Source organism: Pteropus medius, unplaced genomic scaffold, assembly GCF_902729225.1.
Source record: "Pteropus medius unplaced genomic scaffold, Ma_sr-lr_union100, whole genome shotgun sequence".
Classification (NCBI taxonomy): Eukaryota; Metazoa; Chordata; class Mammalia; order Chiroptera; family Pteropodidae; genus Pteropus; species Pteropus medius.
The window spans coordinates 8,736,356-8,808,444 of record NW_024354500.1 but is presented as its reverse complement, the minus strand read 5'-3'; the positions used below and the strand labels follow the sequence as shown (position 1 = coordinate 8,808,444).

Sequence of the window (72,089 nt, the reverse complement as noted above, 5' to 3'; positions counted from 1 at the left end):
CTGCAAAACCAACCACGCCCAACTTGCTCTAACAAATATGTCTGTAAGAGCTAATACCGACATCACAAAAAAATAAATAAACGACCTAACACCTCCTCTTTGAACCTCTTTGGCCCCTTTCTGCTTGTTCCTGTAATGTGCTATTGATTGACCATGGTTCAGCAGTCTGCTCTATATAGGAGGAGGATGACTACTTTGTCCATGTTGTGTTTTGGTTGACCACTTAGGAGATGTGGCTGAAAGTACATCAAATGGCTTTTAACACATAGGTTTTATCCTAGAATCTCCTTCAAGTTCATCAGTAATGAAGCAATTTCATATCTAGCCATAATAAATCTGAATCAAAGTAAAGCCAATGCTCCTTTTCTTCCAGTGAGCAGGGTATACAAGATGGATGGATGAAGAAGCTTTCATGGAGTGCCCCGATCAGAGGAGGGCTGAAAGCTCCATCCTTAGGCAGAGAACAATTCTATAAGTGCTTTCCCTGTGCTGCATGCCATTTACATTAGAATTTTGATTGCCAAGCATTTTAAGCTTTGTTGGTGAATTTCTAATCCTTTCTTTCAATGTTCTTGCTTCAGTTGATGTCTTATTCTACAATGATTACAAGTAAAGTTTGTTGTTGTCATTGCCTTGATTCATGATAAGGGGCTAATGGTTTTACCCACTGTCAGTGCAATAGTCAACATTGAAAAAAGGCTAAGAACATCTCAGTGTTAGTATTATTGTGAAAAAAGTTTTGATCTCACAAATTCCCTGAAAGAAGCTTATTGACTCTTGGGGATCCATGGCTGCACTTTGAGGTCTGCTAATCTAGGCCAATCCTAATTTGTAAAAATAGAAGGAAGGGGAAAGAATCTCATATGTAATAAGTACCTTATAAACATTATATTATAGACTGAATAGTGTCCCCGTAAATTCATATGTTGAATCCCAACCCCCAGAATGGAACTGTATTTAGAGATAAGGTCTTTAAAGTGGTGATTAAGTTAAAATGTAAGCCATTAGGGTGGGGCCATAATCTAATATATCTGATGTCCTTATAAGAATCCCTTTGTCTTAATTCATTTGAACTGGTATAACAGAATACCATATAAACAATAAAATTTATCTTTCACAGTTCTGGAAATTGGGAAGTCCAAGATCAAGGTATCTACAGATTCAGTGTCTGGTGAGAACTTACTTCCTGGTTTACAGATGGCCATCTTTTTGCTGTGTCCTCACGTGGTGGAAGGGACAAGGGAACTCTCTGGGGCCTCTTTTATAAGGTACCAATCCCTATTATGAGGCTCCATCTTCAGGACCTAATCATCTCCCAAAGGCCCTGCCTCCAAATATCATCACATTAGGGATTAGGTTTCAGCATATGAATTTGGGGGGAAACAAACATTCAGTCAGTGGCACCCATTCAACCACCTTGAGTTGAAAAGTGGAAAACATTACACTGAAAAGTGGATTCCACATTACAACACAGAAATATCTGCTATGATACTCTCAACTTGAATGACATTGTAGAATTTCAGCAACTTATCAAGTGGCTCTTGAAAACCTCGTTGGAGATTATCTTTACCATTTTGAGAAATTCTACAGTCAGAATTGGCTTCTATTTTGCACATGACTTCTGTGGCAAAAACTCTGTTATCTGAGGCACATTCTCTTCATCCTCTGAGGAAGATACAGCTCTTCAAGATTTTGGGTATGGAGTAAGAAAACATCTGGTGTTGAGCAATATCATTATATACTCCTGTACCTTTGATTTATAGCCTTGAGTGCACACAGAACATGTGTGAGCACACATGTGTGCATGCATGCCTTGTGTGGGTGAGTAGAGGAGTAGGGGTTGGCCCTTTGCAGAATTCAGTCCTGTGGTCTTTCCACACTGGCCTTTCCTATGTTCGCCTGACCTAGATGGCAGAAATACTCTGCATTCATGATGGCGTTGACCGCTGAGAATGCTACAGTGAGTTTCATTAACTATGCCTTTTTCTTGGACTGTTAAACGTGTCAAAGTTGGTGTAGTTAAGAGGCACTCACAGAAATATTTTTAAGGTCTCTGCATATGAGAGACTTCCATAGCATGTCATATATATTCCCAAGTTACAGTGTTGACAGATGGTGCTGCTCTGTAATACAAGCAGCAATGTCCTCACGAGACTATTGATTTTGTTTGTGAGATATAAATCCCTAAACAGTGACTGATGGGATGGTGAGAAATGCTTCTTTAATAATTCAATAATTTCATTACACGATCTGATCCTAAGTGAAACAAGAGTGGAGAGAGACCTGACTGGATTATATTTAAGTATCACATAAAAACAAGAACATGGTCTCCTTTGTTCATGTTTATCTACATTATTTGCTTTAAGATAAAGTGAAGTCTTTTAGCATATGAATTCCAAGAAATAGGGAAAATGACATCAGACTCTTCACTTTGTCTCAGAGCAGCCATTTTCAGCTCCATCTTCCCAAACGCAAGGCAATGGCTTGGTTCATTTGCTTGCTAGGTAGGCTTGAACATTGATTTATTTCACCTGCTGCTATTTAGCTTTCTTTTTTCTTAGCAGGCTATCATCTCAATAGAGAATGGACTGTTTGTAGGGTGTAGAAGCCAAGATAATTCCAGTATTAAACTTTATTACAGCTAAATGACATAAAGCCTCCTTAACCAAAGCCGCATTCTTCTGATGTACCAGAAGCAACAAACCACAAACACTTCAAGAAACAAATGCAACCTGAAACTAAATCATAAAAACTCCTAGAAATGCAACTAACATCAACCCAAGTACGTCTTCATGCATTTGTATATTTATTATCTAGCACGGTCTTATAGAATCAAATTGATTAATTTTGTCTTGATTTACTTCAGAAAAGATTTAAAACATTAGTCAATTCATATAATATGCTTGCTGTTACAAGAGTTATAAATCTCATGTTTTGTATACTTAATTTGTTACCTTAATTAGGATGCCTAGCTCTTCAAAGAGATGTAATATATCTTAAGTAATACAATTAAGAGTCATAAAGTAAACACATATCTAATTTATTCTTTTTGGCAAGTCTCAGAAAAAAACAATTTTGGTATGCTAATGGGTTCTAATGGGCAAATAGCTATTAATTAAATAAATAACCCATTAGGCTGAAAAGTGAAATGTCAATACAAGGACAGTCTATTAACATTGTTGAAGAATAGTAATTAATTTATAGTCTTTAGCAGTGGCACAGATATTTGTATTGCATTTTGTAGATATTCGTGTCAGCTATACCAAATTAATTAAATTAAACCAGCAACTATTTAATAAATCTCTAGCATTTGCTGTGCTAAAAATTTGAACTAAAACAAGAAAGAAGAGGACATGATCTAGAGTCTCAAAGAAAATATAATGTAGGTGGGAGAAGCATGACGTAAGTAAATTCAAAATATAATGATTGTACACATCGACATATTAGGAATATCTTAAGGCCTTATGTCATCAGTTATTTGCCATTTTTATCATAGTCCATAATGACTTTCTAACATTTGTTGAGGACTACTAAGTATGGAAAAAATAGTGCTGGCATAGAACCTGGGGATATCAAGAAAGTGTAAATCCTGGCCTCTGCCAATGATTTAATTTGGCAGATTGATTGCAAATAACATCTTTGCCAAAGCAGAAAGTTCCATGAATGGGAAAGGGAGAGAAAGTTGAGGGCTAGGATGTTCTGATGAGTTTTGTGGAGAACTTGAACTTGAGGTACAGGCAGAGCATTGGATAAACAAAGGAGATGATGGCTCAGGTGGGGACAAAGACTGGAACCAGCATCATCACGGGTTATTGAAGGTGAGGCTGGAGAACAGATTTATGTAATTGGGATCACACTGTATAGATTCTGAAGGTTGAGAATTTGGACTCGGCTATCCTGAGGAGAGTGAGAGGATTAGAGCGGCCTTAAGAAGATTGATCTGAGGAAAGAGTGCCACGTAGATCTGTAGTAGGGAGCAGAGGCTAGAGGAAGAGCCTAGAGGCTAGATGGGAGTAGAGACTGTCCAGGAGGCCCTTGTGAGGGGATACAATATAAACATACCTTCCCAAACCAGATCATAGACTTCGGAAGAGAAAGGACATTATCTTGCTTTTCATTTGTCTGTTTGTTTACTTTTCTGGTACATTCAGTCCATATGTATACTGCAAAGTAATAACTCCTTGTAGTGCCACTAACTTATGAGCTATCTAAAGACAGGTTGCTGAACTTAGCCTTCTGAAACAAGAGTGCCTCATGAATAAAGCAACTTAAAGAAACCTAAGGAGATTCCAGCAGAGGTCATCCTATAGTGAGGTGATAAATTTTGTGACTATCAGTGACTAGTTGCAAGCAATTATTATTAAATTACCTGGAGGTGAACAAAATTTGCAGTCTAAGCACACTGCAAATGCAAATTGCTAGCTTCCTGGAGAGTTGATCAAATAAAACTTAGGTTTTAATGAAACTGTGACCAAGTTAATTGAAAGTTACTGTATTATGTGATAATTATCAACCAGAATAGTATTTATTTTGCTGTAGCATCTTTATAGTTTTATAAAGATGCTCCTTTCTTCTTTTGAAAATGTAAAAGTTCTTTTAGTCTCTTAGTTTTAGTCATAAGCCAAAAAATTAAGTTAGCAGAATATATTAAACATTAATTAGAATGCAATCATGGAAACCTGATTTTCTTTTTCTCTAACTATATTTTAAGTTCTCAAGATAAATTTTACTGTGGAATATCTATTTTTTTCATGAGCTTTTTATAAAGTGTGGTAATAATAGAAACTAATAGTGCTAACAATAATAGTGATAGCTGTCACTTCTCTGTGGAGTCTCAGTATCCTTTTGTGCTGAGTGTTCACAACTGAGTCATAACTGTCTGTTAAAGGACGGTTGCTAGGTTTTATCTTGTTCAGCAAATAAAGAAGCCTTTTAATTCAATTGTTTTCTTGGCTGATTTGTCTCTCAGTGTGATTAATCAATGAGAACTAGGGACCCAATTCACATTTTCACTTAAGTTGATAGAAATGTTGAATGTGGTTGTGGTCTTTTAGAAGGGGAAAATATGGGGTCACTGACTTAAGGATCATTTCCTCTTGTTTTTGTTCCTTAACTTTATTTTACCCAGCAGGCTTTCTGGTAACTGATTCTCCTACTTATGGAAGCCTGCAGGGAGCAGGAAGGTAGGTAGCAATTTTTCTTCAGTAGACAGTTTCAATTAATTTTGTTATTTCTCATTAACAACTGATGTATATACAAAGGTGATCTAGGTGAAGGTAAATGATGAGCAGTTTGTTTCACTTCATATCTAATACCTTTTCAAAAGTACCTGTTAACAATATTTAATAGAATTTAACAGCAATCTAAAGCTGGAAGAAAATGTGGGGGCTATGCTGTTCACTGGCAAGTTCTTCTCTCCCCTCTAGTATTAGACACAGTGGTAGTGCTTCTCTTCTTCAAGGTGTCCAGGCAAAACAATCCTGCAACAACTAGGAAATCCATTTCAACATCAATATCCCTAATGACCAAGGAAGAAGTAATCTGGTTCATATATAATCTGGTTCCTCCTTCTCTGTGTTGAAAGCCCTTAATGACCCGGTGTCTTCCTTCAGCAGGGTTGAGGGTATTCTGTCACAATGCCATGATGGATTATAGGCTTGGTGACCTTCTCTGACTTTCTGCAAGGCAGAGATTGCAGAATGAAAGGGTGGAGAAGAGGCAGGGGAATACCCCTATTTGCCATGCCTGCCATTTCGGCAGCAGGAGGAAGGTTCATGAAGGAAAAGCTGAATGAGACTCTCCCCTCCTGCCTCCTTCCCGCTGTCCTCCCCACTCTGCACCAACCAGTGCTCATCCCTCCAGGAAAGCACAGCCAACACTGGAAACAGGAGTAGTGCTGGTAGCAGTGGACTCTATCCTACACTTTGAAAGCTTAACAGAAGGAGTAACTATTTAGGGAAAGAAAGAAAACCTTTCTCCTCTGAGCTCAGGAGTTGCCATTTTCAGGCCAGCTGCAGTTTAATAAAAGGGAAAAGTGACCTTATTCTTGTATATCTCCTACGGTAACTCCTCTGACACAGACATGATACAAATTAGACTACATTTAGGGTTAAATACTTGTAGGTATTTTTTCTCATTTTGTGTGAGTTTTCTCCCACAAAAGAGTTAAGGAAAATAAAGAGCTCACTACATTTACAGGGACTTAATAAGAGGCTATGACTACTGAATCAAGGGTTTTATCGAAACTGCTTAAGAAAAGAGAACCTCTCTTCACCATAAAGGAGCCACTCTACACTAAAACCCTTAGTTTGCCCAGCAGTAGTAACCTCAGAGTTATAGATGGGGGAGGGTTGTAAGTAATGCTCTGTGGCCAGAGCCCACTTTGGATTTACAACACATTTATTTGCAAGAAATGTCACCATCAAACCACGAAATGGCGTATTTTATTTTATTTTTTATTTTATTAAGTTTATTGGGGTAACATTCGTTAATACAATTATATAATTTTCAGATGTACATTATAATTTGATATCTCTTTATACTATTGTGTGATTACCACCTGAAGTTCAGTTTCCTTCATACCATATATTTGATCCCCTTTACCCACTTCACCCTCCCCCTAAACCCTTTGTTTAACTCCCTTTACCCCGTCTACCTCTCCCCTCCTCCTCCACTCCCTACCCTCCCTCTGGTAACCACTAGTCCATTGTCCAAGTCCATGAGTTTCTGTTTGTTTTTCTTGTTCATTTGTTGCTTTTAGATTTATATCCCACATACAAGTGATATCATGTGATTTTCAACTTTTTCTGTCTGGCTCATTTCACTTAGCATGATTATCTTGAGGTCCATTCATGTTGTTGCAAATGGCAGTATTTCATCTCTTCTTATGGCTGAGCAATATTCCATTGTATATATGCACCGCAACTTCTTTAGCCAATCATCTATTGTCAGACACTTCGGTTGCTTCCATGTCCTGGCCACCGTGAATAATGCTGCTATGAACATCAATGTGCAAATATCTTTTCGGATATGGATTTTCAAGTCTTTGGGGTTAATACCCAGAAGACGGATTTCCGGATTATATGATAGATCATTTCTTAGTGTTTTGAGGAACCTCCATACTGTTTTCCGTAGTGGCTGTACCAATTTGCAGTCCCACCAGCAGTGTATGAGGGTTCCTTTTTCTCCGCATCCTCTCTAATATTTGTTATTACTTGTCCTGTTGATTATAGCTATTCTAATAGGTGTGAGATGGTATCTCATTGTGGTTTTGATATGCATTTCCCTAATAGCTAGAGATGTTGAGCATCTTTTCATATATTTGTTACCCCTATGTATGTCCTCTAGGGAGAAGTGTCTGTTCAGGTCCTCTGCCCATTTTTTGACTAGATCGTTTGTTTTTGTTGTTGTTGTTATTGAGTTGTATGAGTTCTTTGTATTTTTGGATATTAGGCCCTTATCGGAGGTGTTGCTTGCAAATAAATTTTCCCATCTGGATGGTTGTCTCTTTACCTTGCTGACAGTTTCTTTTTGCTTTTACTTCTCTTGCCTTTGAGGTCAAATTCATAAAATGCTCTTTAAGTCCAAGGTCCTTGAGTTTAGTTCCTATGTTTTCTTCTATGCATTTTATTGTTCCAGGTCTTATATTCAGGTCCTTAATCCATTCTGAGTTAATTCTGCTGTGTGATGATAGACAACAGTCTAGTTTCATTCTTTTGCAGGTGGCCTTCCAATTTTCCCAGCACCATTTATCGAAGAGACTTTCCTTTCTCCACTACGAAATGGCATATTTTAAATAAAGTTTTTAAATTTCTATGTTTGTGCTATGTTTGTGAGGCACCCTAACTACAGTGTGTTGTGTGTCTTATCTTCCCAATCAGGTTAAAAGCTGGATCCTCAAAACCCCCAGCACCTGGCATAGTGTTTGGAAATGATGAGGCACTGATTAAACAATTGAGGAATGAATGAACAAAGAAATTGCCATCTTTCGAATAGGTTGATCCAGAAATATTAGTTCACCCTTCTTTATATGAGTTTTAGTCTAGTAGCTTATTGGAGGAAAAAATAAAGTATAGGTTTCACTCAAGACTATTTCTGATGAAGGCCATGGTAATTTATGGACTGAGAAAGACAAGGAGAAGGTGGGATAGGAAATGGGGGGAAACATCATGAACCTTTCTGAGGTGTAGGGGACTTTTGTACAGATTGGTTTCTGCTGGCACTTATTGAAATAGATTTTGGGTGGGTCACTGAATGAGGGTCTCAACGGAGCTCGTTTCATTGTTTAATGTGCAGGAGACTGAAGAAGAAATCAAACCAAGAGGAAAATGCAAATGAAAATCATGTTTCCTTGAACACATTCTATAGCTCTTCATTTCTCTGACTACCTTATATTTGCAGTTTTCTCTTTGGACCAATATGTCATTTATTTTCGTTCTACTAAGTCACACACCACTGGAGCACGATTGGTATTCTTACCAACTGAGAACCATCTGCTCTTTTCCAGACAACAGCAATTCTGTTCTCTCCTTCTCTACCTCCTGATTCTTTCAGTTTTCTCATATTTTCAGTTGTATGCATTCTTTTCTCTGTGAATAAGAGACAGTAAACGCCTGAAGAATTATCTCTTTGGATACATTGTTTTTTTTCCACAGGCATTGGAATTTTAAATTGTTTGTTCCCTTTCAGAGTTTTAATCTTCTATATGTAAAATAAAATGTTTATCTTTAACATTGTCTAAGGGAACTGTAGTCTTCGGGAAAGCTTCTCTATGGTCTTCAGATAAATCATGAGTCACTTTTTAACTGATGGCCATTTAATGTCATAGTATTTCCATTCTTTCTCAAAAAAAATCAGGTAAAAATGGTAAAACCAGAGAAAAACCAGAGAAAGTGACAGGTAATGATGAAGAAAACAAAGCGATTCTGATATAAACATTCTCTTCTCTGTCTGAGAGTGCCTGATGGCTCCTCAGCAATGTTCAAGGCATTTTTAGTTAGAACCCAGAGGAACAAACCCATTCCTGGCCTATTGGTGTTTACCTGGAGTTTGCAGCTTTGACAACTACATTCAAGTTTCATTTCTTTATTTGTCTGCCTGGTTTAGAGGAAATTGCCAGACTCAAAAGTAAGGGGGTGTGGGTTCAAATCCAACTCCATGGCAAGTTATAAATACCTCCCTGAACTTGAGTTTCCTCATCTGTAAGATGCAATTGACACCTACACTATGAAAGTGTTAGGAAGATTAACTGAGACAGCATATGGAAGACCTTAGAATCAGCTGCTGTTCAATAAATAGTGGTTGAATTTTAATCTGTAATTACTAAAGCAAAGTCCAGAAATGAGATCACAATCTGGATAATTCATCCTTGTATCAATTATTTGAACTCTGCACAAAGGGAAAAGCTCAGCGTTTCAATTGTGTGCATACTTATTCAATTCCGCTCTGCATCTTCTAAACATACTTAAACAGGCAATAATATTCTTTCTGTAGGTAATTACTTGCAGAAAAAGAGAGGATAAAATAATTGCCTTTTCCATTTTGTCCAAAGATTTTCTTTTAAATGATAGTATTAAAAGAGGTAGAATCTAATGTAACATGCCAGCTCCACATCAAAATAAACCTGCTTTTATTATCCCAAATTCTCTAGGTTTATTAGATGTTCTAAATATAATTAGTAGGATTTCCATCACCCCTTACCCTGTTGGTAGTGACCAAAGCATAAAACCATTATTAAAGTCATCTATTAATCAATTTGCTCTTCTACTTTCTGGTAATTGAGTTTTCCAGATGAAACAATATATCAACTTTAACCCTTTTCTATTCAATTAAAACTTTCCTCTGACTAGACAGGATCCTTTATGGCATTTTGTATTAAGACTGTTCATGCTTATACCGTTAATAATTAAAATAATTAAAAGTGTTTTGAATAGGCATCCTTTAGTTTCCAGAATCTTTAAGTCTTTATGCCCTAATAATTCTTGAGAGTCATCTAAGGCCTTATGTAATATTATAATTGAGCACTTTAATTTTGATGTATAGATTTGCTATTAATTTATTAATGACATAAAGGTGAATAATAAAAATATCCCTACCCTCTAACCTCCATCATCCATAATATATCACCAGTCTCCTGACCTTCAAACAAATTCCCTTTGGCCTAATATTACTTCATCAATTTTAGGTATCATGATCCATTGAAATTAAATACATTTTGTTGAAATCAATAAAATACCAAATAGTTGCTGTCAAATTATCTTTTAAAATGGCATTTTCATATAAAAAATTTAAGTGGGATATTTTATATTTCTATTTTTTCTCATGTTTATTATAAAATACCTCTTGAGGTCCAATATTGTATTGTTTTAGAGACTCAACAGGACAAAAAATATATTTAAATGAGGTAACCGAAAGAGTGTTAATAAATGAGCTACATAATATGGTGCAGGCAGGGTTGAGGGAAATAAAAAGGTGTGGCAATGCATTCCAGAGCTAGCCACAATTACCAATCTTAGGTATGAGTTAGCAAGGGGAGGAAGCCAGTATTGAAACCCGAAGAGAGTAACTAAGAGAAAAGACTGACTGACAAGATCTATGCCTTTGTGGAGGTCGTGGTCAGTCCAAGGTTACCTTGCAGAGAGGGAGCTGGAGGAGTAAATACCCTGAATCAAATGAGGACTCTCTCCCTGATTCATAGATGGTTGCTGCATCCTGATATGATGAAAGGGGCAATGGAGTTCTCTGGGGCCTCTTTTATAAGGACACTAATCCCATTCTCAAGGTCTCCACCCTCATGACCTAATTACTTTCCAAAGACCCTATTCCCAATACTATCACAATTTGTCCAGGCTTCAAAAAATGAATTTGGGGGGGTGGGGCGTGGGGAAGGAGTCACAAACACTTAGCCTATAGCACCAGGAATCTTGTGTCTATTGCCAGCACCTATAAAGCTATGGCAGGCTACCCTATCAGTTTTCAATAGGATAAAATCTTAGACTTTTCATAGTACTTGGCCTTTTTGGTGAGAGTATAAGATACTGACGAAGACACAGCTTTCTGGCAAAGAAAGGATAAGGACCTCATGGGCCAGGCTCAGGTATATGAAAGGACTCCATGATTTCATTTTGTTTATCATACAAATGCTTTTATTTTGAAATTGCCATCTAACGGCACTATTTTTTTCTAATTTATTGAGGTATAATTTGCATACATTAAATGATTTAAGTATATGTCTTAACAAGTTTTAGCAAATTTACACACAGGGGTAACTGTCACCACAATCAAGATACAGAACTTTCCCAAGATCTCCTAAAGTTCTTGTGGCCTCCTTTTCGGTCAATTTCCCCACCATCACCACTGGCCAGACAACCACTTACTGTTTTTTGTCACTATAAATTAGCTTTATCTGTTACAGAATTGGAGTCATCGTTATGCACTTTTAAGTGTTTGGCTTCTTTTGCTGAGTAAAATGTTTCTGAGATTCATCTGGGGTGTTGAGTGCAGTAGTTTGTCTTTTTTTCCTGAGTAGAATTCCATTGTACAGATATACCACAATTTGATTATTCATTCACCCGTTGATGGAAATTTGTATTGTTTTCAGATGTTTTGAGATTATGAATAAGACTACTAAGGAAGATCATGTCTTTTGTGAACATAAGTTTTCATTTCTTTGGGGTAAATACTTGGGAATGAAATTGCTGGGCTACATGTTAAATTCATTAAGAAACTGCCATTGTTCTCCAAAGTGGCTGGATTATTTTATATCCCTATCAGCAATGAAAATAGTTCCATGTTTCTAAATATTAGGTTTTGTCAGCTTTTTTTACTAAGCCATTCTAGTAGGTGTGCACAGGTATCTCATTGTGGTTTTAATTTACATTTTCTTGGTAAGGATGTTGAGCATCTTTTATGTATTTATCTGTATATCTTTTTCATGTGTCTGTTCAAATCTTTTGCCAATTTTATGTATTTATCTTTTATGTATTTATCTGTATATCTTTTTCATGTGTCTGTTCAAATCTTTTGCCAATTTTTAAATTAGATTGCTTGTCTTTTTATTATTGAGCTCTAAGAGTTCTTTAGGTAATCTCGATACAAATCCTTTGTCCAGTGTGTGTACGGTGAATATTTTCTCCCAGTCCAACAGCACTTTTTAAAACTGTTTTCATCTCAAAAGAGCTCACCTCTAATAAACTATGTTTTGTTTAGTTCAAAACTACTGCTGTTACTTCAAGGTTACGGGCATATTATCTTCAATAGCTTAAAAGAACAGAATGTTTTATGTACATTCATTTCTATTTAATACATTAGTGTTTACTAATGTTCATCCATCACAATACTCTAGCCAATTACATACTTGTGGCTCTGAATGTTTCTTAAATTTCCTGTATTTTCAGATCCTGGCTTAGGTGAAAAATATTCCAATCATCATAATTATCACCAAAAAAGTCATGTTAGCTGAGTGTGGCAAGGATGGTCATTGCCTACACAAACATCATTGTCCCTTCCTTTCTGATTTGATAAGAGGAGGCAATGTGCTTAGTTAAAATACATTTCCCAGCCTCCTTGAAGCTGTGTGTGGCCAGACTAATCCTGGAGAATAAGGTGTCACCTCTTTGTGGAAAATAAATGAAAAGAAAAAAAAATAATACTTTTTGTTTTGTAGTCAGTGTTTTAAGACAAATGCCAATGGTCATCTTATATTTATTTAAAGATTTATTAGATATTATTTTTCTTCCCCTTTTCCCTTTCTTTCCCCTCCTTTCCTTTCCCTTCCTACCTTTCCTCCTTTCCCTTTTCTCTCACCATCCATTTTTTCTCATCATTCTTCCCCCTTTCTCATGAATCAGAGCTTTCTATTTTATATATGTTTATAATTATAATAGAGAGACCAGATTTGGTCATTTGGTCATAAATGACTTGAAACTGGGTGGTGGGAGGATGATGCAGCAGGGTACAGTTTCATTTTGATGTAGGGTCTTAAACTTCTATTCTAGGCTATTTTATACATCTTCTCTGGCACTTAACTTTGTTTGCTTTTAATAATCTACTGTTCCATGGTTCTGACTTTCCACTGCCTCCTACACATCTGTTTGGATTGATATTCTGCTGTTCGTCATGCAAGCATGATTTCACTTTGAAAATGATTTTCTTTTGATGGATGCTCTGGTTGTTCAGGCAAGCGTGGTCTTGTGTTCTTAACATTCTCTGTTAGCTGGTCTCAGCACTCCAACAGTCATCCCTCAGGGTCTCAGGCATTCACTCATGCCAGCTCCGGACTTCTTTGTAATTAAATGCTATAACTGTTGTATTCCTTGGATTAATCTATATCAGGGCTTGGCAAACAACAGCTGGTGGGCCAAATCTGGTCTTGGCTTGTTTTTGTATGGCCTATGAGCTAAGACAGGTTTTTACATTTTTTAAGTTTTGTAAAAGCAAACAAAAAACAAAGAAGAATATGTGCTAGAGACTGTATGTAGCCCACAGATCCTAAAATATTTACCATTTGGCTCTTTCTTGAAAAAGTTTGCCTATGTCTGACTTATATTAATAAAATTAAGGTTTTATGTGACACCTACCCCATCATGCAAAATAATAAGCTGTATATCTTTTCAAGATTCTTTTTGGTATGGTTTGACTTTAAGTATAAGCTAGGGAGACTATTAAATAATAGTGTAGGGACTCCCAGGGAAGATATCAGGAGATAGGCAAGGATCTCCCAAGGCAGCTGAAACAGATTCAGTGAGAGATTGTTTATGACTGAGACATAACAGACAAACAATGGTTGCAAATATGAGCCCCAAATTGAAAATAACAAGGACCAGTGCTCCAGATCCTATGAAGACAAGGCTACTTCTCATTTGGCTTTCTCTGTAGCAAGCTGCATGGTGAGTAGCAGCATCAAGGATTTATTTATCTAATGATGGGCAATAATTTGTCCAAGAAAACTCAGGGAGGTTGGCTAGTATCAAATAATCCCTTCACTCATTCATATCATTCATTAGTCATACTACTCGTTATACAGCAGAAAGGAACAAGCCTCGGTTACTTGCCCTCTACATTATGACATTTGCAATCCGCTTGAACAGAATACTAGTTTTTATAATGAAAAAACTATGACCATATTGTCTCTCTAATCTGCCCCCAATTCAGCCTGTTTTCTCACTTTACTCACTTCACAAACTCCTTACCTTATGCCACATGCTCCCTCCTGTGCCTTTGCCCAGGTAGGTCTTCATCTGGAATATCCCTCTATTAATTCTGTCAATTGAAATTGTCCTTCAAGTTCTGACTCTCATCTCAAATATCACGTTCACTAGGAAACCTTCTCAAATCTCCTCAGTTGGACTTTCTTCCTCTGGGTCTTGGTGTCCCAGTAGACCTGGGCAAATTTTTATGCCCGTTTCTTGGCCTGGGGCTTCCCCACCATGCATAGCATAAATTCAAGTTGTAAATTCAAATTGCACATCCAAAAGTGTCATAGAACTCAAGTTTTTATTTTTGGTGACTCTTTTCCAACCCAAGGTCATAAAAACCCAAGGTACAGAAAAATCCCCGACTAGTCTGGACATCAACTGTCCTCAAAGCTTGTCCAGACTAGTTGGGGGTTTTTCTGTATCATTTTCCCCAGAGCAGGCAGTGAGCAGTGCTGCACAGCTCTGGTCTTCATGCCCATATCCAGTGACGCTCCCAGCCTCCCTGGGCCCAGGATGAACTTTCTGTCCTTGAGTTGGCAGTTCCTAGGGCTTCCATCCCACCTAATCCCTCTAGGCTACTGCTACATCACACTGCCATTGCACGCTGCTCTGGCTTTGGCTTCTTTGTGTCTGCTTCCTACATTTTTACCTTTCTTTTGTGCTGGGCTTGTATCACGGCGTTGTCCTATTTTATTCTGCATTTCCATGTTTTGCAAGCTCTGTGTAAGAATGATGATGCTGGGAGGGAGTCTGCTCACATCAGCTCATTCTGCCATGTTGCCTGATGGCCACAGAACCAAGTTCTCTTTAATTATGGAGGTTGTCACATTATTCATTCCATCTGAGTGAATGAGAAGGATCCTGAATATGCTTCTTATGTAATATCACTATTTCTCTAATATCTAGATATATAGAGGTCGCTCACAATATTGTTTCTGAACTTTTTCCATCTAAAGAAATATGTCTCGGTGAGGAAAGGTTAAGTGGCCAGAGATGACTTGGGGAAAAGAAGCAGGCCAAGGGAAATTACAAACTAATGAAGATACAGTAAATTTCCAATTACCTGGGTAGATGGCACTTTGCCACAATGTTGATAACCAAGAATTCAGTTAGTGGCACAGTCAACTTTATGCCAAATAATTTTTAAATTATAATTTAGCATTCTGAGCCCATATTTTGAGCACTTTTCATATAACTAAAGTGACTGTTATAACTAGTCAAACAAAGGATAATTTATATCGAAAACAGCTTGCATTTTAAAGGTCAAAACTTATTTTACAGGTCAATGGACTAAGTTTATGCAATTTCAATCAAGTCCACAATGGGGGAATAACATAGGACTGATGGTTAGAAGCCATATATAGCAGGGCATTATTTTATTTTTAAGTTTGGATCTACAGAAAATTAAGGGAATTTGATCAATTATTTGAATGCTTACTTTTAGTTATACATATATATATTATATATATATTTTAAAACTTGAAATAAAAAGTATTCTCTGAAGTATCCTCTGAAATCATTGCTCCCAGAGTAAATCCTAGAATTTATTCTTATAATATGCATGGCTGGGAAAATGCTGAATTAAATCTTTTTGACAGGCAGGTTGTATTTATTGCCAAATCTCCATGAGAACAGCTACTTCGTACTGCACTATGCCAGCAAGGACTATAAAAGTAGAGCAAAAACAGCAAAGAATGATAAAGGGATCCCATATTTTTCTCTGCTTCATGGAGTCATAGGGATTTATAGTTAGATGGGTACTCATAGATTGTGAAGTACAGTTTCATCTTTTTTATACATCTGAAACCTGGCTCAGGAAAGGTGAAATTACTAGTTCAGGGTCACATGGCTGGAAGCCAGGTTGCAGCTGGAACCCAGTCCTCTTCTTATCCAGCTCCTCAGAGTATATTCATTATTGGAATAATCTGAGGAGCTTTGTGTAATAGTACTTGAAGACAAGGGCTCATTTGGAATAAATGTCTACCTCTTGGAATAATAAGCACTGCCTGTGTATGTGTAGCTTTGTTACAGTAGGAAGAAGAGACATAACTGATATATTTTTTTCTTCTAGCTCTTTATTCTAAACCATCTGAATGTTCCTAAACATTCTGTAATATAAGGAATTGCAACTCATTTCTCATATTTTGTATGTGTGGTACATGTGTGGATAGGTTAGGAATTGTGATGGGAAGTTAAAGATGAATAGGACAGTGACAACAGAAAGATATTTAATTTTTTTAGGGAACTCGGAAATATAATACAGCAACAATCAGAGAGCATTTTAAGAGACAGCTAGGATCCTAGCCCCTTAGTACATTCGGCGGGCGCTTTTTTCCAGATTGGCAGATCCACAGCCTCTGAATTTGACATTACTGTTTTTGAGCACCTGGCATAGTCCTTTGCTTTTGAAGCAGTCACAGGACACTTGTTGTTTGACTAACTCTTCATATAACAGAACTAACCAGTCATGAGGAGTTTCTCAAATCTTTATTCCACAATTGAGCAAATAAACAAAAAGGGGTGTAGCTTTAGACTCACAAATTGCATAGAACAGCATATCTGAGATATTTTCTGCAGTTCTAATATTGATCTAGGAGTGTTTTAAAAACATTACTATGGCAACGATCCCTATTCAGTGGGGGAAAGCAATGCATTATCTATGCAAAAAAAAAAAAGTAAAAAAAGTATTTCTGATGTTGCTTTTTTACATTCTGCAGATGTGCCCTGACCTCTTGGCATTATTTTTGCTGAAGACAGTGTTTGGAAAATAAAATTTGTTGAGAGCTACTCACTGACTCTGGAAGATATTATCAGTTCAAGCACTATGTCATAGAAAACAGCAACTCACTGATTTTTTTTCCCACAAAATGAATAATTTCATCATTCTTGAAGTTGATCAAGTTATCATTTATCATGAAAAAAAGATAATATTTTAAGCCAGTAGCTAAAATTGCTGTATAGGATGCATTACAAAGATATATAGCTGTAGGTGTTCATGAATTTGTTCATGTGGTATTCGCTGAACAAATATTTATTGAGCACAGTCCATGAGAAAGAATACTGCTTGATGTCAATTCCATCAAGTTACAAATCTATTGATGCTTTTTGAACATTTACAACCAGATTTTGCTTTTATCATTGAACAAGTCAAACCTCTGCCAAAAATGATCTAACTCAAATTTCATTTCTTTTTCACAGATTTAGAAACAGTAACCTACTGTTTATTATCTTTGTTTCACAAATGAGAAAAATAAGGAAACTAGGCTATTTAGCATAAATTGCAATGCAAATTGGGCAATTTCCAAAATTTGCTTGATGTCGATAGCCAACCTGACAGAACATTTAAAATATATGTATATGCATGTATGCATATGTATGCACACATGTATATGTACACAAACATATATAAGTATATATAAGTACATGAGTTATCTGGATTCACTAGATAAGTAAATTATTCAAATGCTGTATGATTTGTTACTCAAGTATGGTCCTTAGACCACCAGCATAGGCATCATCCAGGAGTTTGGTTAGAAATGAAGACTCTCAGGCCCCGCTCTCAATCTACCAAATCAAAATCCTTGCCTTTTAAAAAAGATTACCAGGTGATTCATATGAAATTAAACGTTGAGAAGCATTGCTGTAACAGATTTTAGCCAGTAAAATGAATTGAGAGTTGAGAGTGAATCTAAGGAGAAAAATCTGTTTCAATTATCTATGTGATTTTTTTAAGTGATTATCTGGAGGAAGGATCAGGATGTTGAATTATCTAAATAATTACCTCAATTCTCAATTTTTTCTGCCTGTGTAGGTACTGTCATTATGACTGTTCAATGATAATCATTTAAGTCTCTTAAATCCCTAATGAATTGGGAAAGGCATAGCACTGCTCATCGTTTAAATTATTTATTGTACAATTATAGGAATTTATAAATTAGAAAGAAAATCCTAAATCTCACCATGTGACTTTATTTTCAATGCCTTGCCAGTATCTGTAAATTCACATATGATTTTTACATAGTTGCATTTGTACATTAATTCATTTATTTCAAGCTAAGGGGTGGGCATGGACAAACTTGTGGAGGTTAAATGGAAAGAATGTGATGTCTGAAGCTTTTGTATTCATTCTTTTTCATATAGTACTATGTTGAAATAATTGTAATCATGATTATTAATAACAACTCTAACTGTAATCAAACTTCTTAATGGCCACATCACATGCCATTGAGTTGATGAACAAAAATTGTTTAATCATTCTCCTATTATATGGATATTCAGTTTTCATGTTTTGCTGTTATAAATAATTTAGTAATAAACATCTTTGTATTATGATTTAATCCATTAAATTCACTTTCATAGCATAAATTATCAATAACGGAATTAATGGATTCAAGTGTATAATAGTATAGGGTTTTGAAAACCTATGGATAAGTTATTTTAGAAAAGGTCTAGAACAACTTATTTTGAAATCTGCATTGTTAGAGCATTCCAGTTTCACCACATCTTGCCAGCAATAGAAATAATTATTTCTAAATTTGCTAATTAATCAGCATACAGCTCATGATTTTTCACAATGAAAATAATTAAAACTATCATTAAAATTCACTTTTTCTCTCATTTTTCTTAGAGCAAAATTTCCCAACAAGTGTTCTGTGGCCTAAGCCATAAATGGGCTGCAGGTGTGTTGTAATATTGTGCCCTGTAATTTTCTGAGTAGGATTTGAGGTGGATGGTCACCCCCACTACTGACAGATTGAGAAAAGTTTGGGAAGTGCAGCCTTATGCTGTTTTCCTTACTTCAGCTCTTTCTCACTCTCTCTTTTTTTAATTAAAAAAATTAACATACTTTATTTTTGAGCAGTTTTAGATTTACAGAAAAACTGAGCAGAAAGTACAGAGGGTTCCCATATGGTATATGGGAACGTCTACCCTCCCCTCCTAACTCGCAACCCCCAGTTCCCCTATTATTGACATCCCGCATTAGTGTGGTACATTTGTTACAACTGATGAGCTAATATTGATACAGTATAAATTAAAGTCCATAGTTTACATTAGGGTTTACTTTGTGTTGTATATCCTGTGAGTTTTAACAAATAATGACATATATCCACCATTGCAGTAGAATATAGAATAGTTTCCCTGCCCTAAAAGTCACCTGTGCTCCACCTGTTCATCTCTTCCTGAACCTCTGGCACCATTCATCTTCTTGTTTCATAGTTGCGCCTTCTCCAGAATGTTCCACAGTTGGAACGATACAGTATATAGCCATTTCAGATCAGCTTTTTCACTTGGCCTTGTGCGTTTAAGTTTCCTTCATGTCTTTTCATGGCTTGGTAACACATTTCTTTTAATTACTAAATGATATTCTGTTATATGGATGTACCACAATTTGTAGCTTCCAAGTTTTAGCAATTATGAGTAAAGCTGCTGTAAACAGTGGTGTGCAGGATTTTGTGTAGACTTAGTAAATTCTTAGTAAATACCAAGGCACTCAACTGCTCTTTGGTTGGTGATATGCTAAGAGTACGTTTAGTTTTTTAAATACTGTAATGCCAAACTGTCTTCCAAAGTAGCTGTATCATGTTTCACAAGCAATGAGTGAGATTTCCTGTTGTTCCATATCTTTGCCAGCATCTGGTGTTTCAGTGTTTTGAATTTTAGGTGTATAGTAATATACCACTGTTTTAATTTGCAATTCCCTAATGACATATAATGAAAGCATCTTTTCATGTTTATTTGCCATCTGTATATTTTCTTTGGTGAGGTGTCTATTCAGATCTTTTGCCCATTTTTAAATCAAGTTGTTTTATTGTTGAATTTTAAGAGTTCTTTGTATATTTTGGATACCAGTCCTTTACCAGATATGTTTTGCAAACATTTTTTCCCAGCCCATGGCCTGTTTTTTCATTTTCTTAAAAGTATCTTTCACAGACCAGAAGTTTTTTAATTTTAATGAAGTCCAACTTAATTTTTTTTATATATAGATTAGGCTTTTGGTGTTGTATCTAAGAAATCATTGCCTATTCCAATGTCTCCTAGATTTTCTGTTATCTTCTAGTAGTTTTATAGTTTGCATTTTACATTTAAGTCTAAGGTCCACTTTGAATTAATTTTTTTTTTTTTTTACATGTGGATGACCAGTTGTTCTAGCAACATTTGTTGAAAAGGTTATGCTTTCTCCATTGCATTACCTTTGCTCCTCTATCAAAGACCCGTTGACTATATTTAATTGACTCCATTTCTGGGCTCTCTGCTGTTCCATTGAACTTTTTTTTTTTTTCCCAATATCACATTGTCTGGGTTATCGCAGCTTTATATTAAATCTTGAAATCAGGCCTGGTCAGTCCTCCAACTTTGTTCTTCTCTTTTAAAAACTGTAATTGGCTATTCTGGTTCTTTTACTTTTCCATATAAACTTTAGATATTGTTGATATCCGCAAACTGGGATTTTGATCGAAATTGTGTTAAATTTACAAATTAAGTTAGGACAAACTGACAGCTTGAAAATGTTGAGTCTTCCTATCCATGTACATGAAATATCTCTGCATATATTTAGACGTTCCTTGATTTCTTTCATCGGAATTTTGTAGTTTATCTCATATAAATTTGGTACATTTTTTGTTAGATTTATACTTAAGTATTTATTTTGGTGCTAATGTAATGATTTTTTAAAAATTTTAAATTCAAAGTTTTACTTGCTAGTATATAAACAATTGATTTTTGTATATTAACTTTGTATCCTGCTATAATATACCTTGCCATAACTGCTTATTAGTTCCAGGAGACTTTTGTATTTCTCATATAGCCAATCATGCCATCTACAAAGTTTTATTTTTTCTTTCCCAATCTATATACTTTTTATTTCCTTTTCTTGTCTTACTGCATTAGCTGTTGGATGAGAGTGGTAAGAACACACATCCTTGCCTTCTCCCTGATCTTAGGGAGAGAGTTTCTCTCCATTAAGTTTGATGTCAGCTGTAGAGTTTTCAGAGATGTTCTATATCTCTTCTATTCCTAGTTGGCTCCGAGTTTTTATCATGAATGGATGTTACACTCAGTCAAATATTTTTCTGCATCTATTGATATAATCATGTGATATTTCTTTTTTAACCTGTTGATATGATGGATTATATTGATTTTTGGATATTAAACTAGTCTTACATACCTGAAATAAGTTCCACCTGGTTATGGTGTATAATTCTTTTTATACATTGTTGGATTTGATTTACTAGTATTTCATTAAAAATTTCTGCATCTATGTTTGTGAGAGTTACTGATTTGTAGTTTTTCTTTTTTATAATGTATTTGTCTAGTTTTAATGTTAGAGTGATGCTGTTCTTATAGAATTAGGAAGTAGTCTCTCTGTTATTTTCTGGAAGAGGTTGTAGAAAACTGGTATAATTTCTTCCTTAAATGTTTGATATAATTCACCAGTGAACCCATCTGGTACTTTCTGTTTTGGCAGGTCATTAATTCTTAATTTAATTTCTTTAATAGATATAGGCTTGTTCAAGTAGTCTATTTCTCCTCGCGTAAGTTTTGGTAGATTGTGTCTTTCAAGGAATTGGTCCATTTCATCTAGATTGTCAAATGTGTGGGCGTAGAGTTCTTCATAATCTGTTATTATCCTTTTAATGTCCACAGGATCAGCAGTGATGGCCCTGCTTACCTTTCTTCCCAGCAGCTCAGTGAACATATGGAAACCAACCTTATGTAGGATGCCATTCCATCTCAGAGCATGCACATACACATACACACACACACAAACACTCACACACACACATTCACTAATACTGGGACAATTTAGACACATCAATTAACCTAACATACACATCTTTTGGGAGATATGGGAGGAAACTGGAGTACCCAGAGAAAACCCGCACAGTTAGGGAGAGAAGATGTAAATTCCAAATAGACAATAGCCCCAGCTGGGAATCAATTTTTTTCTTGTCAATGTTATAACAAAATGACATTGAATGAAATGACATTATTTGGGGACCTGCAATACTTATAACTGATTATCACACAGTACCTACATAACAGCTTATACAACTCAAATCTACTGGGGGAAAAGCTATCTCAAACTTGGGTAGGTTATATAATTTCTAGAGGTGATGTCTAATAATGATGTCTACTGGCCACTTCTCCCTTAATACTTGGCTCCTATAAGAAAACTATTCTACCCACTAGTCTGTTAATAATAAACATTCACAGAAGAGGCTTTATTCACTAAATCAAAAGCGGTATTTGAGATATAGAAAACAAGGACTCAGAGCAGCTATAAAACTTGGCTCTCAAGGGAAAGACCCAGAGCTTTGTCCATCAGACCTTATCACTGCACTGTAATGCAAAGTTGGACTAACTCCTTATTTGTAATATTCAATAGGAGCTTTATGAAGGTCTGCATTTCCTAGATTGCCATTCAGAGAATAGGAGCACAGGGAAGGAGTCCACTACAGCCAATACTATTAAAACTCATATTGAAACTTTGGTTTATGCCAAAGATGGAATAAGAGGGACCAGTTTTACCCTGCCATCTCTAGCAACACTCCCACTCCCACCCCTCCCCCATCAAAAAATTTTAAAAACTGGGAAAAAAAAATACATGAAACAGCAGTTTTCAAGACACTAGTCATCAAGCAATGAAGTATAGTCATCCCTGAATGATGAGAAACAAGTGAGGTGAGTGTAGTTGCCCCAATACACGGCTTTGCAAGAGTTTCCAGTCTGTGGCACAGGGGGTGTAAGTCAGTCAGAGCATGATGGACTCTCTGAGTTGAGGAAATGGAGTTGACATTACATAATGATAAGTGGGTCAGTCCACCAAGAAGACGTTGCAATTTTAAAAGCGTATGCACCAAATAGGAGTTGCAAAATTTGTGAAATAACAACTGATAATATTTAAAGGAGAAACATATGATCCAAAATTATAGTTGGAGTCTCGAACACCACTTTCTTAGCAATAGAACAACTAGACAGAAAAATCAGCAAGGATATGGAAGAACTCAACAACACCATCAACCAATAGGCTATGACTGAAATTTATAGAACATTCCGCTCAACAACAGCTAAATACAAATTCTTTCCAAGTGATTACAAAAATTGCAGAAATCCAAAGGTCAGGGCAAACTCTAAAATTCTGTTTTTTTGCATTAATCTCAGGCACATGTAGCTGAGTGGGGCTCTGCATCTATAACCTAAATAACATCAGGCAGGACACCATATTCGATCTTAGAAAATGTGGCTTAGACAGCCCTACACATAGAGGAATTTGAATACCATATGCCTTTTATCAAGACTTATTCACAATGTGACACTTATTCCTTTCACAAAATGCTGATCATGTTTCTCTAGAATATTATTTAATATTCATTGAATATTATTCAATGGCCTTTTCAACTCTTGTTACTAAAATAGAGAAAGAACATCTTTTGAGTATTACTCTTCCCTTAACACCTTGCAAATTCTTATTGCCTTAAGAAGGCATTTAGAAAGAAGGGCCTTTGAGGGCAGTTCCATTAAATGAGAAAATAAAGCAGTGAGAGGGACTGAGTCAAGAAGCCACTGAACATGTGATAGACTGAGAGGATATACTGTGACTATCTGAAACCACTATTCCTACATTCAAAAATCCAGTGGACTTCCTATAGTGTCTACCACAAAATCACTCTGGTGTGTAACAATACAGCTTTAAATGATGGACAGAGAATGAGGGCACCACAGGGATACAGCTACTCTGGAAAACAGTTTATGTTCCTACCAGCAACAGATGAGTGATCCACTTTCTCCGCATCCTCATCAACACTTGGTATTGTCATTTTTGAAACAATTTTTAACGATTTTAATAGGTATATATTCTAGATACTATAAAGAAACTTGAGATTTGGGGGGAAACTAGGAGAGTTTAGGCTTGTCACCTGGGAGTCTGTGCTCAAAATGCAGGGTGAGGGGTACATGTATTTTAAAGGAATTAGATGGACAAATCAGGAAAGCAGTTAGATTGGGTTTGCAAAGGGTATGGGTAGAACAGTACTGAAGTGAGAGTGTGGGGAGAAAACCAAGGGAAATTAGAGTACTTGTTCTTACCGTGGACTCAACTGTAAAAGAAGCACAATAGGGTAAGGGTGCCAAACAGGGTAAGGGTGCCAAACAAAAAGCGAAGAAGTTCTGCTCTTAGACATTTTCTCCAGGAAGAAAAAATTCTTTTCCCCTAAAGATGGTAAATAGGATAAAAGTGGTCTGAGGGTCTTCTCTCTGGGGGGTTAATTATGGGGAAATCTTTTTACCAATTCGAGTACATTAAAGCCAAAATTAATTTAGCTCCAAGATACCTATTTTCATAAATACTATTATAAATTGTTAATAACTTTGTAATGTTACAGCAATACTTAGATCATTATATTAACTGGATATACATATGTATTTTTTATATATGTCATTTCACTGGTAGTGGTTTCCATCTTCATGCATTTTTTTCTTTGTGTGTGTGTAGGCGGGGGGAGGGTGGAGGGTTATCTCAAATGTCCCCTGGACATTTCCACTTGACTTCTTTTGATACTTCCAACTTAACCTTAACCTTATGATCTCCAACTTTACTTGCCTCCAGGCATGCCAAGATAGCTCATGAAAGGTAAGCTCAGGGAAGGTAAAGGCAGAACAGGGTGAGATAGGTTTGGGTGAAGTGAGACAGAGAAGTCACTGAAGACTGGGTTCTAACCCTTGCTCCTTAGAAACTAGAGCTGAGGGTGAAGATGTTTACTGCCAGGCAGGGTGAAGGAAGCAGAGTGAACTGAGGTGAAGTCGGTAAGAGGAGCAAATCAGAGATTGAGGCTGGAATTCCTGATCCTTGGAATTCTCAGGTCAGAGTAGGGTCAACCTTTTTGGATGCTGTGTTCTGACCTTTTGACTAAATATTTACCTTTCACTTACGTGAGACTTCAACTCAAGATAGCGTAAGTTATTGAGGACAAATATACTTATTCTTAGAATTTATATGAGTAATACAATATTTTATAGGTGATTTGTACTGTTGCTATTAATATTATTTTAATATTCTTTATTTAAGATGTAATTTAACTCAAGGAGACATAAATGACCAAATAGCTCCAAAGGGAATTCAAATGGAAATTAAGGGTCTCAAAGAGGAACTGAAAGGAATAGATGTATCAGTCAACAATGTTGCCTGTGATACTGCTACAGATCTTTTTAAAGTTTGTGTTTGAAAGTATAATTCATGATTTATTTTTCAAGCATTTCAAAAAAGAAAAATTTTGACTCCTTCATTTGTCCAGAAAACAAAGGTCTTTGTATGTCTCAAGATCATCTCTAAATTTCCCATTTTAATTTCCCTCATAATCTTTTTTGGTAAGAGAATTGGTTCTTGGGTTAAATCAATGTGTAAATTAGTGGACCATCGTCAGAGTTACCTCAGAGTTCTATCCTTGGCTCATTGCCTTTTTAAACATTTTTGTTAGTGACCTGAGGGAGACATATTTTCCAAATCAAATTTGGGAGAAATGTCTAATATGTTAAGACAACAAAATCAAGGTTCAAAAGAATATCAAACAAGGTTTAAAAAGTAGGCCAAAAGCAAGAAGATAAAAATTAACAGGGACAAAGTTTAAGTCTGATATTTGGTTCCAAAAACATCAGCTCTCTTAATACAGAATGGAGGACTAACTTGACAATAGCTGCATCCTCCCCTTTCCCTTCCTGTCCAGGCTCCCTAGCAAGAGGCGCGCGCACACACACACAGAGCTAAGGCACTGCACAAAATCTTAAGGCATAAATACATGCTTTGAGCTGCATAAACAATAGTATTCAGATCAAAGAAAGCGAGCACCTATATCCTCTATAAATCAAGCCTCACTTGCAGAAATGGATCTAGTTTGGGGCACCATACTCAATAAGGCTGTGACGAATCCATCTTGACACGTATCGAATTGGGTATCCTGCACATGGAATTTGAAACCAAGTCACATGTAAAGGGAGTCACAGGATGAGGGAGTCCGATTCGGAGAGGAGTAAACTTAAGAAGGACAAACGTCTTTCGGAAGAAAGAAGGGTGGGCACGAATAGTCCTGGCGGTGTTTGGCCCGTAGCTCACCAACCGAGGAAACTCGAGCAGCGGGCGGCGCCACTAGCGCGCCCGGAAGCGCGCCCGGAACGCCGGAACGCCGGAACGCCGGAACGCCAGAACGCTGGAACGCAGGCGGCGCGGCCGAAGCGCCGTCGGAAGTGGTTCTCGAGTCGCGACGCGGGCGGTCCCGCGCGGGTTCCGCAGGCGCCGAGAGTCGAGGCGGCCCGCCGCGCCGGTGACGAGCTGTGACGCGTCAGTGGTTGCCGGGGTGCGGCACCGAGGTTCGGAGAACCGCGGCTCCTTTCTTCGACGCACCTCTCGGCGAGAGCAGGCGGCTGCGACTGCGCCTTGGGCGGCCGTCGGGGCCGAGAACCATGAGCCCAGGGGGCGCGGGCTGCTCCGCTGGGCTGTTGCTGACGGTCGGCTGGTTGCTCCTGGCAGGCCTGCAGTCCGCATGCGGGAAGAACGTCACCGCCATCCAGGATCCCAGCCTGGGCCACGCGGAAGAAGAGAGCGAGGCCGACAGTGAGAATGAAGCGAGAGCGAGAGCGTGGAGGCCGACGACGAAGGCCACGAGCTTGACAGCGAGATGCTGCCCCAGGCCTTGACTGAGGAGGATGGTGAGGTTGGGAGGCTCCTTGTTAGGGACGAAGGCGCCTTGTGAGGGTAAAGCCCAGCTCTTTGTTCCAGGACAATGAGAATGATCCCTGTTAGCATCTGTAGAGCTCTCTCTCAAACAGCCCCTAATTTATACATTATTTTCGCGCACTTAATGCCTTGAAGAAAGATGTGTCAATTTTTCAAGGCCCCAGCAAGCTAAACAAGCCCACTTATAACAAGTCCACTTATAGAAGTTGCTACGGAATTCCTGCAAAATGTTGCTCTGGTAAAGGAAAAAGATGCTTTAAAAAATTTTTTTTAAGTGATAGGAGTCAGAAAGTAGTCTTCCATAAAGGGGAATTGTTTTGACTCCCATTGCAATTACGTTTTTCCTTCCCACATGTAGAGGTTTTTTTGTTTTGTTTTGCTTTAAGTTCCAAGTTGCTTGAGGTCTTCATCCTTTCCACATTTGCACTTTGGGTTGAAACACAATGGCATTCAGAATTCCCCGCGCTGTGACACATTTAGATAAACCAATATGCTGACAAAACTGCCCAGAAGCCCTATGTCAGTTTCTTGAAGCCCCAACCTTGAGCACCTCTGCAGTGTGGTGGTATTTTAATTGTACGTTCAACTTCCAACCAGAAAGGAATGGTGGCCTTAGAAACACCTATCGAGGGATCCAACTAGTGGCTTTGTTAAATGATATGCTTTAACCAAGGGAAAATGAGGCTGTGCTTGGTACATAAATTTGCCTTACTCTGCTGGCTCATTAAGCAATAAAACTTGACAAGCTGTGGTACATGTTATATTGATTAGTAACTCACATGCTGGTAGGTAAAAGGTCAGTTGCAGTTTCGCAGCCATCCAAAGGGAAATGATTTCCTTCCCCCATAAATGACCTGGCTGAGATTCTTTTAATATCCTTGACAGTCTCATGTCTCCTACACATACAGAGTAGATGCTATATTTATCAGCCTTTCTTTTATTTCCTGATTACAGATAGTGACCCTCAGTGACAGAAAGAAATTGACTATTTGAAATTAATGGTGCAGTTGATTACAGAGAGTTTGGAGAGGTCCTTGACTTTGGAAATATGAGAAAGGATTGGAGAAGAAATAAAGTACAGTGTCCTAAATAAAGTACAGTGAGCTATTGCTTCAGTCGTTTTAAAAGTAATTGAATTAGCAATTTTAATATTAAACTGGTCAAGGGATAGTCCTAGCTATAAAATGCTAACTAGAGTTTAAGCTAAATGCAGACAATGGAATTATAATGCCCTAGATTCAAATTCAAATGTAGGAAAGTTATTCTCTTAGTTCTCTGTTTTCTTGTCTGTGAACTTCAGAGAGTCCCTGTACCTCCTGGAATTTTATATATATACAATTTCATGCATAGCTGCTTTTTATTGGGGAGAGCAAGAATCCAGAATTTAAACAATCTCAGATGTCTGTGATCTGAAAATTTCCAGAGCCATTATTAAAATTTGGCAAAGCCCCTCTTAACCTTCAGTGGACCAATATAAAAATAGTCATCACCATTTACTGTCTAATAGACTCTTTATTTCTTTACTTTTAAGAAAGTTTATAAATAATTTACAAAATAAGAATTAAGGGATAGTGAAAACAACTTATTTGAAATTTTAATAAGAATTTACACATGGAAAACCCCAAATTTGTATTCCATTTTTCCTGGTTTTTAAGCTATGTGGGCAAAGTACTTTTGAATTAACTAAAAGCTCATCAGTTATGCACAAATCTGTAATATATCCATCTTGTAAATACTGATTGCAGATTTCAAGTACATCTCTAGAAGATTCTAGTTATCATTACTCTTGTTCTTTTTGCAGTTGCACTGTCAAAACAATACTTTTGAAAACTATGAAGGCACATATTTTGTTTGAGGATACTGCCATTTTCTTCATAATTGCAAAAATGTTTTCATCGTAGATTCATAAACAATTAGAATTATTGGCTCACTGAATTTATTCATCTCTACATCTTCTATTTTCTTTCAGTATACATACCTGTCATCATGATTTGTCTGTTTATAAATCTTATTAAGTAAATATTGGTGTATAAACAGTTTTTAAAAGGAAAGAATACTATTCATATACTTTTAGCAAAACAGTATGGTCTGGCTTATTTTCAGAAAATAGTTCAGGATCACATCCTTCCTTGTGAAAAATTAACTAGATGAGGATACCATGTGTCCTTTTCATCCTCAGAAGTATGGTGTTCATGCATTGATTCTTGAATTAGAGAAAATTGGTTTAGGATATTCATGCAAGATATTATCGCTCACTCATTTTGCTTATGCAGTCAATTTCTTAATTATCATTAATATCTAGAGTGCTGCTATCTATATATTCATATTCTGATTCATCCAATAATTGTGAAATATTTTTCTCTGTTAATTTTCTTCTTGCCATTATAGACAAAAAAATTAAAATTCTGAAATCTCAACTATGTTCAGTGAAAGCTGAAAAGAGACTTGAGAAAGGTGCTTCTAGACTTCTTTTGTATCTTTCTGAAAGATGATGTGATACTTTGGACAAAGCAATAAGAAAACAAAGGATGAAGTAATAGCTCTGATTTATTTCACAATTATATCATCTTTCTAGGCAACTCCAACCATTCTTCCATTTTATTATTACAGTTTTTTTTAAAAAATGTAGTTGGGAATAATTGATAAGTAATACTAAAATCCATTATTATGGATGATGAAATAACAAAATGTTTCAAAATGTAGGAAAAATCACCAAGATATTGTTAAATATATACTCTTAAACCTTTTATACCCCTATGCCTTTTATACCTTTTATATACCGTATGCCTTTTATAAAGCTAAGATTTATAAATTTATTTTTATCCTATTTACTGTTAGATTTATAAAAAGGACCAACAATAGATCTACATAATAATTGTAAGACAGAATGAGTTTTATTCTATGAGTTTTATTCTATATGAATATAACTGTATTTTCTCTTTTTCTTTGGAAGACCTCTAAGAAAGAATAAAAATCATGAAATATCAACCTTACAAATCAACTTTCAAAAAAGAAACTAAAAAATTAAAATTGGCCTGTGATGGTATGTACCAACAGTTAAAATGTGCTGTCCAGAATTGAAGAGAACATTCCAGGATCTGGTCAGAAAAAAAAAAAAGCAGGATCATTATCTGCATCATTGTGGATGTCAAGCTTTTATCAGCACAGTCTAAGACTCAGTAGATTTTTAGGGAAGCCTCATCATACTCTTGACTCCTATCAAACTCACTATTGAACTCTCCACTCATTATTACCTGTTCTTCTATCAAATTAAGACAGTCTTTTAAGGTATTTGGGGGATAGCTGGATTTTTAGCTCTATGTACAGGACTTTATTTCTCTAAGGTTTCATTTTATTAAATTTGCCCATTATTCCACCCTGTTATTTTTAGATCCAGATATATCTTCCATTATATTTGCTATCCTTCCTAGTTTTGAAGAATCTCCACATTCAGTCAGTATGAAATCATAATTTTCCAAATCATTAATAAAATTGTCGAACAGGACAGAATCCTGTGTTACATCACTTCTACCACATTGACACTAACAAGTTAAATAGCGTCAGTGGATCTTACTGTTTAGCAAGTTAACACATAAAACTTTATTGACATTCAGACCATATGTTGTCTTTTCACTGACAGGTATATAATGGGAAATTTTGACATACTATTCTGAAGTGCAGATACATATAATTTCCCTGTGTCACCATTATAGGATCCCCGTCAAAAAAGTCATTGAATGACCTATGGGCATTCAATACTCAAAGACAAAAGGAACTTTGGAGACAATCTGATTAAATTTCTCTCTCTTTTTTTAAGTTAAGAGAACTTAAATAACTTTCCCAAAGTAGCATAGGTAGTGAATAGTAGAGCTGATTAAGTAATTTTTTTTTAACAGTTTTTGAAAAAGTTATATTTAAAAGTAGTCTGGTACTCATTGTCTTACCTTTGTTTTCTGTATTCAAAATTTGGCTTTTAATTTACATTTTATACTGTGCCAGCAGGAAGTATCCAAGCATTTCAAGCAAAAATGTCAATTCAGAATTGATCATCATGATGATAGTCGAAATAATTTAACAAAGTCAGTGTTGATTTACTTAACATATATTCATCTAGTGCTTACTATATACTCAAGGCACTGTATTTGATGCATATAAATATAGAAGTACTTATGATAATATTGTTTTACAATAATCAAAATAGGACAAAAACTTAGAGTCATATGAAATCAGTAAGTACAAAATGAGTGTGAATGAGGTTATATCTTAAGCATGTGTATAGTTCTAAAGTTACAGAATGCTTTCATATACTCTCTCTCATCCTCACAGTAATCAAATGAGATAGGTTCTCCTTTTCGAATTTTACAGAAAGGTTAATTAGGCCTGACAGAATTTAATTTACTCAGACTCAAAACAGCTAATTAGTGGTAGAAGCAGCAACTTGGACTCCAACTCTAGTGCACTTTCCCACGTAATACTGTTGCCTCAGAATACAATGCCTTTTAAAAATTCTCTTCCAACAGCTCAATACTTTTTTCTGTTGAGATTTTATTCCTAATCTGAGATATGAAGAATTGGTTATATATTACAGCTAGTGGAAATTACACAAATTTCAAAAAAACATTAGAAAGAGAGAAACACCTTATCATGTGATTTAAAACCAAATACTTGTATATTCCTAGATTTTTCTGCTGTTTTGAAATAAATCCTTAGAAATAATTTACTATCTTAACCTGAGAATGAATAGAACCGATCTATAACATGATTACTGTGTACTTGGTATAAAAACTTCTGTTTCGGATGGCAATAATAAGCCTTTTTTTTTTTTAAATAAGGAATAGAAACAATTGGGCCTTACAATTGGCTGGCTGTTTGGGGTTTTCCTCACCTTCTATAGAACTTTAACTCATTATGTATTAAACTAATGAGAAAATTATTTTTAAGTTATATACAAGGTTTAAATATAAACCTTCTTTGAAAGTTATTTCATAATTTATTACTTTAAGGTTTCGGCTTTTAATTTAAATAATAATAGAAGATGTACTGAGTAGTATCGCTTTTCTGATTTAATAAAACTTAAAATTTTTCTCCTTCCTGTATAACTACTTGTATCCTCCATACCCAAGTAAGAGTTTTATACTTAGAAAAGTTTTCATGTGATTAAATAATGTGTCTTTGCATTTTATGTTTAGTTTCAAATTCAACGATAGTCAAAGAAGTGGAATTTGGGATGTGCACTGTCACATGTGGTAAGTAGCATAGAGCGCATAAGTAATATTGTAATTTTGGGGGGCGGAAAGGTAAAAACAGTGTGGCAATTTTTATTTGTAATTTGTGTACTCTCATTCATCTCTTATTGATTTCTATTTCTAATGACTATAATTTACACACAAAATGGAAACTAATTGCTTTAAAAGTTTGGATATATCAGTTTATAACCTCTAAGTCTTATTTTAAGCTAGCTCCCTATATTTTTTGGCATAAACTGCCTTCACCAAAGGAAAACTTTATCTCACATATGTTCAGAAGATGAAAGAGTTTTCGATGCATCTCACAGATGTCTTTCCACATACTGTGTTGGCAAATCTATCAAGAAATTTGCTTATTTGTAATAGTCTATTCTAAATTCCATAATTATCCAATTTATATGTCATATCTTGGAGAAAAGAGGTATTAGCTTTGTGGGGAAGGCAATATTCAAGGACCGTGACTTATTTTGACCATTTCATGACTAGAAATTGGACATAGAATCTCAATCTCTTACATGGGGTTGGGATTAAGTCAACGTATGTGATAGACCAGTGTTTCTCAGACTCAACTGTTCACCCTAAGTGCCTGAAGGGTTTGTTAAAACACAGATGTCTAGGCCTACCCCAGAGTTTCTAATTCACTAAGCCTTCAGAGGGGCCTAAGAATTTATATTTCTAAACAAGTTCACAAATGAAGTTGATGCTCCTGGTTAGAAGACCATCTTTTGAAAACCACTTTGAGAACCAGTATAGACTAGCATGCTGAGAAAATAATAGATATTTCACAATGAAATTAAGTTTATTCTAAATAGACTTTGCCTTGGGAAAGAAGACAATAATGAGAGGGAAAGACCAAGACCAGAGGGTAAGAAGACAGGAAATTCATGCAGATCTAGATCAGAACAATTTCTTTTTTGTCAAAAATTATATCTGAATTGTTTTTATTTGAGATAGTGTTTGGTGTGTATGCATGTGTTTGTTAAAATCTACCTATCATATTTTAACCATTTTAAAATATACAATTCAGTGACATTAAGCACGTTCACATTAATTTACACCCATTACCACCATCTATCATCTCCAGAACTTTTTCATCATCCCCAGAACTTTTTCATCATCCCATACTGAAACCTCCACACTCATTAACACTAACTCCCCACTTCTCCCTCCCCCCAGCCCCTGGCAACCATTATTCTATTTTCTGTCTTTTGAGATAGTTTTAAACCTGTTTTTTACCTTAGCTTCTTAATGAGTGAAAGTCAGAGAATGAGAAGAATCCAGGTAATAAACCTATGATTATTTTTTGTAATTTATACCTTTCTTCTGCTATTTGAGAAATTTTTATGAGAATTATTTTTATGACAATTCTAGTAATTGATATTGTCTTAGTCTATTATTTAAAGATGTATTTCAGAAAATAGATGTTATATTTGTTCATTCAACAAATGATTTTCTGTTTTGAGATTTTTTTTTTTTTAATTATCTATTGTATGCCAGGTATTGTTATAGATGCTGGAAATACAGCAGTGAACAAAGCAGAGGAAAGTCTGCCTTTAAGCAATATATATTTTAGTTGGGTCAAAGAGATAAAAAATATGTAAAATATGTAACTGGTCAAATGGTGATAAGTTCTAAAGAGAAAAACAAACCAGAAAAGGGTATATTTCACATTTAAAAATTATTTTTTTATGTATTGAAAAATCTTTTCATTTATAACAGAATTATTTAGAGGAAAAAAAAATACTTTATTGAAAATTCTCAAATCCCAAAACAATATTTTAGCAGTCAAAAAGTTTTCTTTTTCTGGAATACACAGGCAGATTTTTAAGTGTTACTTGGACTTCCAGAAAGTCGCATACCTACACACACCATCACAATTAACTGTATTTGGCTAAATTAATAAATACATAAAATACCTGCTTGAAAAACATTGATGCATTTCAAAATAACACCATGCCTCTAGAGAAGTACCTTTCATAAATCCAAGTGGAGCCAAACTGTAGCCTTTTTTAGGCATCTCTTTTAATCAAAAGAGACCTTTCATCTTCCAACCTTCCATCTTGTCTCATATGGTATCTTCTCCCCTGCCACTCAAATTTTGGTTCAGAGATCAGCCATATCAGCATTGCTTGGGAGCTTGTCAGAGATGCAGAATCTCAGGACCTACTCCAGACCTACGGAATCAGAATTTTATGTTAGTAAGATCTCCAGGTGATTTGCATGCACTCTGAATTTTGAGAAGTGCTGTTGTAAGCCATCTCTAGATTTCAACTTGCCCTTGACAGTGAGTTTTATGATTAAGATCTTGTAAGAGTTGAAAAAAGGAATCTGGTAGACAAAGGAAATCAAGATAGACTGTTCCTTAGTCTGCAACTATACAGTCATCATAGCTTGTATCGACGTAAAAAAGGTCCAAACCTGTAGAGAATTTTTATGAGTTTATTTGAGCCCAACTGACGACAAGTGCTGGGAAGCAAAATCTCAGCAGATTGAGAAAATGTTCCAGAGAATGGCAGTTTTGCAGCTTATTTTATACATTAGAATAAAAGGAAGAGATGTAAGGAGGGTTACATGAAATCCATTGGTTGTAGATTAAGGGCGCGGGAGAAAGCAAAGAGTGGAGATCTCTGAGATTAATAAAAAGGCAAAATAGAGAAACACATCTTTTACATTGACGGGTACAGAATAGTTAATAACATTTACAGCACATAGAGATGGTACACAGGGAACAAGAGAACCATGAGGGGTTCTGTGGTCTCATGCTCTCCTGCTCATAGTTGTGACCTGAGAGATCTGAATAAGATTACTCTGACATTTGAAAGGTCTGTTATATTAGATACAGAAAGACAGTAGACACTCTCACTCAAGGTAAAGATTGACCTTTGTCAAGGAAACTACAGAACTAGGAGGTGACTACCCCCTGTGATCCACTTTTAGTAAGGAATTTTTATGTTCAGACCATCTTATGTGGTTACTTTTGGTCTCTGAGTTTGTAAGGCCTGCCATGCAAGCCTCCCCTGAGCTTATCAGCTTTAGTATGTGGCCCTTTTACCACAACCATTTATAACAGAACATGTTCAGCATGTTGCTGATGCAGCATTTTATCATCTCAGTTCTGGTGATGAAAGGCAAACTCGGGAGATTTGAGGCGAATTAGTAAAAGTGTGATTTATTGTTATAAAACTGTGTCAATTCTACCTTGAGATTTTGTTATCTCTAATGGAGGGTCCCATAAAGAGAGTATCTTGTTGGAAATGGAGATTTGATCGTTAATAGTTTACTTTGCTATATTTATTACCAATTTAAATATTAAAAAGCTTCATTTATGTTAAGATGTGATTTTGGAATATCCTACATAAGCTCCAAACCCCTCTTCCCTTCCTAAAAGTTCCATGATCAAATAAATTTGAGAGATCCTGTGTACTTCTATATTCCATTAAATCTAAGACTTTATTGGCTGTAAGAAGCACATTTTATGCACCTCCAAAATGGAAAAATGCTGCCAATTTTTGACATGCTGTCAATTCTAAGATGCATTCTGATTTCAAAGATGTTAAATGTAACAATTTTATACCTTAGGTCAATGAAAGCTTATACACTATAGCATGTTAATTTATTAGCATAGTAAAAGTCCCAAAAAAATTCTGTAGTAAAGAGGTTCCTTTAATTTTATTTACTGTATAATTTTCAAATGTATCTAATCATGGAATTCTTTTTCTTATGATAACAACCAGAGGAACTAGTGTTTCATGTAACTAGCTTTGGTAATGCCGTATTATAAAATAATTCAAAATGACAACATTCTAAATGTTATTACTCTGAATTTAGGAATTTAATTACCAAAATTAGGAGAAAAGTCTCAAAAAAAAAAAAAAGACCTAGATGGAAAAGAAAAGATTCTCTGCAATTAGTTTTTCTTAACATTTGCGGATTTCTTTTACCAAAGGTGTTGGTATTAGAGAAGTTATATTAACAAATGGATGCCCTGGAGGTGAATCTAAGTGTATTGTACGAGTGGAAGAATGCCGTGGACCAGTAGACTGTGGCTGTGAGTTGGACTCTGTATTGGAGGGAAACCGAGGGGTGGAAGAGTTTACTCTGGGGAAATATCCTTAATCTCAGGTGTGGAATCCTTAATGTCAGGTCATGAGTGGAATTGATATACTAAAAAGGAGATCTTAATAAAACTTAAAATTCCACTTCTTTAGACAGTTATAGCTCTGAATGGCTTCCTACTTTTGCTTTATATTTTTCAATGATATCTAAAATTTAACATATATTCTCTATGATATACTGTAACTTTGTTGTACTCAGGATCTGTGGTCAAAGCTGTTCAAGAAATACTTAGGTTACTAAAGACACTTTGAGCATGGTATTTTATCAGTATATTGTTACCTCCTAAATTGGGAACTTTAAGAGATGTTCTGTATCAAATTACACTACCTTGAGATTTCATTATCTCTAATGGAGGGTCCCTAACCAGTAAATTGGAAGCCACTAGTAAATCTCAAAGTTTATTAGATCATTAAATTGTTTGCCTTTACTATTCCTCTTCATAATTTATTCCGTAGGTGGAACAGATAGCTGTGGTGTCTCCTACCTGTTTCTTTTGGTGACTTTTTCTTTGTATCCATCACTCTGCTCTTCTACACTCAGACGCTCAATAATACATTTGATAACTTCCAGCATATAATTGATTTTAAAATTGGAGGTGGCTTTTAAAAGTAGCATTGTTTATAAAGCAATTTACAATGCTCAATGGTATATATGTATTTAACATTTCTTTTTTTCAGGGGGTAAACCAATATCAGAAAGTCTTGAAAATGTTAAACTGGTATGTGTTCATACATCTCCTGAAAATCGTTTCAAATATGTTTGGAAACTTTTAAGGCCAGATCAAGTGAGTATTGAATGTATGCAATTTGGTGCTTTCCAGTGAGTGATAAAATTTGTTTGCCAGTGCTTGATGATTGTCAGGAAACTCTTTAAAAGCAGTTTGCAAAAATGAAGTTAAAATCGTACAACTTTATTATTTTGGGATTTAAATTTTTTCATTATTTACATATTTACATATGTGTTAGGCTTAGTTATTAGAACTTAAAAACATTTTACATAAAATATTCTATTTTGGAAGCAAGGTTTTCAATTGTATACATAGGGGTTATATAATGATAACAGTAGCTAACATTGAGGGCTTTTTAGGTGCCAGACCTGCACTGAGTATTAGTGTTTCTTTTAACCCATATAACAATCCTATAAAGTAATTCCTATCATTATACCCATTTTATAGATAAGTAACTGAAATGCAGAGAATGACTTGTTCTGGGTCACACTGACAGGAGGTGGTAGAATTGATACTTGATATCTAGATTGTCTGACTCTAGATATCCATGTGCATAATTAATGACTATCCTAGACTGAGAGACAATGACTCTTTTTTTGTTACAGAAAGTAAAATTGTTTCATGATCTTAAGTTTACATGAAGAATGTTGATACTTTTTTTCCTTTTAAAATAGCAAGCCATTGTACTTACAAACGATACAGCAGTCCTGGAAGTACACAGGGAAATTCACCCCGTGGCTTTTGAGTGTGATACTTTGGATAATAATGAAATAGTAGCATCTATTAAATTCACAGTCTATACAACTAAGGGTAAGTGCCCAGCAATGTTTTGGTTTGCTCATATTTCAAGCTTTAAAGAACATCAAAATCACTTGGAGGGCTTGTTAAACCATGGATAGATCCACAGCCTCACCCACAGACTTTCTGATTCAATAGATTTTGAGTTTGACACAAGAATTTGCATTTCTAACAAGTTCCCAGGTGATTCTGGCAAAGACCACAATTTGAAAACCACTAGTTTATATCATTTAGACTTTTCTATAAGGTAGTGCTTTTTCACAATCAGAGGTACCTCACTTTGGGAAACTAATGTATTCCTGAAATATCTCCAGAAAATAGTGCTCTAACTTGGAATGTATTCTTACTTTTACTGCTATCAGGAAAGTGAAAATGGATACATGAGATTCTCATGCATGCTTATAAAAATATTGGTACAGTAAAATAAATAAAATTAAGAAATATCATGTCAAGACATGTCTTTTTAAAAATTACTCATTTGAAGAAAACGCTTTTTGATAAAACAATAATAGTCATCTATATATATGACAAAAGGCAAATCTTGTCTTGAACATAATCTCACGTGTTAGAACTACTTCCCTTGCGAAATGGATCCATGTGCATGTCCTTTCATTTTAAATTATGATGTCTTCTATATCCAAATATTTCCTTTTGTTCACTTGCTCTTAACCATTTTTATTGTTGTCATTTTTGTTGATGAGGGTGTGGGGGTTTGCTCACAGGGTTTTTTAGAATCCAATCAAGGCTCAGGAGGCTTTTCCCAGAAAAATGCCCACATATAGAAACATGCCAAAAATTACCTGTAATTTTAAGGAAGTTCATGGATTTCTTGAAGCTATTTCTTAATCCCAAATGAACAATTTATGCTGTAGTCTAGAGATGCCATACAACATAATATTATTGAAATGAAAACAAGCTAAACTATTTTGGGGGTGGTTTTAAAAAATAAACTATAACTTTCTTTAATGTGTTGTCTAGTGTTTTTAAAAAAGATCTTTATAGTGAAAGCTAATAATCTTACTCCTATATTGGGATATCAGGTGTTATTAAAAAGATAATTTCAATAAAAGGCAAAAAAGGACCAAACATCATCAAACTAAAAAATATCTCAATGAGTCCTACTTTCGGATATTAAAGATTACAGGGGCCATTCTCGGATTTTGTCCCCATAGCCTGGTCCTTGTTAAGACATCTCAGTGGCTAGCTCCTCCCATGATTGTAAGGCAACATCCATTTGATAGTATATAAGCTAAGGTCTGGAACGTAGACCCAAAATGTCAGCCATTAAGTGAGACAAAGTTGACTTCTCTCTTGTAGCAGTCTAGGGCTGGTGGAGTAGCTCTGCCATCTCATCTCAGTACATGCACTGATTAAATGATAAAATGTTTTCAGAACACTTTGGTATTTAAAATAACAGTTTGGTATACCACTGTGACAGCCCCTTTTGGTTGTTTAGACATCAAACGAGTGTGTTTGCTATAATCGTGCACCCAATATGGTACTGGCTTGAAACAAATACACAAATGAAATATTTTTAGGATAAATAATGGTTTAGTTAATGAAATTTTCCCATTCATAATTAGGCATTGTTTTGGATTGAATTGTGTCCCACTAAAGATATTTTCAGGTCCTAACTTCCAGAACCCCAGAATGTGACCATATTTGGAGTAGGGTTGTTGCAGAGGTAATTAGTTCAGTTAAGATAAATTCATATATAGTAAAGTGGGCCTTTCATCCAATATGACTGGTGTCTTTATAAGAAGAGGAAATTTGGACAGAGTCTCAGAAAGAAACAGAGGAGAATGCCGTGTGAAGACACAGAGACACACAGGGAGAACCATGTGCAAAAGGTGTCAGAGATTGGAGTTCTGCTGCCACAGCCAAGGAACATCTGGGGCTACTGGAAGTTAGAAGAGGAAAGGAAAGATCCTCCCCCAGAGTCTTTGAAGGGAGCATGGCCTTACCAATACCTTGCATTCAGAATTTTAACCTCCAAAACTGTGGACAATAAATTTCTGTTGTTTTTAAGTCAACCAGTTTGTGGTACTTTATTATGGTAGCCCTAGGAAACCAATACAGACATAAACTTTGTTCTACTAAAAAGTGAGAGCATCGAAATTCAGCCTATTTTTCATTAATAAATTTCAATAGGAAATGCATTCCTTTTTGTTATTAGTTATTGTTGACATAAGAAATGTTCAAACCCATAGAGAATGTTTATAAAAATTTATTTGAGCCAAAAAGAAGATATACCTGGAAGTAAGATCTCAACAGATTGAGATAAATGCTACAGAAAGTAACAGTTTATAATTTCTTTTATGCATTTAAGATTAATGAAGAATCATAAGGAAGATTACATTTGGTGGAAGGAAGCAACAGGGGATAGGATTATAGGATAGTTAAGAATATGTCCTCTCTTGGTGATGATTTTGGTTTATTTCAAAGATGTATTAACAAAGATAACAGAAACAGTGGACAGGACTTACTTAAGGTAAAGATGAACCTTTCATTAAAAAGTTATAGGCCCACTATAACCTACCCAGTTAGGAATTTATAATCAGATCACCCTGTGAAGTTACTTTCCATAAAAGCTCCTTTTTTTTTTTTCTCCACAATATAAAAGTAACCTAAGTGACTCTTGCAGGAAGACTACACTACTTGAACTAAAATCTTCATATCCCTCATTCTCTACCCTCTCTTGGCTAGTATCAGGATAGTAAATAAATGGAAAGGAATTTTGCATTTCTTCTCAGGTTTTAATTCTAAAAGGTGTTTTTTCTTTGGCTTTAAAAATCTTACCTTTCTATAACCTGAAATTATCAAAAATAAAGATTTAAAACATCCAACAATGTTGGAATAGAAATATGATGTAATTTCTCTATTGTACTTGGAACTATTTAGTGAGATCACTAAATTGAGTTTATGTCTCTAAAATTACTTAAGAAAATGGAAAATTAAATTTAATGGTGTTTAAAGAGTAGAAAGAAAAATTCAGACAAATAAGCAATTGAGATTGCCCATGTAGCAGACTACTTCTGATAAGAGTGGTACTTATCAAAGTTAAGATATTAAAATATCTAAAACAGCTTGCAGAAATCATTAAACCTCCTTGGACGTTGTTTTGCTTATCGGTATGATTCAGTTGTATCTCTGGTCCTTCTCTACATAAATCTTTTATGATTGTATGATTTAGGAAGCAAGAAGAGCCACAAGAAAGCTATATAATTCACAAAGTAAGTATTGCTTGATGTAAATGGGCTTTTCACCAATTTACAATATAGCAATATTATACTGTAGGCTGGCTTTTTCTCTTTAATAGCCTTATTTGCAGGAAGATCAGAAAGATATGAGAGAGAATACCTGATTTATAACTGGTATGTGGATATTTATATGAAAAAGAATGAGCTTCAACTGCCTTCCTTAACAAATATATACAAAAATTAGAGATGTATCATAGTCCTAAATATAAGCACTAAATCCATAAAGCTTTAAAAAGGAAACAAGGGAGAATTATCTGCATGATTCAGGAGTAGGCAAGGGTTTCTTATAGATGATTCAGAAAACAATCACCATGAAAGGAAATATAAAATCAGGCTTCTTCAAAATTAAAAGCACATTAAAAGAAATCATTAAAAAAAAAATCAGCAAACCAAAATCTGGGAGAAAAAAATTATAAAATATATATAATCAGTACGATCAGTTTAGGAAAAGATCTTGCTGTTTCTTGGAAAACTAAGTATACCTTTATCCTATGACCCAGCAGTTCCACTCTTATGTATTTATCCAAGAGAAATGAAAATGTGTGTTCACAAAATGACTTCTACAAAAATGTTCACAGCATTTTATTTATCATAACACCAAACTGGAACAGCCTAAATGTCCATCAATAGGAGAATGAATAAATTAATAGAAAAGAAAAAAACCAGTGACACATGTGCTAACATGGGTGAATCTCTAAAACATTATACTGAGTAAAAAAAAAAAAAAAATTCAGAGTATACGTTTCCATTCCTATGAAGTTCTAGAACAGGCAGAACTAATCTATGATGGAAAAGATAATCAATACAATAACTCTGGAGGATGGGGCAGAGATTACCTGGGAGGGGCTTAATGGAACTTTTTGGGGTATAGTAATATTCTATGGCTTGATAAGGATTTAAATTACATATGTGTGCCAAAACTAAACAGATGTACATTTGAGATCTTTATGTGATTTGTCTGAAATTTTACCTCAAAAAATATATAAACAAATATTGAACTCTGGTTAATGATATGCCTATTGAAGAATTTTGCAGAAAATATGCAGACATCAGCAAATTATGTTGAAATGCATAAAAAATATAAGATGGATCAATAGATTGTTAGAAGGCTAGATGGATAGTATAATGTGAATGGTAGTATCTAAGTGGTGGGAATATAGGATGTTCATTGTCAAATTCTTTTAACTTTCTGTGTGTTTGAAAAGGACATTTTAAAGGTACAGAACAAGTTAATAACTTTCCACTAATTCTTTCTGTATATTTCTAGAATTGTTTTTCAGATATAAAGTTTCCATTTAGATATCCATTTCTCCCCTCCTCCCGCCCCCCACCAGTGGTAATAATCATCAGGTATGTTTTTTTTTCCTCTAGAATTACAGATGAAAAGATCAAGACCACCAGACACTGATGCAGTGCTTGTATTTGTGCTGACCATAGGAGTTGTTCTCTGTATATTTGTGATCTTTGTACTCATCTTCATAATTATAAATTGGTAAATACAGGACTGAAACTGAGTCTCACCCTTGATTGATATCTTTCTGTCTGCTACTCCTTTGTCCCATGAATCAAAAGCCCTGTCCATGATGCCTGTCACATGTGTCTTCAAGCTATCCAATTCCCTTCATTTTTCCTGAGACTGCCCTAATTCATGCTACCTAATCTCATGACCTGTTTACTCAGCCACGAGAGAGCTTTTAAATGCAGTTTTTGCAATTTTATAAGGTAGTCGCTAAAGAAAAATTTTATTGAATAAGTACTTGTGTTGTTCAGTTGTAATTATCACAACTCTAAAATCTGGTTATTGCAACTGACCGATGCATTTATACGAGAATATTTCTAATACCTACAAGAGTATTAATACCCAGATATGTCTGAGGGCTCATCTACTATCACAATGCAACAGATGCAGCACAAACTAAAAATAAATTGTGACTAAGGAAACACTTCTAGATAGAGAAAATTAACATAAATTATTTATTTTTAATTTTCATTTCATAAGAGATTTTTTGTTTTTGTTTTTTCCTCCAAGGGCGGCAGTCAAGGCTTTCTGGGGGTCAAAAACCTCAACGACTGAATACATTCTGAGCTGAGTTCAATGAGATACAAAGATTCAACTTCTCTTGACCAATCACCAGCAGAAATACCTGGACATGAAGATGATGCTTTAAGTGAATGGAATGAATGATGTATGGGCAATATATAACAAATCAAAGGAGATTAGAGCATATCAGATTCATTATTATAAAAATAAAATATATAGTGAAATACTTTAATAATATTGCAAGTGATTTACCACAGTCTGAAGGTAACAGTATGAGAAGGGGCTGTTATAATCAGTGCATCTTTGTGGTATAGTTATAAAAATTTTTTAAATTTATTCTCAACATTTACCATTTCAGGTAATTACTTAGTAACATTTATCTAGAGGTACACACACAAAATCTTCTGAACACATTTTAGATCACTTTGATCACTTCTAAGGTGATTTCCCTGTTCTGTTCCAAACAAGAAAAATGTAATATAGAAGATGCCTTGCATATTAGACTTTCTCCCTGCTGGGAGCACCAGATTGAACTTGTTAAAGCCAATCATAGTTTAGAATCCCTACAGGGTATGAGACATACAAAGCATCACTTGTAAGGCATAAAATAATAACAACAATAATATAATCACTTAGTGACTATGTGCAAAGCATTGCTTGAAGCATTTTACATATATTAGGTAATTTAATGACTGCACATAGGACATATGTAAAGAAGAACCAAAGAAAAACTTGGAGATGGCTGAGTAAATGACATGACTTTTTAAAATGCCCTGTGTTTCTCACAGAAACAGTTAATGAAGGGCTTTTGAATAACCACCAAGTACCTTCATTGTATTCGGTATGCAGATAATATCTCAAAACTAAGGTACTTATTTCTGAACATCATCACTGACTTTTTGTATTATTATGTAATATAGTTATGGCCAACTAGGAAACAAGATACCAAAGCATTAGATCATTTGATTAGGTAGACTTCATCAGAAATTAATTTTCAAAGGTTATAAAAGCACAAAATATACTTAATTTTTTGTTTAAATGAATTCTATGCCAACTTCATTGCTATTATTATGGGATTTATCCGATGATTGCATTACCTCTGCACATCTGTTAAGAAGACACTGCAAATGGGCATTTATGATATACCTCACTCAAGTCGCCTAGAAATTGGCTGTGTTGGGGAATTATCCATGCTTTCTGTTATATAGTATTTGTATTTGAGAGAAGCAATGAAAACTTGGCTGGAAAATGATTTTTTTTTTCTGTTGTGGGAAATCCACTAGAGACTTTAAAGGAAAAAAATTGTTTTCATAAAATATTCCAAAAGAATTTTTTGTGATACTCTTTTTCCCCAGATAAATGTGAAAAACATCAGCCTTCCATTTCTTATTCTTGATTAAGTATGGTCATGCAACTTTAGCATAAGTGGTAAACATTCTTGAATAGTAATTATTATCAATATTTTTAAAGCCATGAACAGCAGTAGTTTCCATCTTTACTTCAGTGACTCTCTGTGTTCAGTCAGGTTAAGGAGGTTTAGTTGTCAGTACTGCTCACTGAATATTTCCGGCTGTCTACTTTCTAGGCACATGGTAGGATAATACCTCCTCAGCCCCTCATGGTTGGGTTATGAGCCAAAATTTCAAGTGTGACTTTCAATCTAGCACATTTCACTGTGAAAACCTCTAGAGCTCACTGTTTGCACACACAGACCCAGGAGAAAGCTCCAAGACTGAAAATCTACCTCTGTAAGCTGAGGGCAGGGAAAGATCAAACAAAGAGGCTTGCCACTCCAGTCTGGTAACAGAGTTTATTAAGGGAAACATATGAGGCATGTCTTGGGCAGCTGCAAGACCAAATGGATCCTTGCATTGTGTGGCAGGCACCAAGAATTATATAGTATACAGGGGGAAAATAGTCACGGGTACTAGAAGATGAATGCTACTAGGTATGGAAATTATATGCTTGACTGTCAGAACGACAACCTGTTGCAGGAACCAGCACATTGCAGGAGGCAAGGGAGAAGTGCTAATTTATGTCAAAATGAACATCAGTTACAATTAGACCATCTCTAAAGGGAGGTATGTGGAAAGCAAGCTCCATTCTGGCCTGGGTCCAGCACACAGTGGTCACATAATGGAACAGTCTCTCCTCCACACTCACCTCTTTGATAAAGCAACCAGAAATGCTTAAATGGTGACTGCTCTGACACCTTGAATACAGAGTGAAGACCTTATGGAGCAGGATCTCCAGTCAACTAACAATGTATATGTAACACGAGAGAGAAACATTGTTATTTTAAGCCACTGAGGGTTAGAGTTTGGTCAATAAATCTAAGACTATCCTGGTTGACACATTAATATTTTCTGAAAAATGTTTTTATAGGCAAATGAGTTGAAGACTTCTTCAGAGCAAGACTTCCCAACAATGTGCTATTCACATTGTTACTATTTCCCAAACTTATTGGTGGGCTGTGGAACAGAACGAAAGCGTGCATGAATGTTCATAGTATGCCAACTCAGAAATACACTTTTGAGCAGCACTGTCTGCAAGGTCTGTCTACAAGGGGTCAGAGTTCAGTGAACCAGTCTTTCATAATGCACAACACACTGAATCATCAGTGTCCCTTGACAATAGTAGCACTTTTCCTCTTAGAGCTCTGGGTGTAACTTAGACCTTCTGGTCCAGACACAACTTGATGGCCTTTCTTAAAATCATCCTACTCCCAAGATCAGAGGCTCTTCTCTCATAAATACTATGACCACGTTGCATTAGGTTAAAACAAACTTTATATTGAAGTCGATTATAATATGTTCCAGGTTTCTATGAAATCACCCCAGGTCTCATCAACACCCTCTATCACTTGCCATTTATAGTCTGTGTGTTGCAGCAATCTCTCCCTTCCTGGTCCATGAGGCCTCCATTGCACACCACTAAATATAAATGGAGCTAGTCACTTCCCTCTCTAAGACTAGGTCAGAGACATCTTCTAGTTTCCATTTACTCCTAAATCCCAGGCATCTGTTAATTTTCCTGGTCACCAAAATATCCAAAGGGAAAGACTCGAAGTTTTCATCTGGATCCCCAAGACAAATAAAGCCAAGCAATTATACGTCAAGAGGTTTTCCTTTTGGACCCCAAGGCATTGGTCTCTGTACATGCAGCAGCATGTGTGTGAAGTGTTCAAATAATACTTAATTCACCAAGAGAATCCTTCATTCATCCTTTCATTCAACTAATATTTATTAAAGTATTCCTATGGTCCAGTTGCCATAATAGGCACTAGAAATACAGTTTATGCAAAAAGAGAGAGAGAGAGAAAGAAGAGAGAGAAAATCCTCTTCTCTTGGAGTTTGTCATTTACCCAAGACCAGACATTATAATTAACCACAACTGGGTTAAATATATTGAATGAAACCTGCAAGTTTCTGTGATACTATAGTAGGGGAAATGGCAGAGACTTAAAGCTTGAATAGGAGTTGTCCTGGTTGACAGGGAGGAGGGCCTAGGCAGAGGAAGAGCAGGTGTGAAGGCTCTGAGTCAGGAAGGAACATGATACATCCTGAGAGAAGGCTGGCTGACCTGGAGTGCTGAGAAAGGGAAAAAGATTTGTGGGAGGTGAGGCTGGGGATGTATGTAGGAGCAGGTGATGTGTGTGTGTGTCTGTGTTTGTCTGTGTGTGTGTCTGTGTGTATACGTATAGAATAATATAGCTAAATGACCTGAGAACACATATTAAGGGAGTCAGTGTTGAAATTAGCACTTCTGGGTTTTTTTGCTACATCATATTTGCCCACACTTCCTGGAGTTCATTGATTATTGGCCTTTTGACAAACAATGACTGCTAATCCTTACCTAGATAGAGTAGTTTATACTTTAATCTGGGTTCTTCTGAGTCCTACTTAAATGCAAGAGTGCATTAATTAGACCTTAATTCCCGATTCACTCATATTACGTAGCTAAGGTCTGGATATGACCATGATTGGTGACTGGGGTTGGTGAGCATACATCTGGGCCAGTGGCAAATGATAAAGTCGTTGATAGACATAGTAGGCTGCAATTTTCTACAATCTTGGACATGATATGGAATAAAGCAGATAGCATTACTCATCCTGTTGAAACACATTCCAATTTCCTTCATCTAACATATGCATAATGTTTCAACTCAAAATGGTTTTCTTCGCAGATTGGTTTTAATACAATCTTTATGTTCTCTGTCTTCGTGACCTCTTTAAAACTGATGTGAGTTTTCTATTTTGGTTCCACTTTAACTATGTTTTAAATCTACCTCTTCAGTCATTTTTTGTTATATTCTGGAGGACAATCTTTTTGGAATTCATAACCCATCACTGTTGTGATCTACCATCTGTCTCAAAAAAACATAGAACCCATTTACATGGTTATTTAGGCTTTGAGGTTTGCACAATTTTATTATCTGTGATCAAGTCATTTGTATGATGAAAAACAGTTTGTCTTTGACAATTTTCTGATTCTTGCTGAAAATGAAGCTTGGATGTTGAATATCAAGGTTTTTTTTTTCCCACCGCTTAAAGGAAATAAAATGCAAAAAAGGGACGTATCTTTCCTTGATATTCAACTTCTATATTTTATAAAAAATATCAAGTGCACTTAAATAAATGATTGGTATTCAAGTCTTTTTTTCCTTGTTAAGAAAACTTGGGATTAAGCAACGGTCATTTAAATCATGCTCTCAGAGACATATATACTAGCTTATTATTTTTTGTATTTATGTACTTATAAAAATGGACCTTTTTTGAAATCAGTTCTCTGCACTCTGTAGTGAAGTTGTGTGTGTGTGTATGTGTGTGTGTTTACCAAAAATGAAGTGCTTTAGTATTTCTGCTAAGTGAAACATGCATGAGCAAAGGTTCAAAGGTGGCAGTGCAAATTGTTGCTTTATCTGAGGACAGTAGGGTATGTCCTTGAGAAAAGTTTCCATAGCTATAGAGGAGTTATGCTGAACTACTATGATGCCCACTAAATTTCTCTTTCACTTAGATATATCTTGTGTGTGTGTGTGTGTGTGTGTGTGTGTGTGCACTATTTGTTGAAGATAATAGAAACATCACAGCTTCCTTTCTGTACATTAACATTCTCCCCCTCACTTTTTCTTTTTTTTTGACAAATATGGTTTTCTTCCAGGCATTACTGGGACAAAACTCAAGGTGCTTTTGGACAAACTGGTTGGGTTTAAGCCCTCTCATCAAAGAGGCATTGTCAGATTTGTATTATTTATGCAGTACTTCAAAGTAACACCAATAGTACTTTACAAAGAGCAGAAATCGTCTGACAGTAATGAAATTGTGTTCTTCCAGAACAAACGATATAAGCCCCTAGAGGTAATAGGGACAGGAAAGAGTGCAGTACAAGCAATACTTTCTTGTATACTCTGGGGGAAAGCAGCACACGGAATCTAGTTATTAGAGGTAGCAAGCTTCATAAAGGAAGAGGCTATACTGGTTTTCTCTACAGCAGGAATAGGAGGGCTGCGGGGGAGGATGCACGGCATGGGCCTGATGTTACGAGGGCCTGAATCTGATCGTTACAGATGCCAGAGAAGATGGTGGGGCCAGAGGAAGAAGTGGGGGTGTGGTGTGGACTGGGAGCTGCAGGAAGGATGAGGAAGAGTTGTAAGCAGGTGTAGAGTCATGGGGAGGCTGGAAGGTGAAGAGAAGCCAAAGCAGAGTGGGAGAAACATAGTCTGAACAGCAGGAAAAGAAAATGGACTTGGCAGTAACATTTGGCAAAGATTGGAGTAGGGAACTGATGAGAAAGAGACCAATGAGAAGGAGTTTGTGTAAATCAAGGCAGGATGTGATGAGTGTGTTGGCAGCAGAGAGAAAGAAAAAAAGAACAGATTTTAGGGAAAAAAGATTTTTAAGTAAAGCTAGATATGAGGATATACAGATAAAGAGAACATGAACCCAGGAGCCAATTTTAATCTCTTTTGATAGCTACCTTCCTTTTCACCTATTCCCATGTCATTTAGCTCTATTTTGTCAAAAGTCTTCCCTTGACCTTCAATAACACCGTTTTCCGCTTTTCCATCTACCTCTCTGTCATTCCTTTTCTTATGGCTTTAGTCTTTCCTTCAGATTTCTCTAATTATGTATCTCCAACCTGAGCAGATCCCCAGAGCTTTAATTTTATATTTCTGTTCTTGGATATTTCCTCATAGATACACTGCTTTCATCTCAAATTACATAAAACTGAGGTTTTCTTTATATGCATGTTTTTTAAAAGTACCTCCTCTGTGGTATCACTAATGCTCCAGTTATCCAGATTCAAAACTTCACCTCTACGTATCCAAATAGTCACCAAGGCCAGCAAACGTTTTTTAGACTCTGTTTTTCCTTTTCATCTCAGCTCAGGGATCACCTTTCCTTAACTCTTCTTGGGGGTATCTCTGCAAGCTGCCTCTGGCCATTTAGTTCCCTTCAGACAGATTTTCTATTAAAACATTCTTTCCATTTCCTGTTGGAAAACCCAAATTGAACTTTGTTATCCTTCCTGTATACCTTTAACTTCACAAAATCAATCCATTAACTCCTCCTCAAATATGTCATGTTTGCTCTTATTTTTCTCAGGTGGGCAATTTTAATTTCTTTCTCCCTCCATCCCTCATTTTTGCTTTCCTTTAATCTAAATCTTAGCCACTTTTTAAACCATTTCATCACGAAGCCTCCCTTTTACTGCTGTACAGGTTAAACCATGATAATAAATAGACCAAAGCATTTAATAACTTAAATAAGATAAAGATTTATTTTCTTCTCATGTAATAGTCTAGAGATTGGCAGGCCATCTGGGATGGCTAGGCCACGCTTGTCTATGAGATGGTTCAGGGATCTTCTATATTGTTGTTTTACTCATTCACATGGCGAGAGTGTCAGTAAGGTCAAAAGGTACAGGTCCACGTTCCAGCCTACAGTAAAGGCAAGATAGAAAGCTGAGGATAAAGCAGCTCCCTTTGAAGGGTGTGACTTTGAAGTTGCACACATCATTTATCACTCATATTTCATTGGGCAGTGCTTAGTCACATGACCACACTTTTGACTAAGGGAGGCTGGAAAAGGGAATTTCTATTTGGGAGTCTCATCTCAGCTAAAATTTAGAATCCTATTACTAAAAAGAATAAGAGAAAATTCGGATGGTGGGTCCAGAGACTGATGGAGGAGTGGAAGAAGAATTAGCACTCTGTGCTACAACCAAACTCTATAAGTATCTCTACTGCCTCTTTTCTTACTGATCTTCTTGCAGTGAATTTATTTCTTCTTTTATATTTTTCTTACCTCTCTATCCAAAATATAAACTCCTTGACCATTCTTTCAAATTACGGTGAAGACGCTGCCTTTTGGATCTAAACATGATTGGAATGTGTGGCATAAACTGAGAGAGAAGAATCTATTCTAAACAATACATTAAGACTTTTTGGTGGAAAGAGTATTAAACTGAGAGAGGTGAAGAATGGCTATACTGCTACTCTCTTGAGGTGATTGCTCTTACATAATGAGTCTTAAAATGTGAAATGGTAGAACCCAATATGTTGTATGTGTTTCTCAATTTACCTGTGCTCATGGGGAAGGTTTTTCCATACACTTAGAAAAGGCAAGCATAATGCATTCTTCTGGCTGCCATGTCCAAATCAAGGACTGCTTAGGGTGGTCTATTCAATGTCTCACTTCACAAAATAAAAGGAGCTCCTTCTCTCCTTTGTACCCAATCAGTGGCAGCACGAAGGAGAAGACTGGGAAAAGGTGGGAGGAGAGGGCGCAGATAAACTTCACCAGCTTCACCAGTTCTTTGCTACAAATAACAGAAGATTTCCTAGTACTGTGCAAATGTAGCATTTCTTAACAACCCCATACTAGAACGTTGCCCTTAATTTCTGCTTTTACAGAAAATCTAGAGCTATTATGCCCAGACAAGCAAGGCATTAGAGTCTTCCCAGATGCAATGGATGGGAGGATAACAGGGAAGAGAATGATCTGATTGAATGGCATATACTTAATACACATATTAAAGTGCTTCAACATCATTCAGTTAACCTTCCTAATGTCATGTGAGATATCTTCGAGTGCAATGATAATCAACAGATCTGAGGAGTTTATTTATGTACAGGCTCATGATTTCATTGAATCTTTGTAACATCTGTGTGAAATCACTATCAGCCTCCTTTTGAAGATGAAGAAACTAAAGCTTAAGGGAAGTTGAAGAACTTACCCAATATTATACAAGTGTTAAGCGATTGATTTTAATTCTGGTTTTTCTGACCTCAAGTCCAGCTCCCTTCCCACACACCACCAATTTATGAGAATGCTACGTTTAAAGTGGAAATAAGATAAGCAAAAGTTCTGAACATACATACGAGAGATTTAAAAAAAAAAGGAAAGAAGAATGTAATAGACAAACCCATGGAACCCAATGAGATCATGTAGCCAACTGTACTCGGGTTAGAAATTGGGTGAGATGTAATAGAAATCTTATTGTACTATTTTCATGCAAATGGAATAACATCACCCCATTACTTCAAAAGGCTAAGGGTTGTCACTTTAGATGCTATATTGCTATTGACGAATTTCAGGCCAATATATTACTCTGTCAGCATTCTGAAAAGCTAAAATGAGCAGTGCAAGATGATCTAGGAGCAGGACAAGGGTTAGAGGGTTTCAGAAAAAAGAAAGAAGGGATTACATATGGATGGTCAGGTGGTTGTCACCCTGTTGGTAAGGGGCTAGGTCAGGATGCAAAGCCCTACAGAGAAAAGCCAGAATGTGTGTGAAAGGAGTCACATAAATACAAGGAAATAACCTCTCGACAAGGGAAATGGAACCTAGGAGCATAGGAAAATAACATACTACAGATGGTCAAGAAACCATTTACATCATTAATAAACACTGCCACATTGAATGAAATTAGTAAAACCTAGCTCTAAGTTCATTTCATAAAGAAGTAAAAGAGGTACAAAGATAATTGCTTAATAATTTAAAGACTTCTAGCAAAATTAAGGGGTCAGAAGAGACTGGGTGACAAAAGAAGTCTTTGAGATGGCAATTTTATACAAGAGCCCACAGCTTCAAGTGGTGCTAATTTCACCAAGGAGACACAACTGGATACCAGTTCCTCTGCTGTATCAGTGGGAGCACATAGGCCTTCCACAGCATGATTAAGAATAGCTGAAAATATGCTTTGATTTTTCACTAGGAAAAAAGTGCCTTTATGTTATTAAATTGTTTATTACCATTTTGATATTCTCACAGGATGTTGGAGAAATGACAACCATTATAATTTTGGCGGGGGGATGTGGATTTGATAGAATCAACTGTTTTTTGTTTTGTTTTAACAATAGAGATGATAACATTTGTAGTAATATCAGTAATATCTTACCTATGCCTCATTTAACAGTGCGCTATACCTGAGACTGGCCCCTCCATATTTTTTAATAGGATTGGGGATACGAGTCTGAAACTTCTTTTAGAGTGGAGATATGAGTGCAACTTTAAAAGAAAATTGCCCTCGTTCGTATTGGGAAAACATCTATTTTGTCTTTATGGTTAAGCAAAGATGAAGCAAAAAAATTTTTTTTAGGTGGTAAAAGTTGGGAAGAGTGCCATAGTCCAGTCACGTTTGTCCTCTCAAGAGGACAGCAGAAGCCACTCTGAATCCGGGTGTAGAGGAAGCCTCTGAAGAATTGAGGGCTTTGATGGGGTGAAAAAGGAAGGCCAGGTTGTCACTGACAGTTGTGAAGGAAATCATGACCTAAGGAGAGAGATACCACTAAGGGACCCTATAAGAGCATAATCTAGGGACCTTGGGCATAGTCTAGTTTTATATCAATTTTTAAGTTTTCTATATTTTAATTCCCTTTTGTGACTCCTAAACCAGCAGTAAGATTTAGTTAAACATGATTGGCCTTAGCCGTGCTTTGGAGAACTGAAGTACAGATGTGTGCCCACACTTGGGAGAGGTAGTGGAAGGAAGGGAGCAGCAGGATGAGGAGACACAAAGGTTGTTGAGGGGTAAAGAGATGGTAGACACAGCCAGGACAGGTTTGTGGGCCTTGCAAGCATTTCTTGTGGCTTCTAGAAATAATCAGTGAGTGAAGACTTGTCTATGGCCAGACTTCTGTGGCCAAGTTATCACAAGATTGGAGATAGAGTTATCACTAGCCAGGCCTAGAATAAAGAGCCATCATTGAAATGCAGCGAGATAAGAGACAGTTGTATTAAAATTTTGACAAAAAAAGCCCCAAACCTTTTCCTTCTGTGAAATTTTTACACATACACGTTCTAGTCATCAATTAAGTAAATATAAATACTTCTTTATTCCTTCTAATTGGTTCATATAATGTCTTGCGACAGCTCACCTCCCATCCTTTTTTCTTTATTCCACTTTGTCCAAACCAAGTGACTCAGTCAGGCATTGGCTGGAATCAGACTATCATCTCTTCCTCTGCAAGCTGGAGCATCTTTCTCTAGAACTAGTGAGTTTCCCTTAGGTCAGACCAGACAATTGCAAGTCTGAGACCTCTGAAACCAGGTTCCTTCTTCACAATAACTCCTAAACCAATATAACCCCTTATCACTCCTCTGTCATTTTTTTCAATATTCTGGATAGCAATCAGAGATTTATAATCCAGGAAGTATTATAACTTCAAGGACTTAATCCTCATTTAGTAGTCGTGATCCTTTTGGGGGCCCTAGGATAAACATTATAAAAGATAAAGCTTCCTGGGTGAGCTAATTCTTGGGATATTTTATTGTCCAGGTGGCGTCTTCCATGCAATATTCTAAGATCAGCTAAAAAAAAAAGATGATGACAGGAAATTCATTATGCAAATATCAGATAATCCAATAAATTTAAGGATAAAAAAATTTATATTGGGTAAAGAGGAAGCAGTCTCAAAAGTTTATTTTTTTTAACAAAAATTTACTTTCTATGCTATGATTGTTGCTGCTATCGCTTTTAGCATTTCCTGTTTTGTTTTGATAGTAGAATATAATAGGCTTCTGAAAGCTTGTTAACATTTATCGAGAGAAATAATATGAGATTTGAGGTTAGAGAGACATGGAAATAAGTTTTTTCAGAAATTTATTTTTGTACATGTGGGTAAACTTACAATTCAGTTTTTGTTGTTGTGGAACATTAGTAATCTTATCAGGATATGGCTTGGTATTCATTATTCTGTATTATCTTTTCTGGGTTGAGGTTTTTCTTTCAACCTGTAGATTCAATTCTATTAATTATTCCAGTAGAGTGTTCTATTGTATTGTTGTATACTTTTCTCTATTTTGTATGTTCAGAAATTCCATTCATACACATGTCAGATCTCCTCAGTTTGGTTCTTATGTCTACCAACCTCTATCAAATCACATTACCAGCTTTTTCTATAGCCACTCCCAGCTGCCTGACATATAGCCAAATCTTGTTTTTCTAATTATACATCCTTAGATGGTCCATTTTGGACAGTGACACTTATTTTTAGCTCATCTGTATTTTTCCACAGGTCTGAGGAAGTACACATTGTCTCTTAATTTCCTTATTTATTTTGACCTCAGTTTTATAATATTTGGCAGATATTTTATAGTATGTGATTTGGAGTTTTGCCTTCTCTATGTTGTATCCTTTTTGTTATTTTGGGTAAGTTTTCAAAAGAAAGAAATTTCATCTCTAGCTGAAAGTATCAGAGTTGTCATAATAGTTGTTATATAGTCCCAGCACAGTGATGGTGTGGTTGGAAATGCTAGTTTTCTCCTTCATGACCTTACTTTGTGTGGAAGTCATGCAACTGGAGACATAACCTAAGCTTCAGGGCATGACATATCCCTGAGTGTGAGATTGGTTCAAGATTAGGCATATGACAGTTAGATGTGAGATGAAGTTTGGAAAGCTTCTGGGAAATATTTTCTCCACCTCAAGACAGAACACAGGAAAAGACAGCCTTTTTTTACTCTGTTATTAAGCCTACATGTATGTGAGGCCTAGAAGAGATGGAGCAACTTTGATTTCATCTTAAGGGTGAGGCTAACATATAGTATGTTCAGAGACATAAAAACCTAAGGACAAAGAAATTGGATGCACTAAATTATGCTAACTCTCAAGGTGCCCTACCTTTGGACTTTTGTATTCTAGCCAATGCCAACATATTTCCTTATTGTTTAAACATGCTGCATATTGTGGCACTTCCAGATTTAAACCATTTTAACTAAAAAATATGGCAATATGGTTCATGTTCTTCCACAAGTGGGCCTATATTATGTGACTGGTGTTACATCTCAATAGGAAATTCATCTAGAAATATGACAAAGCAGAGTGGATGAGTACAGTGGCAACAAATGCCAAGCTTACTTTGGATGACTTGGACCATGATATATGCACTGAAATGTCTCAGTAAAATTTTAAAATTTATTTTCATTTTAACTTTTACAGGCAAAGTAATCATAGATCAAAAGCCTCATTGGCCATATTTCTATGATTTTTAGTAATAGCTGTAATTTACTACCTAAGAAAAGTAACATTGAAAAAATATATTTCTTAGTCTTCTTTTGGAAATATTTGATAGAAGTGATGGTGTTTGATAGAGATATATGGAAACTGTAGAATAATTGAAAAGTGATAGAATGGACCGCATATGACTAGAATGGGGTCTTTTTTCCCCCATTTTTTCCTTTTCTATCACAGTTAATTTTATACTGGGGATAATTTTTTTAAAATAGAAGAATTTAATCTGAAATAAAGTTGATTTTTTTCATGATGAACAGGAAAAAAACTCTCATAATTCCACTCTTGATTTTAAAACCAACTGGCTCTATTTTTTATATTAAATTATTAATTCTTTTGTTCTATAGCCATCTATTGAGCACTATTTGCTTGTCCTATTGCCAGACACCAAGGATTCAAGGGGATGTAGGAATAAGAAGACATAGGGATGACTAAGGAGATTCTGTCTTTGATGAGCTCCTAGTCTCTGAAGAAACATACACAAAGAAACAATCCTTCGAAGATAGTAAGAGCAATAAAATAGTTAAAAATTCAAAGGTGAAAATGGTAACTAATTTAACAATTAATTTATGCTAATGTGTTTATACTTTATTGATTTTCACTCTCTCAAGGATTTTTTTTTTTTGTAAGAAGAACTTCTTGGATAGCATGTTTTGGTTCTTAGCAATGGTATAGAGTAAAGAAGAATTTTGAAGAAAATAATCTTCAAGTAATATGATTCAGGAAGCCACTTCCTCTGTCCAGGTATACTAAAGACCAGACAAAGACATTTGCATTTATTTTTAGAAAATGGAAATAACAGTGAGTTTAAATTTACATTTACAATGACATGTTTTCAACTAAACTGAGTTTTCTTATTGCAAAACTTTTCTCACTTCAGTAAATTTACATTAAAGTTACATTTATTTCTTCAGGTTATTTAAGTGCCAATCATTAAATTAAGGCAGCAATGTTATATTCAAACACCAAGGACCCAAGGTATTAATTCTATTTCAAAAGGCGACTGACTAGTATTCAGGAAATAGCTCAGAATATCTAGTTCACATTTATGCATTTGGTTTGAAACTCTCTTTGACAGGTCAGAATATATCTTCAAACTCTATTATCGTAAACACAGTGACTATTAGAATGGAATTTATAGGGCAAGGATTGTTATATGTCTAGATTTGGGATTATTTTTATCTTAGAAACTAGCACAGCTTTCTCTCCCATGACTGGCAATGGACATCAAGCAATAGTGTTCTAGAGAGGAATTAGCATATCTCTTGGTAACATCTTATAATGATACTGGCATTCAGGGCAATTGATTCATCAATAAGTGATTTGTGGGGATTTTACCCTTGAGAAATATAGTTAGAGCCATTACTCACGAGTCCCAATGACAAGCCTTTTTAGATGATGATTGTATGCTGTTACAGAATTTTCAACCCTAGCCTCAGATTTTTCTGTTGAAAATGAAAACTCACAAAAGGAATGTGGAATTAAAGCTCAGGATAGCCCAGGAATGTTTTTGCGAGAGTGCTGAATTTGACTTCTTTGTGGCTGAGCTCACAAGCTTACATCATTCCTCACTTCTGTGAAATTAGGTGCAACGTAGAGGAAGCTCTAGTTTGAGGGTTAATACCTATGTCTGCTGCCATATTTTTCAGTCTCTTCTACTAGATGTGCTTTTGAAATGCTTAATAATTTCTGGGCATATCTGGAACCAATTCCAATCACAAAACCACATGGAAGATTTGCTAAATGTAGGTTCTTTCCCACCTCAGTTCATCTGACACAGAGCTGTTTCCATCCTATTAGAAGTCACAAGGGGTTATTAATGAAGGTGGTCTCCTAACTGAGCTTCATGTGAAACACATTTGCTTAACTTTCAAATTGAGTATTCCCCAACTGCCTAGCCCTGAAATTCTTAAGAGGCACATGGTGTTGAGACCATTTATTTACCCTCCAAAACTTCGAGTCAGGCTGTCTCTGGGACTCTTTACGTTCTGTTGAGGAGCGACTCCCTTAGACTACCCGTGGCCGAAGGGAGACTAATTTCACCAGCAGATGCCCATTTCCCCATTCTTCATCAGCCTTTTGATGTAGAGACCAAAAGAAATCTGAAGTTTGTCTGAAAGACTCAGGAACACAAACAAAAGAGCCTTCAGTCCCGCCAGTTAGACTAAGCCTGTGTACAGACAGACACCCACATCTGCTCTACGTGGAAAGGATTACAGGTCTGATTTTCAATCTCAGCAAAGGTTTAGGAGTAGTAAATGAATAATCTATTGAGCTGAAGAGCCACAAATACCACTATTCATAGTTCATACAAACTTGTAGAATATCCACCAAAGGCAGGACGCCCAGGACATACAACCTAGTCCCATGCTGCCTTATCTTCTTATGCTCCCAATGCCCTGGTCCAATGTTATCAGGTTTTTGATGCTTCATTGGAACATATAACTGACTCTCAGAACTTTATGAATGCTATGCCTTTGCTTCCATAAAATCCTTATTCTCTTGTTTCTGTCTGGCCAAATTACACTGTGCCGATGTTGCATTCTCCTTAGTGAAGGCTACTCTGCTCCATCTCATCAAAACGAACTGCTCTTTTCTCTGTGTCCCCTATAGTACCTTTGTCAAGGTTACCACACAAATGGTTTTACGAGAAACCTTTCATTATCTGTAAAGCTTTGGCTGAGAACATCATCAACTGAACCCAGTTCCTGCCTTCTAGACAGAGCCCTTGTAAGACACTTCTCTCAATTACATAGGAGGATAAGCTTTATCTCTTATGACGAGTCAGTAGGCTTCCTTATTCCAAGTATTATGTTTCCCTTTTTGCCTTTTCTGCCAGGAAGCTTAGAGCTAGGTTTTATATTCCTTCTCAGTAATGGTAGGGTTTTAATATCTGCTTTGCTCCTTATAATCTACTTTTGTTCCTCTTTCTCTATTTTTATTTCTATTGTGCTAATTTTTTGTATTTATCATTTATGTGAACAAATTCAAATTATTTTTATAAATAGGGCATAAACAAAAACAACAAAGTGCTATGTAAGAATGATTCTTGGACAAATTATTTATGTGAATGGTATAGGAATTAGGTTCAAGTGGACAGCCTCCCTAGGACAGAACTTAACTTAGCCCTCTAATGGAACATTGAGTGCCTAGGAAGAAAGAGAATATCTCTGAAAATTATCTTCCTTACAAAACTATCCTCCTAATTGGTTTTTGGATAAAAGCTAAATATCGGATGATTTAAATAAAGGTATTGAGAGCTTAAGTTAGTTCAGGGAAAGAGAGTGTAGATCTATGACTTTGGGCTAAAGAAGGGAGAAGAGACCTAATTTGGGAAACTGAGCCATGTGATCTGATAGAGTGGGTCCACACTAAAGTACCCTTGGATAAATGCTTGCTCTGTAGGGAGAAAGGCTTATGCTGCAAAATTCTTGCCTTAAATTCAGCAGTAGATGCTGAAGCAAGTGGGAGTCATAGGGGTAGGGTGGGATAGGGAGAGGAAGAACTCAGTGGAAGAACTCTCCACTCTGGAGAGTGGAAACGAAGGAAGCAAGACAGGGATTGGACATATAGAATCCATGCTCATGTTTTTCCTTGCTGAATCTTCTAATGACCAGTATCTACTTGCAGTACAGTCTAGTTTCTGCATCACCATTTTTAGCAAGAGATAACTCTGAGCCTGAAGGAAACCAAGAGCAGGTGAACCCCAGGGACTAATATGTCCCACTGTCCTCATGAAGCCCCAGATAAACTGCCCATAGCCCTCACACCACCTTGTTCTGGCCACTACTACCTTATCCCTACCAAGTCTCCTGTGAAGAGAACCTGGAAAGGGAAGAGATGCAGATCTATGGACTCTTTTTCTCTTCCAGGGCTACAGTGTCAAAGGTAGGTGAGAAAATGAGAGGCAGGGAAAGGAGAGGCAAGCCTCATCCCCAGTAATGCTTGAAGATCAGGCATAAATACTTCAAGTTACACTAATCTTCTGAGAATGCCCAATATTTATCAGAAAAGTAGGCAAAATTATTTTATTTTTCTTAATACTTTCCTGGTCAAGACAATGTTTCTTGGCCAGAAAAATAAGTTAGTAATAGCAAAAGCAGCAGCATTAAAGCTCAAGACTCCCTAGCCACAAATGACACTTTCTCTATCTGGAACTTTCATTCTCTTGCCACCACCAATGACAGGAACTGCTAACATCCTCACCTTTCAATTTCTGTTTCAAGTTTTTGTCTCCAAAGGAGACTCCAGCACTTACCGTCTGCCCATTTGTAATCCTGGAGGGGTGCTCCTGCTGGAGATCCTGCCAAAGAAGATGATTGTTTTAACCCTAGCTTCTGGTGGAGATGGTGACAACAGTTTTCAGAAGGACTTCCTTTCTGACTCGTTTGCCTTTCCTTTGCCTGAGTGTCAGTCTGTCTCCACCACCAGCTATATCCTCTTCGTGTCTCTGGAAGCAACCCTTTCCCTGATAGCTGCTGGATTTCTCATCAAAGAACAAGCAAAACATTTTTACCTGCCACAGAAGGCGCCTGGAAATCTCTTCTGTCCTTTTCCCACACTTTCCTTTCCTCAATATCCATGAATATTTAAACAAATTATTTCCAAAATCAGCCCAAGAAAACCATATAAAGCATTTATTATCTCAATAGTGATGCACAGTTCACAGGTCAACTTTTATCATTAACCTCATCATAGTTTGTTTTTACTAAAAAAATTCTCCTTCAATATCTGAAATTAGAAATATTTCCAAGTTAAAAATGTACATGTGTTAATTTTCTTAAATTAGCTTTCCTGTTTACTTTGGTTAAAAGAAAACAGTAGTATCTTGAAAACGTACTATCTACTTAATTGGATACCCAGAAGGCAACCCTCTGTCTTCTTCCCTATTATATTAAACTTAACCAAAGCAAGGAACGTAAGGTGAGAGACTAGGTAAGAGAAATAACAAGTCCTAATTATATACAAAGTAGATTAGAGATCACTTTCAGGTTGAATATTTATTGCCAGCTCTTTTTTTTTCTACCTTGGTGTTTTTTTCTGGACTGCACCTTGACATTTTTACCCAATATGAATGCAAATATTAGCAATGAGGCATCAATATAGCAATGCTCAAAAATGTCACTGTGGCTTGGTCTGAAAAGAAAAATATAGATATAGGAGAAATAAAAACAAAATTTATATCCATTCTTTGAACCACCGTGCATCTCAGCAGGGGCTTTAGGATGAGTCTCAGGATCTTCCTCCTGTTTTTCTATTTGTTTTTCCCTAAGACTATCGAGGAAGTATTATACTAGATATCAATGATGAGAAGCTACTCTGGTTTAACATACTGACATCAGTGGAGTTTACTTTGGGTGTTGAATATTAGTGAAGTGTAAAAGACCCTAGAAGAAGGAAAAAAATAAACATCTAATCCTTAAGCATATATTAGTGGAGTGTCTCTGACAATATGATGGATGATTAGACAAGCTTGATTGCTTTTCTAATATTGAAAAAAATTCCCCCCAACCACTCATATGATTTTCTTTCTTCTATGAAGTTTCCCACAGTTATAGCATATAAAACTATAATTAAAAATACAGAAGGATATTTTTATGGACTCAAAATCCGCTATTCTCAAGTTGTTGTACTGAGCATGATGAGTCATTTTTGCAAACACTCTAGTTTCATAAACATGAGATTCATTTACTGCATATTCAGTTTTGATTAAGATCCTTCTGGCTCTAAAGCTATACTATTAACATCCACATGTCATTGGTAGGATACTTTCAATGAATACTGTGGCAGATAGAAGAATATCAGGATCTGGGGAAATATGGACTGTAAATCTGTTTTCATTTATTTAGGGTAGGTTTTAAATATTTTAATTTGTTAAAGAAATAACTTCTCAGCTCCCCTTCTTATAATCATCTGGGGTTGGTAATTAAACTGGCAATCATCTGAGGTTGTTCAATCCCATGGAAAAATCAAGTATAGTCTGGTCATGTACATATTGGACATTGGGTATGGAATGGGAAGAAGGAGTTAGATAGAGGAGAAAGGAGGAGGAAACTTGCCTACAATAGTGGGGATGTCCATATTCACTACTACTAATTTTATATTATACTCCTATTAATATTTTGTTAGTGAAGAATGCTCATAGAAAGATATTGACTTGATGTAGGGATGGAGTCTACACATTCTGCTTGGAATACAAATAACCAGTGAAAAAATAGCATCTTTCATCAATTCTAGGACATTTCCTGAGAAAATGTTGAGAATATTACATTAAATATATGAATTATAAGGTATATCCTTATTTCAGAAATGTTAAAATGTAAAGAAAAGGTTTTTTATAATTTTTAAAAAATATTATAAATTCAACGCTTAGCATTATGCCAAATAATATAGAAATACAAGAAATATAAAATCCATTTGAGTGGATAATACATAAACAATGAATCAATTAGAAAAATAATGGCTCATCTGGCTGTTATACCAAAAAATAAGTTACATAGGTTATATCATTGAAACTCAGTGATTAATATAGAAAATGAAAATAATTTGAGGAGCTATTAGAGAAGCAAAAGGTAAGAGAAGATATTTACACTTGATAAAGTAAATCAAGAAAAATGAAACTACTGAAGTATCTTCAATTTATCTGTTTACATATTCTCTGACTTTGAAATTTAGAGCTCTTTGACATAACTTTAGAGAAAACATTCTCCTTCATCTCTCACTTATATCTGGAGGAACACTTAGTTCCTCAAAGTCACATGGTGAGTCTAATAAGACATTCTGTAAAATAATTTTGGTCTCCAGACAAAGAAAATAAAATTTAAAGGGAATATATTGAATAATAAGAAATCATTATACTCTCTCTCTCTCTCTCTCTCTCTCTCTCTCTCTCTCTCTCTCTCTCTCTCTCTCACACACACACACACACACACACACACACACACACACACACACACACACCCTTTGTGAAAACTGATTAATTTCTGACGGTTCATAAGTATATATCTACATATGTTCCCTTGGGATTAGGCCATCTGGGAAACTTGCATATGTTCTTGGGATACTGTAATTTAGCTGTAGTTTAAAGTATTTCTGTTTCTCTATAACCTACATTTTAAAGTTATAATTGCTAAACTATTTAGCATATTGCCTAATGGTTTTGAAAATACACTTGGCAAGGCAACCAGGTGGCTGGGTGATGTTGGGAACAATAATGCTGCCAAATTAGCTCTACTTAAACTTTAAAAAAAAAAAAAAAGGCAGTTAAATTTCAGTGTTTGTTAGAAGTCACTTTTGAATTCTAATTTAGTCCAATAGCATTAGATGAACTGTCAACCTCTGGAGATGAGGTCTGGGCTTTGGTATTTGTAGAGAGCTGCCTAGATGACTCTAAAGTGCAGCCAGGATGGAGTATCACAGATCTAGCTCCATATTCTTCACTGTGTATGAGTTCTTGCTATAATATCTAGATAAATAATCTTTCATTCTTTTGTTGTAGTATTTTTTCAGTTAGCTTTATTGATGTGAAATTTATATATAATAAAAGTTACCAATTTTAAGTATATTATTTGATAAGTTTTGACAAATGACTACAGTTATGTACCCATCACCAAAATCATGTTATGGGCTATTGTTCTAATCCCAAAAATTTTCCTCATGCTCCTTTACGGTCAGTTCCCTACAGTCTCCCTTGACTCCTAGAATCACTGGTCTACTTTCCATAGAACTGACCAATGAAACCACTTGATCCAGTTTTCTTTGTAGAAAGATTATTAACTATAAATTCAAATAATTTAAATAGGTATAGAGCTATTCAATTCTATCTTCTAAAATAAAATTTGGTAGTTTGTGTCTTTCAAGGAATTTGTTCATTTCATCTAAGATTTTGAATTTATGGACACAAGATATTTTAAATGGCATTTTCTTATTACTCTTTTCATGTTTTTATAATTTTGGTCCATCCCTCTTTTATTCCTGACATGAGCAATTTCTCTCTCTCTCTCTCTTTCTCTCTCTCTGTCCATCTCTCTCTCTCTCCCCCTAATAATTCTGACTAAAAGTTTAGAATTTTTTTTTATCTCTTCAAAGACTCATCTTTTGCTTTCACTGATTTTCTATATACTTTTCAGTTTTTTATTTCACTATTTTTTCTAATCTGTTTACTCTGGGTTTAATTTACTCTTTTCATTCGAGCTTTGGTGGAAATTTATTGCATTCATTTTGATCTCTCTTCTTTTCTAATATAAGCATTTAAAGCTATAATTTTTTTTTCTAAAGACCATTTTAGCTACATCCCACACATTTTGATGTTGCATTTTGATTTTCATTCAGTTAAAAAGTCTTCGTTCATTTCTCTTGTGATTTCTTCTTTGATCTACAGGTTCTTTGGAAGTGTATTCCATGTATTTGAGGTGTTTTTAAGGTATCTTCTATTATTGATTGCTAGTTTAATTACATTATGGTTCAAAACATAATGACTTCAACTATGACTTCAATACTTTTAAATTTATTGAGACTCGCTTATCACCCAGAACATGTTCCATGTTGGTGACTGTTTCATTTACACTTAAAAAGAATATAGATCCTTCTGTCATCAGGATGAATAGAAATCCTTACGAAAATATTTGCAAATCAAATCCAGCAATATATAAAAAGGATAACATATCATGAGAAAATGAGGTTGATCCCAGGAATGCAAAGTTGGTTTAACATTCAAAAATCAATTAATACATCAATACATCATATTGGTTTATAGTATTGGTAAACTTGTCTACATTTTTAAAAATAGCAACATCCAAATTTTATTTAACAAAAATAACAGGTAAAGTCAAATAGGCACTTATATTAAGGGAAAAATTGACTAGAAGAAATTTTATTTCAAACACCTTACAGTAACCTACTTGCAACTGTAATTAACTGAGCTCTGTTGCTGTGAAGAATACAGGTCTTCTATATTTTTAAATGAATTTTTACCTATCTGTTCCATCAATTACTGAGAGAGGAGTATTGAAATGTTTAATCTTATTTGTACATTTTTCTATTTTTCTTTTCTGTTCTATGATTTTTGGCTTATGTAATTTGAAGCCCTGATAGGAGGTACATACACAATCAGTATTACTATGTTCTCTTGATGAATCAACACCTCTGTCATTGTGAAATGTCTTTATTTCTGTTATATTTCTTTTTCAGAAATTTAATTTGTGTAATATCAATATAGCCACTCCTACTTTTCTTTGATTAGTGTTTGTATTGCATGTCTTTTCTATCCTCTAAGATTGATTCTACGTCTTTCGGTTGATTTCTTGTAAAAATTTAATATTTTAGTTGTTGCTTTAGGGTTTATAATGCACAACTTTAACTTATCATAATTTATATTCAAATAATGTTCTATCACTTCATATACAGTGTAATACCCTTACAACAGTATACTTTCACTTCCTCCTCCCATCGTTTATGTTTTTGTTGTCATATATTTACTTCTACATATGTTTTAAACTCTGAAATACATGATTATTCTTTTTACTTTAAACAATCAATTGTCTATTAAGGAGACACTTATATGAAAAAATCTCTTATGTTTATTCATATATTTATCATTCCTCAGTGTAGGTCTATCTTGTATCATTTTCCTTCTGCCCAAAGAAGTTCTTTTAACATTTATTTTGTAATGCACATTTGGTTCTAACAAATTATTTCAGATTCTGTCTGAAAAGTATTTTGCCTTCACTTTTGAAAGATATTTTCTGTGATATAAAATTCTCAGTTGACAGGTTTTTTTCTTCAATACTCCAGAGATGTTGCTCCATTATCTCTTAGTGTAATTAGTTCTGGACAAGACATCTGTTGTCATTCCTGAATTTGTTCCTCTTCTGTACATAAATTGTCTTTTTTATGTTTGAATTTAAGACTTTCTCTTTAGCACTGATGTTCAGCAATTTGATTATGATGTGACTTAGTGTGGTTTTCTATATATTTCTTCTGCTAGGTTTATTGTCTTTTTGATTTTTGGGTTTACTCTTTTCAAGACATTGGAAAACTTTCAGCCATTATTACTTCACATATTTTTTTACCCCTATATTTCCCCTTCCCTTTTATGTGACCCTAATTACTTGTGCATTTGACTATTTGATACAGTCCTAGAGGTCATTTCTCTTTTAAATTCATTTTTTTCTCTCTGTGCTTTATGTTGGATAGTTTCTATTGTTATGTGTTCACTGATCTTGTTTTGGGAAGTGTCTAATCTGCTGTATTTATCCTGTCAAGTGTATTTTGTTTTTAAATTTCAGATTCTGTATTCTTCATCTCTGTAATTTTCATTTTTTTTTTTAATCTTCCATTTCTCTCTTCATTAAATTTATTTTTTGCTGGAAAAACCTGAAGAACTCTCTAAATCATGAGACCTAATAACACCTATGGAATCTCTAAATATATACATTTGTTCATCAAATAGGTCTAAAAATTAGAAAGTTCGTCCTATTATGAGTCAGTCACATGAAAACTCTTTAATGGTTTGAAGATAATCATCATGGCTGATCAAAGCTTTCTTGCCTCCAGGATGAAAGGTTATCCTTTCCTCATGTGTCCCACACTCTTCATCCTTTTTATTCTCGGCACACCTCTGGGTATCCCTTCAAGTTATTGGCAGTCAAATTAAAGTGAAGCCTCAACATTGAACGAAATGCTGCAGGTCTCTTCTGATGATATCCAAGTAGAGTAAGATTATCTTCTATATTCAGACTCTAGTTACATGTAAATGTAATTTAGGGTTTTATTACACTTTTTTTTTTTCAGTTTCGTCATATGAATCACACTGCACTTGAAATAAATTAAAACCCTTTACCCTTTTTCACACATGTAGCTATTTAGTAATTTCTCTTCTGTCTTGTACTTGTGCTTTTGAAGTTTATTTACACTTATTAAATTTCATCCTCTCTAATGGACCGTATCATTTCTACTTCTGTTGAAACCAATTTGATCACCAGGTACCTCAGCTAAGGCTGGTTTCTATTTGTGATCCCTGGAACATCAAATACCACTAACAGCTCAGCAAATTGACATTATCTCAGTATCTATTATTCTGTAAAATTCCTGAGATCAGAGACAGTGTGCTGGTGCTCTTTTTAAAAAAATAAAATAAAATAAATCCCCAGTGCCTATGAATGTGCCAGGCACATAGTGTGTGCTTGATACATACTATTTGTTTACAAACCTTGAAAGTTGAGTCATTCAGTGCAGGGGAAAATATTCAGAGCAGATAAATTTATTTCTTTGTGTCTGTTTGCTTATCTTGGGCTGCAATTCCCTCATATCAATGTTAATTTTGCCCTTTCTTATCTGATTTGCATTTCTTCTTGATAGAAAAGACAGAAGCAAAATAGGAGTTGAAACATTTTACTTTCTTTCTGTCATTCAGACTTTTTCATATCATTCATCTGAATCAATGAAACAATGTTTTACTTTGCCTTTTTACTCCAAGTACAACTTTAAAAATTCTTTTTGGTTGTCATGAGCAATATCTACAAGACTTAATTCATATCAGTATTTTGCCTTCTTTACATTTGTGGTAGATTAAAGATGGCTGTAAATTCTTTGTTAGTTTCAGAACATGGGATTTCTTTCTCAAACCCCTTGAAACTGGGCTAGACTTGTGACTGCTTGGATTGTAGGGTCCCCATGGTAATGATAGACTACAAAACTGGAGATGTCTGGGGTCCCTGGAAATCTTGTGGAGCAGATTTATATGCCCTCAAGCCTTAGGACTTTTAACTTAGAGTGAAACAAACTTTATTTTGTTAAAGCCACTGTTATTTTGAGTCTCTGTTACATGGAGCTGAACCTAATCTAATGGATAGAACCTCTTTGTTAATCTACATTTGATCCAGAGCAGTAATTTCTAGCTAAGTTTCTTAATTTTGAATGCTATTGTTGTTCTTTTATTTATGTTTGTCATTTGAGCATTGAAAAGGAAGTAGAGGGATGCAGAATTGACTTAGACAATAACCTGGCAGATATGCCTCTGGAACACAGGACTTGACGTCTACTGTAAGAGTTTCCTAATTTTCTAAGTGTTTCCTAATTTTCTTATGATAGAATTATGATTTTCATGTCCATTTTCTTTTAACCTTTCTCTGGAAATCATTACATCTTATGTAGAGCACTAGACCCAACAGCACAAGAACTCAATGTTACATTTTCCTCTATTTCTTACATGTTAGCCTTGTTTCTCCGATACTGTAAGTAATATGAAGGAGAACATATCTGATACTTTCTGTAATATTCATAGTATTGAGAACCCTGCAAAGCACATAATAAAACTGAATTATGTTCAAATGTCTGATCTAGAGTCATTGGAAATATTGTCATCAAGTTGGCTTATATATTTTCTTTTATATACCTCTTTATAATGCTCAAGTATTTTCATTTATGATCTGTTCATCATTTGTAAGGATCTTTTCCAAAGGGAATCATATATTTATTATGCATTGAATATTTTCTATAATATCTATTATCATTTTGATATCTATTATCTAGAATTGTGAACATCATAAATGGCTATATATAAAAAGTCATCATAATATATTGATTAGAAATTATATTTCCTTGAGAGAGGAATTACATTTTTCTAAGAATTTTTAAAAATCTCATAGAAAATCATATACTTTTAAAGCACTAAGCAACATTAATAATTATCTATTCTAAAATAGAGACCAGTGAATGGAAACTCAGTACATTTTCCTCCAGCAAAATAAAATAATTCTTAAGAATACATGGAAATCATGTCCTAACCAAAATTATGCATCGTTAATAAAAATTTATGTATGTAATTTTGAATTCACTCCAAATCATAAAGAAAACCTCAATAAAATAAAAAAAAATTGAAAAATAGGATCATAAGTGCTTTGGGTTGCTTCTGGCAAATACTAAATAATTAGATCCTGGCTCATAGTTAATATGTTAAAATGTACTGCAGTAATGTTAATATTATGGCAAAAACACTCTTAGATCATTTTCTCATTTATTATTCATTATTTTTTTAAAAATTGGCCTCCCATCAAAAATGGATAATGTGCTAGAAGATATTGTGGAAGGATATATAGTCATTATATATATATAAAACCTGTTTGAAGTCAGGTAAAATAAAACCTGGTATACAAATTTAAGCTTATTAGATATAAATAATAACTGTCAAGTTATTAGAAATATAAAAAGTAAAAAAAAGTTGAAGTTCTGATCACTTTTTCCCTTTTACATTGAAATAGTTCCCTTTATGAGCACTGCCTTAGGAATTATTAAATTGTAGTTTGGGAAATCATTTAAGCAAGAGATTTTACCTGAGGGCTCTAAGGTAAAAAATTAAGTTACTCTTTTCCCTTCTTTTTTTTTTTTTTTTTTTGAGGCTACAAGGAATTTTGACTCAATTTCTCTCTGTGCCTCTACTTGATTTCTACAATCCTTTATCTCCTGTTTCCCCATCATCATCTCCTGAGTTGTTGTTGTTTTTTTCCCCTCTGCTCCAAATGCATAAACCCTGTCCTGACTGCTCCAAGAAAGGGTCGTTCTGATTTTTGTTATCTGCCAGGGACAGTGCTTGTGCCTGACTTAAGAACCTACGTTGTGACGCCAGATACAGTAAGTTCATTAAATAAATAAAAGTTTAACATTCAGTTTCTATCTCTTGTATTCTGTTTTCTTCCTCACTGGTATCTCTCCTAACCATATTTCCTCCTCTAAGAATTTAGATCTTCTTACCGTATAGACCCTCTTTCTATCCAAACGAGGACAGGTATCGAGTTACTTACATCTTGACAATCATTCACAACAATGGTCCCATAGTTCTGCATATTAAATCCTTTATCTGTGGAATAAAAATTTTGGGCCTTTGTAAAAAATTTCTGCTTCCTCGGAAAATGCTGAGGTGTCTTTCCGAGCCAACCAATCTAGCAAGTTGGAACATTTTAGAGGGACTGAGAAGCCAAGTAGAAAGAACCAATCAGCTCCTAGTCTTTTTCTTTCCTTGATTCACTCTTATTGCTTTTACCCTATGTTCAATTCTGACTTCCAGGTACCCATAGTACCAAGCTCAGCCTCACTGAACCTCTTGGCTTTCATTGTGCCACTTCTGGTGAGTTTCTCACCACAATCTCCCCATTTCTCATTTGAGATCACCTTTTATTTATTGCACTGTCCTGCCTGGAACACTTAGCATTATGTCCTCTAATCCCCAACTCTCCTGAAGGGCTTAAGCATAGAAGCTGATAGAATCTGTTAGATTGAGGATAAGAAGAAGAGCAGGCCTGAAAAAAGAGAAGCATAGGACCCTATATCTGATTGTGTGTCAATATTGGTGACCTGGTGGGATGATAAAGGGATGATGGTCATTGATAATGATTGATGATGATCATGATCATTACATTGAAAATCAGCATAATACTGGAACCGTCTATTAATAAGGCAGGATAACTGACAACATGAGATAAAAACCAGAAAACTAAAGAAAGCACTATGGTGGTATAAGAATGCAACAAAAACTCAGCTATCTGGAGACCTTAAGGATTAATAGTAACAGCTATTTAGTGAGCAATTAACAATGTGGCAGATATTTTGCTACTTTCAGAGTAGAGTAGTAAAGGTTAATTATGTCTGCCTATTGTAGCTTCTCTCCTGTTTATGTGCTAGGAATGTTAATGACAATAATAATTGTTGAATTTACTGAACTTATGGCAATGAATTAAGTATTGTACGTTATCTTATTTAATTATAACTCTACAGCACCCATCCACCAGTAAAGCAGGTACTATTGTCATTCCCTGCTTGTAAATGAGAAAACTGAGGCTTAGAGATGTTTAATAAATTATCTGACATTATTCAGCTAATAAATAGTAGATGAGCACTTGAACCCAAGATTTGTTTGATTGCAAAGCCCATTCCACGCTGCTTCCAGCTGCCACAAGGTCATATGTAAAACGGTGGGCTCCAGGTGAGTTATTCCAGGGGGTTAAAGAACAGGGGTTACTTGATGGAAATGGTGGAGGCGAAAATGAGATGTATGATTAGAAACATTGGTCTAAGACCAGGTACTGCAATTAAGACAATTCTTAATTCTAAACTTCCTGACAATGAAGTAAAATAGAAATCATGATTTTTTTTTTTTTGATAGGGAGCTCTCTTTAACTGACAAAAGCACACAAAGCGCATTAAAAATTTTATTCGAACATATTTTCTGTGAGCCTCACCATGCATATTTTGTGAGACAATGGGAATAAAAATAGTAAGACCAAGTTCCTTGCTTTGAAGGGATTTATAGATTAAGGAAAAGATAATTATGTAAACAAACAATATAAACGTAGTGTGATAAGGCACTCGCTGCTGTTTTGGGAACATGGAATGGGAGGTCGTAGGCTATCCTGGAGGAGTGAGGAAGGTTTTTAGAAACATGTGATTCCTGAGTTGAATTAAGAATGAAGAGTTGGATATTCTGGACAAAGAATGGAGGAAAGGAATTGGGGAGATCACTTCATAAATTATATAAATGTCTAACTGCTATGTTGGTACCTGAAACTAATAAAATAATACTGAATGGCAACTCTAATTGAAAAAGTAAAATTAAAGAATTTAAATCTCCCCAAAATCAAATAAAATGAGTGATTAAAAAAGAAAGGAAGGAAGGAAGGAAGGAAGGAAGGAAGGAAGGAAGGAAGGAAGAAGGAAGAAGGAAGGAAGGAAGGAAGGGAAGAAAGGAAGAAAGAAAAAGAGAAAAAAAAAAAAGAATGAAGAAGACATTCCAAGCAGAAAAGCCCAGATGAAAAGGTCTGGATATGACACTGTGGCTTATTCTAGAACATGGCAAAAGAATGATATAAGATGAGGATGAGGAGGTAGATAGGAAACATAAAAGGCTTTTTATGTAATCAAAAAAGTTTAAGTCTTATCCTAAAGACAAACACTGAAGGAGCCATTGGAAGGTCACAAGGAAGTGAATAATCAGGTTTCTGTTTTACAAAGCTGATTTTGGAAATAGTGTGGAAATGGATCAAAAAGAATGAAGCCATAAAAATCCAGTTAGAAACCTTTTGCAGGGATCTGGATAAGAAGTGATGAGCCTTAACTCAGGAGACAGAAGTAGATAGAGAAAAGTGTGGATGTGAGAGAGAGCAAAGAAGCAAAACCTAGAGACCCTGGTTTGTGGAGGTCAAAGTGTGGAAAGTGTTGAGGATAACTGTGTTGGGTAATTGGAGATGCTGTTCACTGAATCAAAAGGAGCATCAAATCCGGGAGAATGGGAATATTAACGATGAGTTTCATTTTGCACATGTTGGGCTCAAGGTGCCTATGGCACAACCAGGTAAAGCTGTGCCATTGGCTCAGGAGAGAGACCTGGCCCAAAGATATGCATTTGAGAGTCATCAATATGCAGGTGGTAGTTGAAGCCATATGAGTGATTCCTGGTGAATTCAAACTGT

The 72,089-nt window shown here is 35.5% G+C and overlaps 1 protein-coding gene across 1 annotated transcript; it reads left to right on the top strand.

Annotated features, from left to right (window-relative positions):
- The first annotated feature begins 26,539 nt into the window (after window positions 1-26,539).
- SPACA1 (sperm acrosome associated 1) lies at window positions 26,540-43,183 on the top strand. Its single transcript, XM_039853039.1, has 7 exons — window positions 26,540-26,850; window positions 32,112-32,168; window positions 36,115-36,216; window positions 36,962-37,068; window positions 37,686-37,821; window positions 42,441-42,561; window positions 43,099-43,183. The coding sequence occupies exons 1-7, from the start codon at window positions 26,649-26,651 to the stop codon at window positions 43,157-43,159; spliced, it is 786 nt and encodes a 261-aa protein (XP_039708973.1). The 5' UTR covers window positions 26,540-26,648; the 3' UTR covers window positions 43,160-43,183.
- Window positions 43,184-72,089: the final 28,906 nt, after the last annotated feature.

What these genes read in the sequence shown, in the direction of transcription:
- SPACA1 (XM_039853039.1), top strand. Translation starts at nt 26,649, where the DNA reads ATGAGCCCAGGGGGCGCGGGCTGCTCCGCTGGGCTGTTGCTGACGGTC. An exon ending in GATGTGCACTGTCACATGTG is followed by an intron (nt 32,169 to 36,114) that starts GTAAGTAGCATA and finishes CTTTTACCAAAG; the next exon opens with GTGTTGGTATTAGAGAAGTT. An exon ending in ATCTTCATAATTATAAATTG is followed by an intron (nt 42,562 to 43,098) that starts GTAAATACAGGA and finishes TTTTCCTCCAAG; the next exon opens with GGCGGCAGTCAAGGCTTTCT.